A 70,887-nucleotide genomic window follows, 5' to 3' on the forward strand; every position below is an offset into this window, starting at 1 on the left:
CTAGCACGTCTCTCACAGCAGCAATGAGTTTCTAAGAAGACTTCAAGTGTTTTGCGCATGCCATATGCCAAAAATTTAAGCACTAAATATTTAAAACAATGCATACAAAACACGGGAATGATTAATGCTCTTCTAACTCGAGGGACCACGTTGTTATCAGCATCTCTTCTCTCTGAGCAAATGCTCAGTACCACCGACATTTTCCATCCTGAAGGGAAGTAACTTGTTTGCAAAATGCTCAGTGTTTAGTATTCACGCCGTTGAACGGCCTCTCTGGCACATTGCTCAGCTCTTTGGCTTAAAAGACACAATTGTACAATGTTTTTGGAAAGAGGCGGTCAGGCGAATATTTCTAGTTAGAAAACCATTGATTTTTGTACACCTAGCTGTCACAAAAAAGATCTAGAAAATATCAACCAAACTGCAAAATTAGAAGGTGCTAACGGATGCTTTGGAAAGAGTTCCAAGCATGTAAAAAGCAGTTTTCAAATGAAGTTTAAAATCTGCATTAGTCATTTGTGTCAAGCTCTAACGTGGCCCAAGATGTTGCAATTAAAGAGGAAAGAAAGTTGACAAAGGCCTCTAACCACAAATTTACGCACTTGATTTTAACGTAACAGTCTTGTGCCAGGCTTTCGATGTGCCAGCCTCATGAGCAGTCTGGCTGGAGAAGTCCTGCTTCACAGCCTTATTTCAGCATATTTTATAATTAGAAGTTCCACAGAAAACATCTAGCTAACATTGATCATCTCACTCAATCTTTCAAAAAGCCCAAGTAAAGCTGATCTTCCCTCTTTTGGTGCTGATTAAAAGCAAAACAGCAAACAAAACCAGAATGCCAAAACCCATGAGTTATTGAGGTTGGTCATGTTTCCAGTTGTCCGGTGATTCACAAGGATCCTGCAGAGTCTCCGGGTGTAGGACTGGAGGGGGAGTCACGCCTGGCCTAAGCGCAGCACGGATACGCTCAGGCATCTCCCCGTGGCACATAGGGAAGGAAGTCATCCGGCTTGCTGAGCCCATGCAAGTCTGCACCGGAGGCAGGACTGAGCTTTGACCAGGGGTTTCCAGGCAGCAGCAGCCCGGCCTGGGGGCCTTCGGCTCATTGCCGCTCTGCCGCCCGCCGAGGGCTCCCGCCGCCTCCTGCCAGCCGTGAAAACGCATGAAATGGCAGACACAGCTGCTGCCTCCCACCGCTCTCCTCCGGCCCAGTCCCTACCATGGAAAAAAGAGCGAGCCTCCTTTGACAGGCTCGTAGGGCGAGGCGGAGAGCGGGGGACAGGCTCACTCCTCCTCTACACAAACACCGGGAACGTCCCCTTGCCTATTTTCCTGCGTAACGCAACACGTAAAAAGGCACATTTGGTCTCTGTCTTTGGCACCAGTTTAAGCAAAGCACAATCTTCCTCCTGATGAACCCATTTTACAACACATAACACCTTACTAGCCCATATAAGAATTAAGAGTATTTCAATTAAAATGAAACTGTGTTTTTAATCAAACTTACATGTATTACCTCTCAGCCAGGATCTCAAGATCTTTCTCAAGAATATCACACACTATTTGAACAAGTGAGCTGAGGTTATAGCCTGCAAGTCTGGAAGATCTCACAATTGATATGAATTCTGCACAAACTTGAGCTTCTTGTATACTTCCCTGCTTTGTGCTGGGGAAAGGGGAAAAAAAAACTCGCAGAACAACAGAAAGCAGTTTTTAGTTGTAAAATTTTTGAGGTACAAGAAGGAATAAAAATGCAGGTTAAATGGAGTTCACAGGAATCTAATCTTTAATTATGCTTTGAAATTAATGCCTGACCTCACACATACTTTGCAATTAAAACTCAACATTCCTGAAGGGAGCTTTGCTGCCTAATCCAACAAGCTCCCTCCTCCCCCCTCACTCCCAATATACAATATATTATTTCTTTCTATCAAATCATTGAGCAAATAGGAATTATTCAGACGGTTCTCATTAAAGAACAGGCTTGCTTTGAGAGAACCACAATGCAATGAGCATTGTGCTAAGTGCCGGAGTACGGTCTCCAGTAATAATATACACATTGCTGATCGTAGTCTTGAATATTTATTACGAGAGGTGAAGAACTGACCTCACTGGTTTCTGTAACTTTCTGGAGACTAGGGAGCTTATCATTAAATTTAAGAGACCAACCTGCAAACACACATCTTCAAAGAAATAAAAGTTTAAGAAACTAATAGGAGCGGGATACCGACTGTCTGCTCGACAGCTTACAGCAGCTTCATATTTGAGCTAAAGGATCCCAGATTTTGATCAAGAATAAACAAAGTCTTTTTTTTAATTGTACTTACATTGCATTGCCCATATTTAAGTTTCTAAGTTTAAGTTGCTTCAATTATTATTTGTTTCAATTTATATTGTACTGTACCTTTTTAAAGACCATCTGCAAAGCTGAAGCATTCTGGGATATCTTCCAAGGCGAGAGGTCTCCAAACCACAGCACCAATCACACATTCATGTGCAAAAAGTTTAAGCTCGGCTCCCTATTACTTCCAGGCCTTTTTAAGTCTAGATGTGGTGCTACCTGTCTTCTGAGCTTTTACTAGAATTTTGGTGAATACAAGCAAGAAGGGCCAATAAGAGGGAGTGTTTCTCTACACAGGCCAACTGCTCCTTAAAAGGGATGTGCAGCCCTGTACTTCACTCAGCTTTGCCTGCCCTGCAAATAACTTTTAACACTCTTAAGACTAATATTTGAAGGACAGGACGGGATTTCTCAGTTTGTGGAAAAACACACACACAACATTAAAGTTTTTCTGTACGCTGGGTTAGCGCACAATCTATACATATGTGCCTTCAAGTCCTTCCCTAAATTACAAGTAAACTAAGTCTGATGAGCCAATCCTTGCCTTAAAAAATTTGCTCAAAGGCCCTCAAGGGTGGAATATTAAGGTATATGAGGAAAAAAATATGCATCACTTTTTTCCATTCAAATATTAAAATAAAAGTTATTAGAAAAAAATTAACCTTAATTTTCAAATTATGAATTAACAGCAAAAACGCACACTTGCTTTAAATGAGATCACAGACAAAATGCAGCACACTGAGAATTGTTTCACTGAGAAACAGTAGGCAGTCCTATCTTCAGGCCACAGGAAAAACTAAAGATCTGATACTGGGGAGAAAAAAAGCCTCTCAAAGGCTGGCTGGACAATTTGGTAAGACAAGAGTCAATGCACACACAGGTTCACATGCACAATCACTCCCCTTAGTCTATGTGCACGCAGACAGATGTTCTAGTTCGGGTTCTGCTGCCTCTCATTTCCAGGACCCGTTTGTTGGCCTATTTGTTTGTGGTTAGAAGTCAGCTGGTTCTGCACAGAATTCCACAAACTAGCAATTTTTACCACATGTACAAAATGTACACGCTTTCTTGCCTGTACCTGCTTCCCCCCTCTTACCCCCCCCCAAGCTAACATTATTTTTCCCTTGTTTTCATGAGTATTCCATAAGAATCCAATTGCTTTACCATCCTTCTTTAAAGCCCTATAAAAAAACATACTTCCATAACAATCTTCCCACAAAGTTGATCGTGATAAGACTGCTGGTGCGCTGGATGACACGCTACTGCACGTCCCATCACCTAGTGTTGTCCCTTCACTTTCCCATAGCCCTGGCCTCTCTGAACATTTGTACACTTGGACAGTGTGTTCTGCCTGCACTTCATCTGCAGCACTGGGGTCCTGGTTCATAATCCTCGTATGTCCACAAGAAAGACAACCTCTGCATACAGTTTGGGTCAGAAATTCATCCTGGTCTTCCATAAAGAGTAAATAGGCAAGGACAAGGACAAACTGACAAGGACAAGGCAAAGGTATCAGTTTGTGTAAGAGCAGGAATAATGAGGCCTGACTTCAGGGCCAGTGAGGTTTCAGCAGGTCCTTACTGCAAATCAAGGGAGCTTCTCGCAGGCTTTAAAGGGGAGGTCAGTAATCAGTGGCGCACACGTAGATCTTGAAGAGCGCCTGAGCAGTGACTGGGTCTGCAACAGCCTGAGTGAGAGGGGCAGGCACCTGCTTGCAGCTCCTGCCGAGCTGTGAACGGAGAACGTGTCTGGGCTCCCTAAGAAGCCACCAACGGTATCTCACGTCTTTTAGGAGTGTATTTGGTAGCCGTTTAGAGCACTAGACCGCAATACCTTTTCCCTGGGAACTCTCCAGAGTGAACTAAGAGCAGGGTATCTCCTCCTATCTCAAGCAGGAAAGTTTGCTGCTTTCTTGTTCTTCATTGTGGCATTTTAGATGCTCACATATCTTCACAGTTACTGAAGACACTCATGTGGAAACACCATCTCACAACTACTTATTCTGGCAAAAGCCTGGCATACCATATCTTAATAAGACGCATGAAAACGGAATACTAAGGACTATGAAGAACATTCAGTCAAGCTAGTCCATTTATTTAGCCTGCATCAGTTAGGTTTTAATTAAGAGAAAAAACACTGAGCAACATATAAAATAAATACTGGAAATAACATAAAGTTCCCTTCATATGGATAAAGTTTACTGGGGACAAAGGTTAGAAAAGATAAAATGTTTCCTAGTTGGAAGAACATGCCTCAAGTTTCTTAGAAAAATTTTCCTAGATCAACAGATTCCCTTGAAAGAAACAATTTTCATTCAGCACTACATTTAGAAACCAAACTATATGCTGAAGGGAGAAAGGTAAGGCAGGAAAGTTTTATATTTACATACAGGACAAGCAGTACAAAGCACCAGCTGGACATTCACATTTACATTTAAATTTTATGCCATTAGTGTGGGTGTGCTACTAAACTGGACGGCTCTCAGTTTTTCACAAGGTTGTATTACTGTGGGCTCTAGTTGGAGTGTTGAACTGTAGACACTTTAGTTCTATTAATCAGTAGGGAAGTTGTCCTACGGTATTGGTTTCAACAGATATCATTTTAATATTGCACATTGCCTTTCAAGACAAGTGTTTATATGAATGGACACAGTTTTGCTCTTAGCCTCTCCATTCTTGTTGGAAGAAGACCCACCATTTCCTTACTGAGTTCTAATTCAGTTTCAACGGCATGGACAGCATCTGGATACTTCTCACAATAATCTACCAGAAATGTGTAATATTCCAATGATGTCTGCATATTTTCCAGTTGTTTTTTGCCATCTGAAGTAATAAGCTTACCATATAGTCGGGCAATATGAAATTTGGCCACCATGGCAGGGCGAAGAACATCTTCCTCGAGCTCTTCAGGAAACACCTTATCTGGGTTTCTCAAAGAATCTAAGAAGAGTTCATAATACTTTATTGCTAACTGCGCTAGAGAATTGATCTTTTTTATTGTGTGGGAGTCTAGCTCTTCTAACCTGTTACCAATAGCTACCTTTAAATCCATCATCTCATAATAGGTGTCTGCTAGTTCAAACTGAAGCTGCCTACTGATCAACAGATAGTACTGTGGATTCAAGTCTCCATAGATAGGCTCCAGCATGTCTATTCTACGCTTATGCATTTTGCAGCGTCGCTCATAGTCTTCTTCAAAGAAAGCAAGTACTTTAAACAGAGCACTGTGATCCTGAACAATTTCAATGTGGTCAGTAACATAACCATCAACCTGAAAGAACTCTTTTGCTTCCTGAACATAGTTCTGACCCACTAGGAAGATTTCTCTGGCTTCTTGAAAATCTAAAGGATATACACTGCTCACTTTCTCCTCCATGGCTAAGACAGAGTCACATATATCACTCGTCCCAAAAAGGACAGCTTTTTTCCTGCCCTTCTCTTTTTCATCCTCCTCTTTTTTCCTTTGGGCTTTAAGTTCCAATTGCCTGTCAGGATCCAGCTCTCCTATGTTATCCTGAAATGAGAAAACATATTAATTAAAAATGCACATGGGTTACGGAGAAAGACTTAGGCTAAAGCTTTTTTAATTACAGGGTACCTTTCAAACACAAACTAATCAGCAACCAGACAGAAAAGATGACGTTGGCATATTAAACCTTATATTCACTAAAGGTCATGTAAATTACATTCTCAATTCTGTAAAAACATAAGATTTAAACACAGACAATTTAAGTCTCTCTACCCTGTGCGACAACATAGCCAAAACAGTAAATATAAAGCCCAAAGACCCTGCTTCTGCAAAGCATTTCAGCACATGCTGAGTGTTAAGCACTTGACATGAATGAAAATACCAGCACACAAAACTGAGAGGAGGTTCTTACTACCAGTTCAATAAGAAGTGATCTGCCAAATCAAGGCACAAGAAAATACAGTAGAGAAGAGGGTGATCTGTGAAGTTTCTATACGAGCAGTGCACGATCACGCTACAGAACTGATCTCCTATCCTATCCATCCTATTTCTAAGTGCTGCACTGAAGTCAAAGCATACTATGAAACACCTGCTAGATTTCAAGTATCTGTTGCCTTATTGATTGGGCAATGGTTTATCACTTCCTACCAATTATGAAGTGATTCCCGCTACTAACATCAAAATTGACTAAATTTGTTTTTAAACAACAGCAGTTACAGAATAAATTTTCAGTTACCTCAAGTAATTTCCGAGCACTTTGCAAAAGATTCAGGCAATACTTAATCCAGCATCTTGCAATTTCAGCTTTCCTCTGTCGAAGGTCCTGCTGGTCTTGCTCTGTTTCATCTAGTAAATGGACATCAGCACATAAAAAGCTTAAGACAACTTGAGCATTCTAGTAATAACCTCAAGTGTTACATGCAAAGAATGCATGTTACTTATATTTATCAGGATTCATTTTTCCTCATTGTTAGACAGAAACATGCTCTCCTTGTTAGTTCATATAATAATTCTGTGAACTGTCATTCTGGTAGAAACCCATATAGATTAGCATGGATGTGTCATGTACATATTCCTCAAAAAAAAAAAAAAAAAAGACCGTAATACATGTTTAAAAAGAACACTGATCTTGGAGGTGTCCTACTGGAAAAGATTTTAATTTCCCTCTGTAATAAGAGAAAGGAATAAGGATGATCTATTTTCCCGAGATTCAGCTGCTTGCCAAGTAATTTCTGTTACAGCATAGTTGTTCCTCAGCATGATCAGGGTATTTGTCTCAAAACAGGCCCCAAACTTGCTACCAGAAAAGGGAATAAAATTAGGAGAAACTGCCTGTGGTTCATCTATCTTGTCACAACAGAATACCTATTAGTCTAGAACTTCTGTATTTTTCTCTCCGCAGTCTCCCCACTATACATCACAGTCATAACTAGCACTGCTGATGTCTCAAGATTATGTTTCCAGAAACCAAATGGAGCAAAGAGAACTAACTTCCCCGTCTCCAGGCAGGAGGTGGTGAGTTACCTGAACGATGAGGGGAGGCTAGCGCTCCCTGGTCACTAAATAAAAGGCAAGCTTCAGACTCAGATTCTCTAGATTCAATATCTTTCATTACTGCCAATCAAGTTGTTCTTGTTAAGAATAATTGTTGCTAATCTAAAAAGGGGCCTTTATTAAATATCTCTGTGTTTTACACGCAGATTCACATGCCAGAACGAATCCTATTCATGTGCTTGAGAGTAGCTAATACCGACTGTGTATTAGTCTTTCTGAAACCTCGAACTTTCTGCAGTGATCTTCATGTCACCAGCCCAGCTCTCTGTACCATGAAAAGGAAGGGAAACAGGGAAACATGCACTCCATTGAAACAAACTCAAGTATCACTACTCCCATTTAGCATGGGAGGAAGTAGAGATAAAAGAAGTTAATTGCCTTGCCCCCAAAAGACAAAAGAAATCTATAAAATAAAATGTAAAGTAGGACTTTTATCTACCACTCCCAGTCTTGAACCGGAATTAGACACCATAACTGCCTGTATGTTTCTACATGCCTAATGAAAACATAACCTCATTTTTTGGCTTAATAAACATTAATAAACTCAGACAACTGTGCTGTCAGTTAGCTCTGGAAGTCTATAAACATGTGCTTCCCTTAAACTAAAAAAAGACTTTTGGACATCGTCCTCAAAGCACTTAAATAGTAGGAAAAGGCAGCTGAACAGAGTTCTTTAGTTTTGAGCTAAAAGAAATACCAAAAGCAGTGAAATTAATGTACTGTCACTGACCTTCAATTAAATAAAACTTAGTTGTGTCCATTCAGGTTATATTTTAACCTAAAATAACAGCATCAATGGATTAAAGAGCTTGTATTCTAAACAGCTCATACCCTTAAAAGTTAGCCAATACATTCACTGTTTAAAGTCAGTTATGAACTCTCACTGGGGCTACTCTGCATACTTGAGTTAAAGGTCTATTCACTTGAAGCTTTCAGTTGTCCAAGACCTGGAATATGAAAAGTTTTGCTGTAGGTAAGCAAAGCCTAAACCTACAACAGATGATTTATTTTGAGTACAGACACTCATCACAGAGCCACAAGCCCTTAAAACTGTGGTCTGTCTTTAGAAGTTTCTTTTATTGATCTTGATGCTGAACAGCAAAGTTGTTCCTTTACATCAATACCCAAAATAACAAGGATGATACCTAAAATTTCAAAAATAGCCATTAATGAGGCTGCAGTATCCAGCAACAAAAGACAGTACAGGTATCCCCCAAGTCTGGGGTTTTTAAGAGCTGCAGTTTCCCTTCCCCTTTTAAAACTATTCCCAGGAATTATGTGTTTCATTTCATTGAATCATTGCCCTCCAATCATTTAGAAGCAAAGGTTAAGATGTGTTTTAAGCACGTATAGAAGGACAAGTGGGTGAATAGAGACATTCCCACTACTGAGAAGCATACTGCTGCAAATTTCAGTTTCTAATATATGACATTTTTACAGTAAATACAAACCTTTTCTGACTCTCTCTGGTAAGCTTTCTGAAGCATCAGTAACAAGCACTTGATTTTTTTCCTCAAAGACTTTACACACAGCCAATCTCAAGCTGCAGTAACAGCAGCTCTTAAAAGATATTGTTCTGTCTTATTGTTAATAGAAAGGATTTTAGAAAATTACAATTGGAATAAGCTTTGGATAAATTGTTAGACTTCACTTTTAACATATATATTAGTGATGTTTAATTCACAATATGTAGTTGAAAACTTTTGTATAAACTTACTGTCTTCAGCAGATGGAACTTGTCCAGCTTGGCTAAAGATGACGTTGGCTGCTGCTAAACAGTGTCGGGACTCCATAAAGCATTGCTGAGAGGGACAGAAATGGCAGTGTTTATCACCAGTACTAAGCAGCCCAAGCACTGCTGCTCTCAGCTGGGCCAGAGCCCTCATCTTGGATAGTTAAGATACGGAAACACAAGGGAAATTACAGGCCTGAGGCGCTCGGGAGCATGCTTCCCTGGACACTGGAAAAAGAGATGTAATTTTTCTCACCTACTACTGAATATAATATTTTCTAACCAACCATTTCTCTTTCTACCACAGCCACAATAACAACCTTTGCTTTTAATATTAGATACATACACTGTAAACATTTCCACACTGTTCTAATCTATGCTACTGTCACTTCCTGACATTGTGCGGTAAAGATTGTATCACGAGGCATTAGTCAGAACGAGCTGGACATACGAGTCAATGTTATGAACCAGATTTAGATTCCTTTACTCATATTTGGCAGTGTGTTGTTTAATGATTTGGTCCCACCAATGCACCAAAAAGAGAGAAATTACAAATCACTACTGAAATGAGCATTAACTGACTTAGGTACTACAGAAGACCCTTAAGCATCAGAAAACAGCATCTGAATAATCTGGAGTATAGAAATCCCTAAATAAAACTAAAGCACTTCCTAACACAGTGGCCTATTCAGAGTCAATATAGATGTGTGGAAGCAAACAGTTACCATTTTATAGTTAGTTTTAATGTTCACATAGGCTCAAACAAGTGTTAAGCACATGCTAAAATATCAAAGGACAACAATTTATAGGCAACATACAACATGCAATACGTCATCCCTATTTTTTTAAACTTACTGTAGGAGAACAATATGATCACAATTATAGTGAACGGCTTAAGATTATGCGAGGACAACCAATTCAAGCTTCACTTACTAAAATTTGCTTACAAGCATCATGTCACACATCACTACTGAAACGTTCATTAACTATAGAGCTTTTCTTGTACCTACTCCCCTGTTCGTTTTCCCTGTTGTCATCACACCAACGCAGGAAAGCACAACCACTACATCCACTTCAGAAAAAACTAATAGATGTTTCACGTCAGAAGACGATTTGTGGTTTTACAGGAGGACATTTTTAATTCAATAGGGAGCCCTGTCTTGAAGAGCTGTTTGAACAACCATCTTACTTGATGGCTACATTATGACATAACTACAGCAGAAAAACATTAAGTGTATATTACCTTAGAGAGATAATACTGCGACAAGGTAGCAGCATTGAGTGCCCACTCTACCGGGTAGTAGCCACTATACTCAAGCTGTCGCTTAAGAGTGGTATGGCAGTACTGAGCAGCCTTCTCAATCATCTCCAGGTGTTGGTAGACTTGTGCCAGATAATACAAAGTGTGAGTATAGGCTTTTTCAAATCTGGAAAAAACAACAATCTCTTTAGATTTTTTTTTTTTTGTAATATTCCCTCAACAGCGTACCTAGGGGCTTTTTGGACTGATATGCACCCACCTTTTTGATCTTTCTTGGTCTGTGAGTTTTTCTTCTTCTGCCATGAAATGTTCACTGGGATCCAAGGGAGGATTTCCATCCTACAAGAGAGGACCAGGTATATTCAGTAAGGTACGTTGCTTTAATTTTCTGACATAGTGCTCCCTCTTCTGGCTGCAGACCATTTATCATTTTTCAATCCTAAATTTTTCAAAACTTCACATAATACATCTATAGCCATCTGAATGTCACACCTCTGGAGCAATTCCACAAATCCCGAAGATTTAAAGGAAAAAACACCTCAGCTGCACATGGAATTACAAGGTTTTTCAGCTTGCAGAAGACTCCTGCTTACGTACTTTTAAAGTAGTGCATGCTATTTGCACAAGAGATACTCACTTCAGGTTCTACAGGACTATAATCAGGTGTCTTTAGCGTGGACAATAACGTGACAGTTCTGCACCATGTGTTTTTTAAAGCATTGATTTAACACGAAGCACATCTTCAAGTGTGAAATATCTGTTTGCTCAGTTGCACTGATCGGTAACAAGAAACCATTCTGCAGGAAGTACTGCCAGCAACATGAAGCGCAGAGTGTGCTCAGCGGCCCTGCTGTAAAGGCTGCTCTTGCCAAAGTGAAACGCCACTGCTAAATGACTCCCTTTATTCACAGGCCGGTGAGATCATTGCCTCATCCATATATCTGAGTAAACATGTAATGTCTTTGCAGGAGGAAGCTTGCTGTCTCTTGATATAAGGTATGACCCATAGGCAAGCTGTTAATGATGCAAACTATTTCATTCAGAGGGGCTTTTTTGTTTTTTAAACCAAGAGAATCCTGATACGGATACATTTCTATTGATACGTTTCTATTGATATACACCAAATAGTTTATTTTCCTCATATAAGAGCTGAAAGTAAGACATAGCTGCACACATAGGAAGTAACTCTGAATTTAAACTTATTTTTGGTCACTCTGTGACAACACTTTTTGAGATAAACCCAGAACAGCAATAACTATACATCTTTCAGTAATGCTCTGTTCAACCTTGCCTTAAAACAACTACCAATAAACAGGAGTTACAGTCAGCACAATTGGAGAGTCCAGTAGATTAACACCGCTTATGGCAAAGTTTTATTTGTCTGTGCTTATCTAATTTCCTTTGTAATTGTGCATAATTTCAGACACCAATTCCAAAACACCTCAACTAAAGGTGTCTTTCTAAGGGGGCTTTTTTTGCCTTACACACAGTGCATCCTGAAGAACGTCCAACATGTCTGTTAGCAACGCAGCCCAGCTGAGTATACTGCTTTAAGCACGCAGGCTTATTGCTGGATCATAAAGAAAAAAACTTCAGCTGATAATAGCTTCTATACAGGTATTTAATTCTCTTATTTCCATCTATTGACCTCAGAACACATCACAAAAGACAACTGGAATCATTATCTGCATGTAAAAAATTAGCAAGCCTGGGCGCAGATCGATTTGTCCAAAACATCTCAGAAGCTTACGGGAACACACAGAAACCAGATCTCTAGGTGCACAGTATGGGCCCTTTACTGTACTATCCTTTTTCCAATGTAAGAGCATCAAGAGACAAAACAAACAAACAAACAAAAAAACACAACTCCCAAAGCTCTGTGAGTCTGAAGAACTATGAATCAAGATAAGATTTATAAAAAATACAACTGGCATATTCAAGTTGTTCCTTACACTGTAGTTAAGAGCAGGAATACAAACTGAATGCAAGTCTTTCTACTGCTATTTCTTTCCTAGACCAAGAGATAATCAGGCAACAAATGAAAAGCAGCCCAGAGAAATACTTCTCGTAAGATGAGGGGGACAGAGGCAGGGGCAGAGAATGCGTTCGCTTGAAAGGGAAGTAAAGATGTTCTCTTATTTGTTCTCATAAAAAATCCTGAGGGGCACACCTTTGGGTTTTTTAACAGAAATATTTTGTTCATATCAAACTGGTTCTGGAAACAGATGTGATAAATTAACGTGCTAGCGGGTAACCTAAACATACCAGACAGGTGTAGATTTTTACACCATCTTTTATGTCTCATTAGTTTTCAAGACTTGACCTCATAATCCCCCACCTTGTTTTCTGCAGAGATACAAAGGCCTACAATATATATTCTCAGACCTTCCAACATGACTTGCAGTACTCTGACAAGATTAGGGGTGATATTCCTGACATTAATAAAGAAAAACAACTGATATGAGAGACCTTAAGCAAGACCCTTTTTTCCTTTTTATCTACATATCTATCCTCTGATGTCAAGCCTTATACCTTTAACCATCCTGAGAAAGAGCTCTGCGACTCCCCTCTTACAAGCAGACTTTCATTAGCCCAAACTCCTGCTCGTAAGAGTTCAGCATGCGCAAATTTTCACTGTACTATATTAAACAATCAAACAGCTTTCCCAACACCGAGATGTCATTACAATGCTAATTATTTCTAGAAAAGAATTATGGATGTGGACTCAAAGCATTCAGGAGCAGAAAGCAAAAGGATCTTTTAATTCTTCTCAAAATAATTTTTTCTTGCAAGATCCTTGGTTTTGCTCCATTTGCTTTAGGAATTAAAAAAAAAAAAAAAAAAAAAAGCCACTCAACTGGTAAGCTAGCTAGAGCCAGTAAGTAAACAATTAAAGCTGCTGCCAGGAAAACGCCTCAGTTATTAACAGTTCACCAAAGGTTTCCAGACAGGAATGCTTCCTGACAGCCTAAAAATGGAGAATGTTAAGAAACACACATTCATATTTGTATAGTTTGTGAATGATGCATGTTGACATGGTTGTACAAATGCTAACAAAGTTCCAACACTCTCACAAGGAACTCGGTATTTACAAGCCATAAAGCAGCTACGCAAGCCATTTCCCCTTCTCCTCTTTTTTTTTCAATTCTTTGCAGATTACGCCTAATTAAGTTGGGAATTTGAATTTTTCAATGATGATGCATATATTTGCATATATATCCTTAAAACTTCAACTGAATGTTAAATTAGCCCCTTAAACAGCCTCCTCAAACTGATCCTTTCAGCTTTCCTCAGTTCAGTCTTTTCAGGGAAACATGACAGAAGCACAATAAAGTCACCACAAAAACAGTCTTTTCTGTAGTTCCTATAAAAAAACAACCTTTAGCTACAACTATGCTTGACTACATAATGCCCTGATATATAAGTGATAAATAAATACAAGTAATAAAAATGTGACAAGCAATCTGAAATGGGATTATGACAATCATGTTCATATCCCCTAACCAGGCAGCAAAGCCCCAGAAGGAATATGCACTAGCCATTACCTAACAACACATACAGATAACCCTACCAAAAATTAACTGTTTCAGCTAAATTCAGAGTTAAAGTGTGAAGTATTTGACAGCATTATTTAATCTGCTGAAATATCAAGGTAATATCAGTTCAATTTCATAATGACTGGAGCAAGAGCCAGAATCTTTTAGTGGTGGTGGGGAACCCAACAGTATAAACATGCTTAGTTGGGTGTAAGTAGCAAAGATGAACATGCAGAATTAATTAAAGAGAAAGTCTGTAGAGAGATGTAGTACCTTTAGTTAGATCAACTGATGAAGAGGGTGGAAAATAAATGGACAAGCTTTTCAGTACAAGTGTTTTTTCCAGATCCATTACCTCTCTGATAATGTTAGGCTATCATGGCTACAAAGGCAGCACTACAGCAGGAACCAATGGATAAGGACTGACCCATTCTAAAACTTCCTCATGAATAACCTGTGCTCTAAACTAAGTTCATGTAAATTCTGAACTGTAGTTTCAAGAAACTAGGTTCTGTCCAACAACACAGAAAACGGCTCCTTTCTCTAAGGACACACGTTTTTAGTTCGTTCAGGAACTGTCCCTGAGGCAAGTCAGCGTAGGAACAGCTTTGCAAAATGTGTAACAAGAGCAAAAGGGAGTCTTTGTTAATACACGGCAGAGCCAACAGCTCAAAAGGTTAATATGTGCGAGGGGTTTGGTTGGTTGTAAAACTGTCTTTTTGAAATGGAACTGAACTATTTTGCCTCTAACGCAACACTGCGCAGTCAGAGCGAACCCACGGCAAACACTATAGTTTTATTTCCATTTCCTGCTGAAAGCAATGGTTTGATGCTTTACTACATTTCCAAGATACAGTTAAGAACAGTCTTAATTAAAAGCCAAATTCTACCTAGCTTTAGTTTTGGATTAGCAACTTAAAGAGTTTTCAACTGTTATTTTTTGAGCAAAATTATTTTTCTGAATAAATCCATCCTGAAATTAGCATGCACTGCTTCCTCCTGTGCTAGCAGTACTTATCGCACCAGTTTTCAAAAGTAACATAGCAACCAGTACAAAGCTCAGAAATTCAAGTTTCACTGAGACGTTTTTCAAAGATTACTAAAACTGCGTCACACGAAATGTCTCCCAGAAGATGAAGGCTTGAAAATAACATCTCTGTAAAAAGCAGCCTTCAGGGCAAGCAATAGCTTTCTCTGTTCAAGAGAACTCAACATAATTCCAGTCACTAGATACTGCTGTAAAACAAAAACCAAGAGTGCCATTTTTGTGTGTAAAGGAAAGACCTGCCAAAAGATTAATCAACACGGTACCTCTTTCATGTATTGGTTATACAGGGCTTCTGCAGATTCCAAGTATGTTTGAGCAGTTTTGATTTCATCCCTTTCAGACCACAGGATACCCAGATTGTTCTGAACAAAAAAAAAAAAAAAAAAAAGGGAAAAATAAAATATTTTCCTGTTATGTTCAATTTACATTTACACATTTTCTCCAAACAATTTATCAGTCTTCATCCTGATATACATTATTCTAATGTATATTCTTTCTAATTCATATTCTAATTCATATTCTTTCTAGGAAAAACAAACAAACAAAAAAAAAACAGGAAAAGATAAGCCAGGAATGAACACTTGTATATCTTCAATAATGAGAAAAGATGAAACTGTTAAATGCAAAAGCTAAGGACTAATGCCTCTAAATTTAAAATACAGAAATGCACACAGTAACATGTCATACATCTGTGAACCCACCTTTTACAAGAAGTCCCTCTAACTTTATTAATAAAATGAAGGTGTGAATAACAATCCAAGTCTCACCTGCTAGTTTAGTTCCTAGACAGGGTTGTTACAAAATGCAACGGGACTTAAAAAACAGCTTCAAAAAAGCCAGAATGTGTAGCTGGGCCAATGCCACTTCCCTTCCAATCCCATTTATTTTATTATTTTAGAAAGAAAGCACCATGTAGCAAGATGTTTATGAACAGCAGTAGTTTGCCCATGGCTGAGCAGTGGAACTAACTAAACTCAGTTAGGCAGGAACTGTCTATACATCATTATGCAGAACAGAGATTAGGAGCAGGGCTACAGAAACAGACCAGCAGGAAAAACAATGCTGCTTCCTCCAAAATAGAAGTCAGTGCAGTGACAACATACCTGCAGTACCTAGGATGTGCCAATAGAGAGGTACAACCGCTGTTGACAATTGCTGCTTAGAGTATTAAAAAGTTTTTTAATTAAGTATTCAAGACTTGTTATAGGCCTTGAGATGCAAAATTGAGAGCACACTAATTTATCATCATTTTTCTCAGCTACATGTCTTGCATTAAGTCCCAGATGATAGTAGATCTTTCTGCTGTTGGACCACAGCATTTTTAATATGTGGCACCAGAGCCCTTACCCTGCTGCTTCCAGAAGGCTTCAAGATAGGAAAATCCATGCAGACAGCAGCATTTGTCCAACAGAGAAAAACACCACTTTCCATCACACCAGTTCAGAAGCACAGGGGAGCCCCTCGCCCTTGGCCACAGAAGCAACAGCTCCCCCAAAACAAACCATGACCCTTTAAAATACTGGAAAGGCATCATGTTATTGTGACTAGCTTCTTAAGTAATCTTGAATCTTAGCTATAGTGGGTTCATTCTAGTAATAGATTTGTAGCAGAGTACCCAAACTGTCACTGTGAAGGAAAGTGAGCAGGTATAACCTCACAAATTCCAGACAACTCATTTAATTTAAGCCACATAAGACAAATGACTTTTTAACTAAAAAGAGTCTCTCCGTAAGAGCACACAATTCCTTGACAGTTTTGCAACGTGTGACAAAGTAGTAATATATCTAGTCTTTTCTTACTAGATGGGCCAATTTTGACAGACATCTAAGAAATGGCTCTATTTAAGTTAATTTGGAGATATACATATAAACTATAACCCAGCTGCCATGAGAAATGGACTGATTAAAGGCTCAGCCCTTCTGTGAATCTTCATATATCAGGTAATAATTCCGTGACAGTGTTACTCTCCTTAGTACAGAGAGACGAACATTACTTCTAACAACGCAAAACTGCCTTTGCCCATCTGGATTAAACGTGACAGACTGTGAGCTAACAGGCAACGCTGGAAAAGCAAACAAGTCGGTCCTTTGGGAACAGATGCACCTTTGCAGGATACTGCAGAAATAAAAGCTTCCCCCCACACACACGCTCTGGCTGCAAGTGACAGTTCAGGAAGCACAGATGAATTCCGGACACACGGAGATCTTCTCCCGGTCCAGCCTTGGACTGCTCCAGTTTTACCTCGCCCGCAAACACCCCCTCAACCTGTCCAGCCCACCCGCCCCAGGAGGCCCCCCAGGATCCCCTCCACAGCTCCCCAGAGCCCCCTGCACAGCGCCCCCAGCCCCTCTGGACCCCCCAAATTCCCCACACATACACAGACCCCCCAGAGCTCCCTGCACAGTGCCCCCAGACCCTCTGGACCCCCCCAAATTCCCCACAAATACACAGACCCCCCAGAGCTCCTTGCACAGCGCCCCCAGCCCCTCTGGACGCCCCAAATTCCCCACACGTACACAGACCTCCCCAGAGCCCCCCGCACAGCGCCCCCAGCCCCTCTGGACCCCCCAAATTCCTACACATACACAGACCCCCCCCCCAGCTCTTCCAGAACTCCCTGTGCAGACCCCTAGACCCCCTCCACACACAGCCCCCCCAGAGGCCCCCTCCGACCCCCCCCCACACAGCCCCCCAGCGTCCCGGCGCACCTGGGCCTGTATGTAGAGGGAGACGCCGTCGCGGGAGAGGCGGTGCGGCTCGAGCAGCCGCGCGCAGCGCAGCAGGTGCTCCTCGCCGGCCGACAGCTCCTCCGTGTCCGTGTGGTTGACGCCCAGCTCGTACTCCAGCACGGCGCGCCGCACGGCCCGCAGCCCCGCCTCGCCGCCCTCCTCGGCGGCGCTCAGCAGCTGCTTCACCTCCTCGAGCAGCGCCCGCGCCGCGTACTTGGAGCGGTACGGCTCCGTCTCGGGGTCCTTGCGCGACTCCACGGCCGACAGCGTCCGCGCGCTGCGGAACTTCTCGCGCACCGCCGCCCACCCGCCGCCCGCCGCCATCTTCCCTCCGCCGCCGCCGCGCCGCCAGCCCGCACGCGCCCCGCCGCGTGACGCCCGCCGGCCAATCAGGCCGCGGCGCCGAGGGGGCGGGGAGGGGGGCGGGGCCGCCCTCGCCCCCTCCGAAACCCTCCGGTTTCCACCCGCGCTGCGGTTCCGCCCCCCCGGGGCCCCGCGGGGGCTGATGGGAAATAGCCGCCCGCCCGGGGACCTGCCGCGACGGCGCTCGAGGCACCAAGCGGCAGCCGCGGGCACCAGGGCCCCGCACCGCCTCGGCGCAGGCTCTAACGCCAGCCCGCCCCTTGCAGAAGCGGCTCTGAGAGACCCCGCCTCGACGGTTTTCGAAAGGAGCTTTTCAGAGCGCGTTTCTCACAGAGAGGCTGCCGAGAGAGCACTGCCCAAGGAGCGCTCGGCCTCCCTACAGCGCTATTCTCCCACCGCGCTGAGTTTCCAGTGCAAAGCTCGCCTGCCTCCGAGACGTACGGGCCATTTGGTTTAAGGGGGGGAAAACAGCAGCAGCTAGTTTGCCTTGCAAAAAGGGGGAAAAAAAACCACCTTCCAAAAAATTACTTTTGCCTCATTTCAGCAAATGAATGATTACTAGCCATCCTCAAAGAAAGGCTGCTTTATCAAGGAATAACGACAAAGAAGAATGTCCAATAGGTTTTTACTTTCGGATAAAAAGCCAGCTCAGTCCCATAGCTGTATCAGATGTTAATGAAATGATCTGTTAAAATTCTGTCCCTGGTTTCCATTCTTAAATCTGTTGTTCCTCCGGAAGCCGCTGTCGCCTTGTCTGCCATTTCCAAACCTGGAGGATCCGTGGCCTGCCTCGTGCGGGTACTCCTCCAGCTCAGGCAATTCCTTTGCTACAGACAGTTGCCAGCGCCTGGTGTCCTGCCACTGCTCCTGAAACACGAGCAGCGTAAGAGACCCATGAGCCCGCAGGCGCAAACGTGCCGGTGTGCCCAAGCTACCCTACATTGTGAAAGGCAAAGGCATTTCCAGATGAATCCCACTCTCGCCAAAATAGGTCAGCAGATCCCTCAGGGAGGCAAGCATCAATCTTAACCTTCAAAAAACCCCACAGTTTGCAGTCCTGTGACAAAGGCTAGATAATCAAAGGGACGAGAGGGAGTAAAGACTACAGAGAACCAGTTAACTGTTGCTATTCTCAAATACACTAGGAAGGTCAAAACCCAGCGAGGCCAAAGTAGGTAGGATTTTCTTTAAGAAAACAATAAGGTAATAGGAGAACTAAAGGGACAAAGCCAGGCAGGACAGGTATTTTGTAAAGACTCTGCTGGTATTTCTGTGCAGTCTCCTTGTAAAATCACAAACTAGCCTGTGACAATGTAATCACCATGTATTTGACTAATGTATCACCCCCCAAAGGCTCCAAAAGCAAATTCTGAACATAAAAACATACCTGTATGTGACTCAGTTCATCAACAGGGATATCAAAGCACACGCCCTATACATGAAAAAGACAGGCATTTGTTTTCCAAAAATATAAGAGAGACGCAAAACCAAAACTCCAGACAGGCAGCACCTGAAACATTGCTCATAAATGCTAGGAACAGAAACCAGAAGCAGCAGAATGCATGCTCTTTTGGGGGAAGCTTTTCACAAGCTGCAGAAAGAGCAGTTAAAACTCTAAAGCTCATGACAAAATGCAGACCCAGAGGCCGTGTGCTGCCAGCAGCACTGCCTGCAGTCAGCCCGCCTGTTCAAAGACAAGACAGGCTTCTGCAGCAGCACACGACCTCGGCAAGCACATCTGCACAGGACACAAACGCCAGACATGTCAAGAGCCAGGCTGACAATAAAGCGAATACTGCACTGATCAGGCCAGGCTGTCAGTCACGGCTCTGCTTTGCTGATGTCCTTTCAGCACAATGGCAGGCAGTGTTACTGTGAGTTTACAGTGAAAGAATAAAGGTTCCAACAACCACTTCTACTAAACACATTATTCTGATGTGCATCATTTAGGAGCAATGTCTTCATTCAAGCAAATGCCTTAACACTCAGCTAGCTTCAACGCATTTTTGTATAGTGTAAAAATAGCAGTTAAAGGGTGTCATGCGATACATTAGCATTTCATGTGAAGGAGAAATGAGATGGAGTAGGGATGGAGTGAGACAACATTTCCACACTGGAACTTCAGAACTCTCATCTCAGTCACTGCATAAAGTGACCGTGTACACACACACACAGACACAGACACATCCCTCCTTCCCCAAGGTTGTGCCATCTTACCATCTTCCCCTTGAGGAAACGCATTGCGGATATTTTAGCATCTACTTCTTCACCAAGCTGTTCTTTTAGTGCTCGCCAGGCATAGCTCATGGTACGCATCTCTATCGAGCACTGTAACACCATCGTCACAAAGCCCTTAAGGAGCAACAAACAGAGAAATACATTTACAACAGAAGACTAAACTTGGTTGAACAGTCTGTAACCCATTAACTGTTATGAACTATGTAATAATTTACAATTGTAATGCAGTACTTAATCCTAAGAAATCGGCTTCCCAGGAGTGAGGCAACTAAAAGCCTCCAAAGCAGCTGAAGATATCCATCCAACCTAAGAATGTCCATCAATATAAAGGCCAATAGCATTTCTGTATTTTAGCCAGAAGCAGAGTTCAGTACATTAAGAAAGTAATAGCTGGAAAAAAAGTAAAGTTAAACTGATATGAGGAAGGACAGTCCAATCACCATAGTGTTTCCAAAACTGTTACCACACAGAAAATGGAAGAGTAGTACTTTTCCTTTAATGTCTTTCAAGTCAGATAATCACATGCTAGGCTTACTAGAAATATGCAGAAATAAAGATGCTTCCTGGGAAGGGAACTACAACAACAGCAAGAACCAAAGTATCAGCTTGTGAAATTTCATTAACTGAGGCCTCTTAGAGCAAAGTCTTCTCTCACCTACACCTTTGGAGCAATTCTTTTAACACTCATCATAAGAAAATTTACCAACTGACTTCAAGTTTCTCTGTTTCCTACAAAATGCCAGTACGATCTCATTTCAGTTAAGGAACTAGACACAAACTGGAAGTTGGAGACAACAGTTACTTGGAAACCACAGAACAAGATGCCACACTTGGACTGGACTCAAGTCGTCCATTTATCCGCTCTTGTGAACACAGATAAAACGTTACTTACCGCAGTTGAGTTGAGTAAGGAGCGCTGCTGAATGGAAGATGCCCCAGAAATATGAGCTAGAGCTGCAGCCAGGGCATCAATCGCCCCTTTTTCCTCTATTAGCTCTTGAGCTGACTGTCGGAAGTAGTCTACTGCAGAAGGAGGAACGGAATCCAAAAACCTAATGTTGAAAACAAAGGCTTGAGAGATCAGCATGCCAAAGGCCAGTGTGAAGTGCAGTCATGTACAAGACACAACAAACATTTCAGAAAATTTTCAAGACTATTTACCTCTAAAAACTTTGGATGTAATGTTAGCGCTTCAATTACCACTCATCTAACTCAACGCTTTCAAGGATGCTGAATACCCACTTACTTTGATCGTTAAACCAGGCCTCAAGGATGTGTGCAAAGCTGAGGACACACAAGACATTTGAGAGCTCTGATAACAACATTCAAGGGGAGGATCTAAAATATCAGCATTTTTAAGGCCATGCCCAAGGATCCACAAAAAAGTTGTCAGCAGATCTGAGAATCCCTTGCTTTTACTTCACAAGGAAGAGAAGTAAACCGCTACAACGCCACTACAGACTGAGGCAAGGCATTTCCTGCTCTCAGTAAAAGCTGATTAAATTGGTTATTTCTGGAAGAGGGAATGAGAACAAGCTGGAAAACTGAGAACAGCTTTCTGTTTTCCAGCAGCTCTTGGATGCTATCTTTGGTATACCATCACCTCCCACCACTCCTACATACAGCATGGGGTGAACCCAACACCAAGCCCATGATCATCTTCAGACTGGCCAAATTTGCAGTAACTATAGTTTGAGAGCTCTGTCAATGCCATTTCTACCAATCAGGCAGCAAATGTAATTGGAGCTGTATGGAGTAAAAGAGGAGAACATCCCTGACAATAAAATCATACAAAAAAGCACAGGGTGGGGCTACAGCACACTCACTAGTGTAGTGCAACTCCTCATTATACTAAACGTTGCTCTTTAAACACTGCCACTGTGTCATCTGAGAGGAGGAGATCACCTTCCCCATATGACAGCAATTTCCTATTCTGCTACTGACAATTAATTTCTTCTGTTGTAAATGAAGGTTTATTTTTAGCAAGAATTTAGAAAACTATGTTCTGTGAAAAGGGTTCAAGAATGCACAGGTTTATTGCTATTATCTTATGAAAATTAATCTGTGTCTACATGTGAAGCAACTGACTTTTACAACACAGGCAAAGACCTGCTTGCCTACAGGCCTGACTCCTTAAAACTGCATTTATAATGTTGCTGGTAAGAGCTCTAGACAACTTTTAAGGAACTTACTTTTTGGCGTCACTACTTGAAGCTTTAATTATCTCTGTGGCAGAAGGAACACCTATACGCTTAAATGTAATCCCCTGAAATAAAAATAAATAAATAAATAATAGCAGATAAAGTATTTTCAGCACTCTACAACTCAACCCTATCTGAGCAACATTTCTAAGACCTCTATTCACTTGGTGTTCACTAGAATACCAGCAGTCTTTATTCAAATGAAGTTAGTTTTAAGCTAGAATAAAGCCATTTTTTTGACTTTTTTTTTTTTTTTTTTTTTTTTTTTAAGTTCCTGCCTTTGTTAACCTGGAACCACTTTGTATCAATTAAAGTGCAGATTGTAATGAAAGGCATGGTCCCTTCCCTACATTCCTGTGACTACCTCTGTGCTGACACTAACAGAGTAGTGCCATCATGGGAAAACTCATGATAAATCAGAATGGGTCGATACAAAAAGCATTTATAAATGCTCACCTAAAATCAACATTTGCAGCCTGTCCATTTCCATACTGGACTCATGGAGCTACAAGCAGCCCACAGGTGCAAATTCTAAGAGAGCAGGAGTGAAATAATTTAATTAAACGCAGATCTAAGGTAGAACTCACCGCTTTGTGCTCCACCTGTCTCAGCAGGTCTTCTTCTCTTCTCTGATAGAAACAAATACAGATCCCAGTCCGGCCAGCTCGACCCGTGCGTCCAGAACGATGGATGTAGGAATCAACATCCTTCAGAAATTCAGATTAACACAAGAAAGTCTTATGTCAGTTAACACTGTTGATATTTACACATTGTAAGAGAGAGAAAATACAACCTAATTCTAATTTAGAAGCCTAAAAAGTGATACATAAGGCTTCTATACCCAAACTTGTTACTACAAACACACCGCTGGAGATATGCTGTCTAGAGTTTAACAAACACTACTGATACACATTTTTGGAAGTAAAAAGATCCACTGAAGTTTCAAAAGAAGAAAAAGGTTACAGGAGTATTTTAGAACTGTTAGGAAACCCAGTCTAAACAATGTTCAGAAGGGATTCAGAAATACTGAAAGGATGTCAAAGCGAACTTAAGACTTTTCAGGGTAATGGAAAATAATCACTTTTACCTCAATTAGAGTTCAATATTTAAGAGCTTAACTGGAAAATTCTAGACATGCATTTACAGAAAATCCACTTCACTGGTAAATCAGAACATAATTCCAGTGAAAAAAAAAGCAATAACCCATTGTTCTGCCCCAAGAAAATAAATGACAATTTCAGTTTCCCTTAATGACTTACTTTTGGTGGTGAACACTGTACAACAAGGTCAACTTCAGGAATATCCAAACCACGGGCAGCTACGTTTGTTGCAATAAGAACTTCAAATGCACCATTTCTGAAGCCTTTTAATGTGATTTCTCTCTGTTTCTGTGGAATGTCACCATGCAATGACTGGGCATCCTGTCAATGAAACGAACCATTAAGATGTCATTTAACAAGAGAGTTTAATTCCAAAAGTGGGAAAACATTTTGCAACTAATAATACTTATGCAGATGATACCAAATGAATGCAGAACATCCTACTTTGGGGTTTGGTCCTTTTCTGGGCCAATAATACACAGCAGTAGTGGTTTTATAGAGATGTTATTATTTGTAATTAAACAGCAGACTGCGGAGTTTGCAGACAGCCATGCTGACAATGGCCTACTTTAGCTTTCCCTTCCACTGTAACAACTGGAAGTAACTTTACTTAAGCAATGGTTACAGAGAACTAATGAGAGACTTAGCTCCCTTCCCTGAAAAGCTTCACAGAAGCTGAAGCGAGGTTTTTAGGGCATAGCCAAACCCTAGTTGATCTGAACCACATTTATTTTTTATGGGACAGGAGGCAGAGCTCAAGAATTTGACAAGCAGAAAGGGCAGTCACAGGCTCAGAATTCAAACAAATAACAGGCTAAAGCAGAACTTACTAGCACAACGGAGTAACGCAGCATACTGACACAGAACACAAAGTCATTACTGGATTTAGTGCAGAAGCAGCAGGGCGAATAAAGATAGTTCCTGTAAGATTTTAACGTGGATGGTATATGATATTTATCAAATACTGAGCAAGATGTGCAGTTCCACCACTGCTCTTTTTCCATAGGCTTTTTTTGCTGTTTTTTTGTTGGAATTTTTTTTTTAGAAGAGCGATATTCAATAAGTACAGAGAACCTACGCAGTGTATCACATGAGGTCTGAACAAACTATTAAATATCTTTCCAAGGGCAACAAGACATTCAGTTCTACTGTATTAGGTGGGTTATCCTGAATATTGACTGTTCAAAGGATAAATGTTGCCAAGAGACAGGAATCCAAAGAGCCCGCTAATATGAGATGAAACATGCACATCGTACTAGTTCCTGTTTCTCAACAGTATTATTATTTTCCGGTTGTTCAGTGTAAGCTGTGTATTTTCCTTTGATCCTGTTCTGCATGATTTTACAGCCAAAGGAATAATTTCACAATCACAGTCGAGAGCATATTTTAATCGCAAAACTCCACTTTTAGGCACAGCTTTCAGAAGTCTTAATTAAAAAAATAAGTAAAAAAGAAGACAGACAAACACCTTCATCCATGTGGCTGCAACCTCCTACTCCTTCCAGGACATTCAAACCTGAACACCCACAACTGCAGCTCTCCATTTGGACCCCAGTACCTGTTTGAGCGAAGCATTCAAAGCCAGTTCATTTGCTTCCTTTTTGGTCTCGCAAAAGACAATGGTTCTCCCGTGGCTGCCACTGTAGACTTGAATGATATCGCCAAGAACCGCTGCTCTCTGAGACCAGCGACACTGGATAGCCAAGTGCTGTTTGGGAAAGAAAGAAGATAAGCTTCTATGGTAAATTTAAGCCATGCACAGGACAGAAACTAAAGTCAGGTCGTGGGGGGTGGGGGGAACAGTTGTAAAATATATCTAAAAACATTAATTGCAAACTACTGCCCTTGGTGAAAGCTTTTCTTTAAAAACTCATCTGTCAATTGAGAAAATCCACTTCACACCCGCATTTGGAAAGTCAGATGCAGAAGCCGTGTCACTCGGACCATATCCTCCCAGGACCTGCACTGCTTTACAGCAGAATCACTCACTTCCACAGTTGTGGCAGTCCTTTGAGTCTTCTTTCCAACCAGGTCAATTTGTTCATATTCATCTTTCATGTATTTTTTCGCTACATCATATACCCAACGTGGACAAGTTGCAGAAAACAGCAGCGTCTGGGGGTTGTCCTCAGAACCTGGAAGGAAAGGCCATCACTATCAATCATCGCCAACTGCAGCACGAAAACTTGGAAGTAACAGAAACGTTTTTACTACTCTTTACACATCAAAAGCAAAATTAACAGTAATCTGAACTGGACCGAGCTGAATCCTTCACTCTGCCTGAAGAGAAATGCAAGATACATTTCTAGATCTTCAGCTAAATAAGTTTTGGATCGTGCCTGAAGTCCTTTTACACACCTGAAAGGACTCTGGCTCAATCTCTCCATGCTCTGTGTTCCAACACTAACTAGCAGCTGTAAATTGTGCAGCTGCATGCAAAAGAAAAAGGCAGGCCACAAAGTATACTTTCCAAATCCTGGGGAAGAATTAGAAAACACGATGGACTACTCCACCTTCAACCCTCTGTCCTTTCTTCATTTTCATCCTAGACAGAAATTCTCTAACAAAAATGGGAGTAGAAAGAATCCTGACTGGTTTATCACTTTTTATAGCATGAGCACAGTACATTTAATTTTAGAGTGTTACACGGAGATGATGTATCACCCCAAGTAAGAATAGTTTAATAAACAGTACCGTTTTAAAAAAATGTAGCCTATTTCCACAGCTCCTCAGGATCAAACAAACACACATTGCAAAAGAGAGAGCGCTTATTATTCCCTAGCATTTATTTTCCAGTTATGAAGAACACAGAACTTTCAAGATTGAATATTATAACTCTTCCAAAACCTATGCAGATTTCACTTTTTAGTAGAATATCTACACTTTTTCACTGTCCAAAGACCAGCTCTGCAGAAACATGGAGAACCTAACAGTCTCTTCACTAAGTAATGATATAAGTGGCTGTACTAGGTCAAACAGAAGGTCCATCAAGCTCATACCCTCTTTCTAACAGCAGTCAAGCGTATTTAAGATGTGGAGAAATTGCCAGTTGCCAGCTTTCTGTGGCTTAGGGACTTCCAGAGCCAGAAGTGCTCTGGAAGAATTGCTTTTAGTAGTCCTTGATATTTCTACTTCCATTAATTCATCAAGTCACTTTTTGAAACTTTTGGCATTAGTACAATGTGAAAGGAATTTCACAACATTATGAGAATAACAACCTCCTTCTGTTCTGAAGGAACACTGAATGCCCACTACATCAGAAAAGAGCAAATATTTCCTAGTCATCCTCTTTGTGTGAATGTCAGTGCACAGACTCATGGTATTCTAATCATACTCCCAGTCACCTCTTCTAGGATGAAGAACAAGAACATTAGGGTTTTTTTTTTCCCTCCCTTCCAGAGATGCCATTCCAGCCCTCTGTCCATCTGTCACCTTCCTCTCAACCTTCTCCAGTTTTAATTTACCCTTTTCTGAGATCGGATACTAGCACTGCACAAAGGACTCAGTGGGGATGCACAAGCAGTTTTCAGAGTGGCATAATTCTGTTTTCTACATTGTCCCCTATTCCTTTCCTGATGCCAGAATTTACCTTTTTTATAAGCAAATCCTAAGATTTCTTCTACTTGTTCAGCAAAGCCCATGTCCAACATGTGATCAACTTCATCCAAAACAACATGCTTTACAGTAGAAAGATCCAGCTTGCTATTTTGAATGTGGTCTTTGATCCGTCCTGGAGTTCCCACTAAAACATCAATGCCACTTTTGAGGAGATCAACTGGAAGACAGAAAGGCAAGGACTGTGTCAATATGCTAAGAGACAACAAGGCTGGTAAAATGCTCCCAGGACAGAGTAACACTTCTAATTTTACAACAAAAAAGCTATTGTCCTTCACTTTCACCTCTAAATAAAGGACTAAGTCCAGTTTGGGTAACAAACAAGCAAGTCCAGCAGTGGTCCAAGCTATTCTGTCAGGAATATTAGCTAAACTACAAGCAAGGACACTGCAAGATACTTTGAATTCCAAGCGGCAATCAGCTGCATTAGAAAACTCCAGAGCTTTATCACAGAAAAAGTTTCAATTTTCCAGATAAATTCTTTCTTTTTCTCATCTACCTGGAGACAGAGAAGGACACACTCACATACAGAGTTCTCTTTTTCCCTGGACAGTCATCTAGTCTCAGTATATGTTCACTAACAAAACACATCCATTAAAAAAAAAACCACACACACAAAAAAACACAAAAAACAAGAGAATCAGTCACTTTGCAGATCTACAACCGTTCTTTTGAACAGAGATTTACTGGAACTAAAATAATTCAATCCAGGCTGTGCGTTTCCTTTAAAAACAATGCCACAAATCCTGACTGAAGTGAAACTCTGAGGGAATAAAAGTCAGTTTTATTCCTGGAATGCTTTTGGAGAATGTCAACTCAGACCCAGCAGTAACTCCTTAGGATTTACTTACACTGAGCTTTATACGGCGTTCCTCCATAAAAGCAAGCCACTGAAAGTTTCCTTGTGAGATTCTGGAAATCTCTGGCTACCTGAATGGCCAGTTCCCTGGTTGGAACAAGAACCAGCACCTGGAGAGAGTGAGGAGAGACAGAAATACAGCTGTGCTCACGAGGGAGTGAGGAGGAGAGGCTTTACTTCACGTCAAACAGGGGAGCAGCGCTGCAGAACTGCCCTGGGTTTTTGCCTGTCCCTTTCAGTTCTTGTCAGTTTGCAATCCCATTTTATACCCTGGTTGCAGAGGGACCCAAGCAGCCCCCCATCGCAGTAACACTTCCCACCACCTGGAACCTGCACATCACAGCCCCATAGCTAGCGAGAGCAAACAGAACAGTGCTGCAGACAGCTGAGATGCAGAACAGAGATGGATTTTCTTAACTCTAATGCCAGATAAAACAGAAGCTTCAGGAACACTACTAAGGACAATGAAAGTGCAGTTCAGTGTTAAAGAACAGGAAGAATCACTAAACAGTTTGGAGTAGCAAGATCTGAAAAGACATACAGCGTGAAGCACTCCAGGCATGCATCCTCCTTCTCCACCTAGCTGCCCTCCTCCAATGCATTTCCTTCCCCTTCCTCCCCCCCCCATTCTCTTTTAAGAACAAAATGATAAATTAACAGCTGTCTTGTTTCCTAGCAATCTTTCAGACACTAATATTAACTTTAGAAACAACACAACTTTAAGATAGAAGGACGGAATGGGGAGCAAATCTGCAGACGCAACACAGTTTGCCAGTATAATGACAAATATACACACTTCAGTGGTGTAAGAATCTGGTATCTGATCAGTTTGATCTCATACTTCAGCCAAAATGTAAACACCACTTGCATCCACTAAGTTGAGTCATTGAGGCATGGTGGTGGAGGGTGAAAAAACCCAAATCAAAGCCTCCACCACCATTCCATCACCACGACATTTATAGCCTCAGGTCACTGTGGTTGTTTCTGACAAGTCCGGCTGACTCAACCGCTCCATGATGGGAGGCAGGAGATCAAACCCTGAAGCCACATGCTAACTTCCTGCAGATACCAGTCTGACACCAGCTACTACTACAGCGCCCTGGTCGTTCTCCTAAACGTGGTCACAAGAAACCCTACATGTGAAACCTGCTATCACTGGGATGCTGCAAAACCTTTGTAACATTGTAGCTCCCTATCTGGGGGAACGTGTTCAGCACTACAAACAGCAATCAAGGGGAAAGAAATCCCAAGCAAAGTCCCTAATGCAATTATAAAAGCACTTTAAAACCACCATATTCAAAGGTTTTGTTGTTAACCCTTAAGTGCGTATGTTACTTTTGGTGCACGGCCTCTTCTCCCATCATGTGAGACGCTCTGAAGTTTTTCAACCAGTGGAATAGCAAAAGAAAAGGTCTTCCCGGTTCCCGTTCGAGCTTGAGCAATTAGGTCTTTGCCGTTGTATATGGGCTGAAAAGTCTTCACTTGCACAGGGAACAGGTATTTTACACCTCGAGCTGCAAGATAATCCAGAAAGGTTTCATGAAAGGGTGCTAAATCCTCTGCAAGCTAAACAAACAATTAAAAGTCCTCATATATAACTAGCGCAAGTATGTAAGGCACATCATGTGAAATCCTGTACAGAACAGCAGGTGCAAGTTAGAAAAAATACTCACCAGTTTGTTTTCACTCCTACTGTGGGTCAGAAAGTATTCCCCCAAACACACAACTGAGTACTCACAATGAAATACAGCTTTCCCTCCCCCTCGCCCCCAAGTTTGGCATAAAACAGAAGAGGAAAAAAGTTTTTTTTCTGAAACAACTCAAAATTGTTATAGTTTGGTTTTGGGGGCAGGGGAGGAGGTCAGCATGTTTAAGACATTTTAAAACTTAGAAAAGAGAGATTTTACACAATGCAAGCAAAATAATCCATCCAAGTGAAACTTCTGAGCAAGAAAAATGTAAAGCAATATATAGAATTTTGTCTGAGGAACAAGAATTGTATAACTTCCCAATATACAGAGCAATGAAAACCCTACAGTGGTTACTTTCACAAACAAAACTAATCTAGAAGAGAGATGAAAATGCCAGAAGTATGAGAATAATCGGAGACAACCTGCTCACAGGAGCCAAATAATCCTCATATATGAAACACAGCTTAGTGATGGCACTAGAAATTGAACAAATCAGAAACTCTGCTCCTACTAGTAACAGCAGGTTCTTTGAATGGCTCATGTGCATATTCTTACCCCATAATAAATACAAGATGATTTAGGCCAATTTACCCTTGGCTTCACTCTGCTTGTATGGTTAACAGTGCAGTGCAATTCTGGACAAACATCTCTATAAATTTATTTTGCTACATTAACTTACCTTTGAGAAGGTTGATGGTGTTTTGGGAAAGAGGAAAGTTGGAGAAGGCGCCTTCTCTTGCTTCTTCTGTCAGCTCCTAACAGAATAAAACAAAACAACTTATTAGTCCTGAAAGATCAAATAGCTTACCCTACATCGCTGCACTCAGCACCCGCAGAAGCACAGCTGTGCACGTGCTCTATCACCAGTTTCAGCAGCTATCTCCTATTTCAAGAAAAAGGAAACCTTTACGATGAAGGCACTTCACAAACAAAAACATCATCAGAGCATAAGGAGGTAACTTTAATCCAGCAACTTTGTTTTAGAGGACAAAAAACAGTGATGCAGGCTGCACCAGTCATAGCGTAACACAGATTCCCACAGGGGAGCTCTGTTTTTACACTAGTCTGAACTCTGCGCTGCCAGAGCTTCCGGCCCTTGTTACTTGCACTGACTTGTTCCAGCCATCCTACTGCTGCCTCATCTCTGAGTCAGATGTATTTCCATGGGTCTTAAACCCATGGCAAATGAACGGGAACAACTGCCCCTTCTGTTCGACAGCATCTCATCCTAGCATGCACATATGCTTGGCAAGTTAGGAAAGAGGAACTGTTTGCTAGAAATCCTAACTGGACTCCACTGAGATTATTAGAACACTGTTTTTCATAGCAAAATATATCTGGTGCCAGAATTCACTATGCAAAGCAGAAATTTTCTGGTAAACAGAACCTTCTCAGTGCATCGCACAAGTAACTTTTGAACTTTGCACAGAGCTACCATTAGATACTTAAAACTCACTATTTAGCTTCTACTTCAAAGACCAGAGAGATCACATCATTATACCCAATATACAAAAAGCACTCTCCTGATTCACGTTTCCAACTCAAATGCAACAGAGGAAACTACTCATACAAGGCCTTATACAGAGGATGGACAAGCTACGGGGCCTCTCCCACACGTGTTCAAGGCTAAGGGGCTCTAGAAGCTCCAAATCTGGGCAGGGAGGTTTCCCGGAGCAGGATGCAGAGGAGAGCCACTAGCTTCCTTTCTAGGGCACCTTTGCAAATACTTCTTTAAAGAGCCTGCTGGGAGAGAAAGCAGAGTCACCGCACAAAGTGCTCCGGGTTCCTGACACGGTGACGGCCCAGGCCATCAGGGAGAAACCCCCGCGCTGCAGGACAAGCGGCTACATGAGGATCAGCTAACGCATTAAAAACCGCTCCCAACTGCCTGGCATTTACGGCAAGGCACGAAGCAGCACAGGAGAGCAGGGACGGCCAGCACGTGCTGCTCCACGGGCTGCTGTAACTTAGTCACCCGCCTGCAGCTTGGGCGGCAAAGGGCGAGACAGGGCTTCCTTCCGCTGATGCCCAGCGCTCCTCCGCTCGGAATTAATGCGGGGCAGCGGAAAACGCTGCCCACGACCGTGACCTAGCGCTACGGCAGGCCCCGCACTGCAGGCTTACACAGCAGCACGTTCATTAGTGCCATGACTTAAGACAAGGGCTCCGCGGGCAGAAGCGTCGCTACCTCCTCCGCGTCGCCGTGGCCCTGGCCCTTCGGGGGGGCCCCGCCGTTGCTGAGGGCAGACTCTGCCTTCGCCGCACGCTGCGCGCCGCTCGGGTCGCCCCCAGCCTCGCCGTCGTGCTTCGCCTTGCTTTTTTTGGTCTTTTTGGGCTTGGGCGGCCCCACGCCGTCCTCGCCCAGGCCGCTCTCCTCCGGCTGCGGCTGCTCGTCCTCGGCCGCGCCGCGCCGCTTCAGCTTGCCGCGGCGCTTGAGCTTCTTCTCTTGGCTCTCCTCCTTCTCCTGCGGGAGGCAGCGGCGGTTAGGCGGGCACCGTGCACCCCCCCCCCCCCCAACCGCCGCCCCGCGACCGTTAAACCGCCCGCAGGGCCGCGCGGCGCCCCACAAAATGGCCGCCCCGCCGCGGCGGCACGTGGCGGCGGCGCCCGCCCGCCCGCTGCCCGCTACCTTCGGCTTCCTGCGGCGGCCGCGGCGCGGCGCCTCCTCGGCGGCCGGCGCCTGCGGCTCGGCGGGGCTGGCGGCGGGGCCGGCGGCGGGCATGGCGGCGGGCTGCTCGCGGTGGAGGTCGGCGGCGGCGCGGCCGCCCGCCTCGCAGCGCCAGCGGCAAGGGCCGCGCCCCGCCGCGGCGCGCAGGAAGTGAGGCGCCGCGACGAGGGCGGCCCGAGGGCGGCCCGGCCCCGCCGCCGCCAGCGCCAGCGCCGCCCGCGCCGCCAGCGCGCCCGCCCGGGGGGCGCCCGGCAGCGCCGCCCGCGCCGCGCCGCCCCGCGCCGCCGCGAGGCCCAGCCGCGCCGCGCCGCCCCACGCAGCGCCCATGCGGCCGCTGCCACCCCCCGCCCGGCGCGGCCCGGCGCGGCTCCGCCCGCCCCGGCTCCGCCCGCCCCTTCCGCCGGGCCCGCAAACGCGTGCGCCGCCCCCCGCTCCCGCCCCAAAGCGCTCCTGAAAGAGCACGGCCCGCGCACCAGCGAACGTGTAAAATAATATTTATTTTGTTTTTTTGGAAAATGTACAGGGACCAACCGGCAGTTAAGGTCTATACATTATACAGGGAGCCAGGCTACGGTTTTTCAATGCAACAGCCATATTCTGCAGTGAGGGCTTAGGTGTGACACACAGCTGAGATGACAACACAAGAAAGAAGGGAAACTTGCTTTGCCTTTTTTTTCTTCCCTTTTTTGAAGTGAACAGGATCTTGCTTATGACCAAAGTAGTACTGAGAGGAAAAAAAAAAAAAATCTGAATGACAGATTTTTTTCCAAAGTGGTACAAACATACAGGAACAGACTATTTGAATGTGATATAAAATACTTCAGTCCCATTTTTCTACTCCCGCTTTGTTGAAGTTAGCGATCAAACGCTCTGTCAAAACTTCGCTTCTGGCCTCTGCTTCTGAATCTGTTTCTACCAGAACCGCCGCGCCGTCCGTTCCTGGAGCTCGAGAAACTCCTGCCACTGCCTCCTGCTCCTCCTCGCTGCGATTCCAACAGCTCGGGTAACTCGGTCGCCACACACAAGCGCCATTGTTTTGAATCTTCCCATCTTCCCTGTTAAAACAAAGTCACACAGATCACGTTAAATTCTAGGAACACAAATACAGTATATTTCATAATTATTAAATTGGCTCGACTGAACAATCAAGGAAAAATTGTTAGCAAAAGCACGGTATCTAAGTTTCTAACTAGACTGCTCAACACAGGTTTCAAGATGTTAAGAATAAAAGCTCCACACTTTTCCATTGATAGGAGTGCAGCTGCAGTTCCCACTGATCCTCCAACACCCCACCTCACCCCAACCCTCAATTAACCTCCAATCCGGACCAAAAAATTGTTTCAGGAGTGAACAAATGCTAGGGCACGAGGGTATGGAGATGCGCTAAGGGAATAATACCTGAAGGAAAGATCAGAAGGAAGTCTAGGGAATTTTGGCATACAAATACTAATTCTGCCAAAGGAAAAATCTCATCTGGAGTTCACTTTTCTGTGCAGGGAATTCTGGGTGAAGAGAATGGCAACATGGAGAAAAGCTCTCTTAAGTGTAATGAAGCACATGTCTACAAAAAATCAATCCCGCAGCAGTAACAAGGATGGGGAGTTCACACCACCACTCTTCCCAGTGGAAAGTCTCAAGCTACAGATTTTTGAAGATTGGGGGAATATTTTAAATGATCAGTGTATGCTTGTTCTGATCTTCTGTTCCTTCATTTGGCATCCCTTTCGGCCACTATAAAATCAGGATACAGGCCAGATAAAATCTTCAGCCTGACCCAGTCAAACCAGTTTCATCTAGTCTGCTGTAACCAGAAACTTAAGGAAGTACCTCTATTTCCTTTTGGTCTGCTGCAGGAATATCAAAGCACACACCCTAAAGAGAGAGAATAATTTTAATTGATTCAAATCTCACCTTTCTAACTGATTACAACTAGGAAAAAAAAAAAACACAACAAGCTAGAAACCTACGTACTAAAACAAAGTTTTGCATTTCAAACTGGTAAGACAAGTGATTAGTATTAAGTCAAAGACACAACATACTTTGAAATCTTTGTACACAGTTTCATCAGTGTCTCACAAAACATTGATACTTGCACTTCTTTATTGTTTTCTCAAATATATATGTATTTTTTTCCTTACTCTGCATAGACAGCACTTCCAAGTTGTATTTCCTTGCTATTTAACAAGCTTATAACCCTTTCCGTCCTGAACTGTAGTCCACTGGCTTGTGCATTACTCATTTTGTAAATTCTTTCAAATCAGAAGTTTGGATACAGAGTTGCAGCTTTGTGATATGGAAAACTGTCTGTAGTGTTCCCCACACCAAATATAGAAAAATGCTTTGAACAGAGACAGAAGCAAGGGAATAAGAGAAGTCTTATCAATGAAGCCAATATCAAATAGCAAGTGAGAAGGACACACTTTAAAAGGAAGCTTTAGAGACACAGAGATAGTAAAATGGTTCGCTGGCATAAAGAATGTCCTTTAAGTCAAATTTAAAATCAGAAATGTCTTGACAAGAAACTTGGTAGACTACATATGAAATTCATAAGGCGAGATGTGTAGGTCAACTTTTACAAAGGTGGAATGTAGAAGAGTATACACAAGGCACCTAAGTCAAGATTTTAAGAAACATCTTAAAACTGCTGTTTAAAACATTTACAATCATACAACTTTGTTCTAAGGCTAGAAAGAAGCCTTAGAATATATGTATTCATAACATACACATGCATCTGCTGCCTGCAAAGAAATTGAAGATTTGTTTTATAATCTGCTTGCTCCTTTTAAATTATTTTAAGTAAAGTAAATAATGTTGCAACGTTGTGAGAAAGTAAACTGCAAGACTTCATAGGAAGGGAAGGTGGCTTTATTAAAAACAAAACAAAACACCAATTTCACTCACAGACTCATATCCAAGTACCAAGATGCATCCAAGCAGTCTGTCTAGCATTGAGGCACCAGGATGCATACACCCATTTGCTCTGACCAGAATTCCTTGCCATGCTGTTTTGAAAGTATCTTTTGCATCTTTTAGGAGCTGACAGTGATTATGAACTTGTTTATCTCCACCCATCCCACCTCTGCAAGTCATTAGGACCATCATTCTCCTTCCTTAGCTGGATGTCTTAAGGCTCCAATGTTCATCTTCCCACATTGTTTCTTAATGGCTAGAGCCTGCAGTCCTTTGCTTTAGTTGGGGTGTAGGCTGCCCCTTGTTTTAGGCTCTCTTATTTTTCCAGATTTGTGCATGTATGTGGTATTGCTTGTAGAGGTGCTGCACTTTTGATGATTTGCTAATCTAGGTGCCATCAACACTCATCCTTCTTTCATCTCCCTCTTTTTGGTACTTCCAAAACCCTTACATTCAACCTCCATTCATACCAATCTTAACGCTGCTATTACAAATCACTACATGAAAGTTCATTCAACATCTGTCTCTGAAGTGTTCTCACAACATTTTTTCAAACAGTTCTGAGGTCTTTTTAGTTTGACTATTGCCCTCTCCCCACCCCCACATAAATCATAGGGGAAAAAAAAGGGGGAGGGGGGATCCAAACTGACTAGTTATCATTTACCAAGTGTTTGTGTAGAGATCTGTAACAGAAACTTTAACTTAGATATTAACAAAAATGTAGGGGTGTATGAAAGCACCAGAAAAATAATAGCACAAGAAGAGATAAAAGAATGGCATGTGTTGACAGCACCTAAATTAGTAAGTCATGAAGATCACAGTATCTCTCTGTGCAGCTTCTCAACACACCCAGATCAAGAAAACAAAAACTACACCCAGAAAAGCAGAAAGAGCAAACAAATCGGCAATATTGTCTAATAACTCACAGAAGTAGAACATAATAAAAAGGCAAAAGATCACTGTCAACTCCTTAAGGGTACAGAAGGCACAGTACATGTTTGCTAAAGAACCCAGGAGACATGAGGAGGACTCAACAGGCAGCATCCCTTGTCCTCTGTGTCACCACAAATCATCCCAGACAGACTGCTTGATCATGCATGTTCTCATCCTTGTGAAAATGTACGTGAAGTCCAAGAGAAAAGGGTGAATTAGTTTTGTTAAAATAACTGCCTCGCATTGAGTTTTGCTACAGTGGTTGTAACAATTTCATCTACGCAGACCAAAAATAATTTTCTGATCTTTCAGTTTTAGGTGGCAGAAATGACAGACATGCGTTATCAGAACTGACAGTGTCTTAAGAAATCCTGTTCTACATTTAACCATAAAGGTACAGCATAAACAGTTCACACCTTTTACCCATATAGTTAGCCCTACAGAGACTTTCACAGTTACACTGCGTTGTACTTCCTCCTTAACATGCCAGTGGAGCAGAGCCCTACATCCCTGAGATGACCACTAATAAAATAATTAGGCCCATCCTTCTGCCAGAGAATCAGGCCCTTGTCAACAGGGCCTTGAATGGGGAGAAAATAGGCCACAAATCTCTCTCCTGATATTTGCTGAGAAAAGGCTACAAGAGCATACAGCAGCAAAGATGCAAAAAAGCTTACCATTCTTCCCTTGATGAAACACATTCTGTTCACCTTCCTATCGATATCATCGCCCAGCTGCTCTCGCAGACTTCGCCAAGCATAGCTCATATTGTTTATTTCTTCAGAGCAGCGTAGTATCATTGTAACAAATCCCTAAAGAGTAAGAAATTTTCTTACATTTCATTCAGTCAGAGGTTCAATTCATCTACCAGGCATGAGAAACCTGCTTATTCACAGGTTATAAACCAAGTTTTTAAAATGGCTACTGTTATAGTGGTTATAAATGTACTTGTTCTCCCATATTTCTGCTTTTAACTAAAAAAGTAGTTCTTTGTGGCTTAACTACAGTTCCCATAAACAAAATCATAAGGAGATAAATAATTAAAGTAGAGTGGTTTTTTTTCAAATTCCAGACAAATGTTAAGCTAAACACTTACAGCATCTGAGTTGAGCAGGGAGCGCTGTTCAATGGAAGTAGCGCCTGAAATATGGGCTAGAGCTGCAGCCAGGGCATTAACTGGCCCCTTCTCTTGTATTAGCCACCGAGCAGATTCTTTGAAATACTCAATAGCAGTTTGAGGAACAGAATCCAGACACCTAAGTATTTAAAGCAAAAAGACTGCTAGACAAGGAAAAAAATTTACACAGTGGTATTTAGTGGACTCTGGAACAGAAGAAAAACCAGCAATCTAAGACGTTAATAGAGATCAGTTATTGATTGATATCACCACTCTCACAGAGAGACGGCCATAAGCAATTCAAACAGCCATTTTGAATTAGAAAGATAAGAAGATATGATAGGGCTTAAGTCACTGAACATACCTGATGGCATCTTTGCTGGAAGCTTTTATTATATCTGTAGCAGTAGGAACACCAACACGCTTAAATGTAATGCCCTGAAATTTATAATGAAATGCAGATGAAAGTTACAGACCATAAATAATTGAGTTCTGAAAGAAATATTGTTCGTTTCCAATGAAACAAGCATTTAAACCTTACATTTTTCTTGGGCTTTTCACATTTTAACTCCCTACATTTGCTAGTGAAAATTACAAGGTTAAGCTCACAGGAAAATCAGTAACACTTAAAAGCATTTAATGTACATAGGTCATTTTAAATGATCCAGTAGCCTTGAACTCAAATGAATAGAAACCACATTGACTATTCCAGAAAAAAAGGCCTATATACTCTACAGAGTATTATAAATCCAAGTAAATCAGATTAAAATTAAAGTACATGTTACACAGCCTTTCTAAATCCAAGTCTCCTGAATTTTACATGCCTCAGACTAAACCATCTCATCCCAACTGAATGTTTAATCAGTGAGAAAGCTATCGTATGGGACAGCCAAAGTGTATAAATCGGAGTAACAGTTCTCAGTAAAGCTACAAATATGCAGATCACTGAGCACGTGATAAGCCAGGGTGAACAGTAAACTGAAATCCATCTAGCTTCTTTTTCATTTCCACAGGTACAATCTCGCTGGCATTTGCTGAAAAAGTGTGGGTAGGAGAATCGATAGTGTGCTGCCTGCTCCACAGTAAATGACTATGTACCCGAACTCTCCAAGATAAACTGAGCCTCAAGTGGATGCTTTTATAAGGTATATTCCATAACGAAACTATTGAACAAAATAAGACATGAAAATTTTATATGCTACACTATCACATTACATTTGAGTGCTCATGACTAGAAGAAAACTATACTTTACCGCTTTTTGCTCCACGTATCTTAATTGATTTTCTTCCTTTCGCTGATAAAAACAGATACAGATCCCAGTTCGGCCAGCTCGACCTGTGCGTCCAGAACGATGGATGTAGGACTCCACATCCTTCAAAATAAATAACCTTATGCTTTATCCAGTTATATCAGTTCATTCAAAGTTAGGTTCATAACTTAATAGAAGCTGTTCTAGTTAAGCCCAAACAACGCTCAATAATTGCACCTGAGAAGTTAGAGAAACAGTGGTTTTTTTAATTTAAAGTCAGAAGAGTAAGCTTTTCCATAACCCTCTAAAAAGCATGGTTTGAAAGCCAGAATCATGAGTATGGGTCAACTAAGCCTTGTTTTGGCATCACCACAGGGAACCTGAGAAACCTTTTGAGTGTGTATACCTCTATACAGGGCCACTCATGGCTCCTGCATGTCAACCTGAGCAACATGGTTTCTGAGACATTATTAGTGAATTCACTGAAACTTCAGCCAATGTTCTCACTGTTGAGGCCTCCTCCTCACACATGTCCCTACTTAGTGAGTCATTCTTGCAAGACATATATAGCCTTTCTCCCCCGCCTCCCTGCTTCCAGACTTGCAATAACCATATATGGCCTTGAAGGGAGATGCTTTAGACAGCTTTGAAAGCCAACCAAAACCTTTTGATACTGTCAAAAGTATTATCTGAAGACATTTTAAAAAAGACCATCTTCAAACGTACTATGGACTGATGCACTCTTAAGATATCAGCTAAGAAACTGCATCTGTATATCAGGATATTTCTTACTATTAAATGCAATGCTCATAAACTGTGTGTGGTGAACACCATTGCTTGGTAACATTTACTACTTGAAAACAAGACGATAACTTATACTACAAAACACCCAACATACCCATCTCCTACCTTTGGTGGCGAACCTTGCACAACCAGGTCAACTTCAGGGATATCCAAACCACGGGCAGCTACGTTTGTTGCAACCAGAACTTTAAATGCACCATTTCTAAAGCCTTTCAGTGTTATCTCCCTTTGCTTTTGAGGAATGTCACCATGCAATGACTGGCAATCCTGAAAAAACAATATTATTACAGGACTGTACCAAAATCCAAAATAATACTCCATTTTATGGTCACTTCCGGGTACAATATCATGGTATACAATAGCTATCATATGGCAAGATACAAGAGAACTGAATTATCAGAATTTATATTTTAGGTGTCTTGCAATATTTACTCAGTGCTTCTTATTCATATACCTCAAAGACCTTTAACAATGTAAGGAAAGCAGAATAGCAATGCATGTCTTATCATAGGCCACAGTAATTAGAGATGGATATAACATCTGCGTCCCAGCTTTCAGTCCGTGCCCTCTGTGCCAGACTGAGGTTGTTTCCAAATAGGCATCTCTGACAGAATGTCCTCAGGCCTTCACAATATTCAATTTTACACCTTTTCCAAAATAGTGTTACCTCTTACTCCCCTTTAATATAATCAATTTCCCAATTAAAGATCAAAAATAGAAGCGGTCTTTAAAAAAAATAAATAAATTACAGTTTCAAAGATTTTTTTAAAAATCCAAATATTCTGAAAGTCCTTCCATATCACAGCAATCACACGTACAAAGACCAAAACATACAAATTAAAATCACTTTTTCTCCACTTCACATTTGACAATATTTTACCTATAGTTTGTTTCCATGCTTTTCACACGTAAACAGAGTGATTTAAAAAATACTAACACAATGTTAGGATCACTACAGAGTTCAAAAAAATCATTTTCAGACAGTTTTAGATTAATGTCACCTGAGAGAGGGAATAGGCATATATTCCGTTAGCAAGCATTAAAATGCTAATCAGAAACATCTAAGTAATTTCCTTCTCTTACCTGCCATGATCAGAGTTCTGCATTGCCTATGCAAGATTTGATATCACTAACGCCACCAGTAACGCAGGATAAGGCTCCACGCTCAGGTTTAGCTGTTAGTGAGGTCATCTAGGAGTGTGGGAGAAACACTCCTGAACACAGCTGTGGCAGATGAAAAAGCTTCTCCTTTCCCTAGGAACACAATGCTACACTGCTTTCCAGACATAAGGTAACCCATCTCCTCCATGAAAACACATACAAAAGAAGAAGTTGCTGTGATACCACCACCATAAAGGAGCACGCAGCACCAGTGTCGCAACGCATCTTAGACATTGCCACACCACTACATCAACTAGTTATCTTCTACCAGGGTTAAAGAATGCTGTAGCAAAAATCTCTGGCATAAACTAAAGACCATTCACAAGAGTTGAGAGACCAAATTATTTCTATATATACACCTTTAAACTCTTCCTAAAAGCTAATAAGCATCTTAATGAAACACAGATATAGCCTGAAACCATTAATGTCAGTCTTGGAGCTCTGTAACTGCTATTCAAGTACCAAGACCTGTTATTCTAGTAGCTCTCAAATCTTCTTCTTACCGTATTTTAACCCAAGAGAGTGCTTTCTGAAGGATAAATTAATTTGCAACTGTTTCATTTAATGTCAATGAGACCTTTTTCTCTTAAAAAAATAAAATAAAATAAAAAAATCCTATATAGCCCAGTATCTATTAGTGCAGCCCAGTCTTGAAGACTATAATGCTATAAACTTTCAACCATTTTTTTTCAGGGTTCTTTTGGCATTTAAAAGTTTTGAAACCATCAGGCTACCTGCAAAAACGTACATTATCCACTTTGAAAGTCACTCTTTCAAACTCCACAAAGGTCTGATATCAACATAGGGTTGATATATCTGTGACAGGTTTTGTTATCCAATACAGAAGATTAAATACCTGTTTGATTGAAGCATTCAGAGCCAGCTCATTCGCCTCCTTTTTGGTCTCGCAAAAGACAATGGTCCTCCCGTGGCTGCCACTGTAGACCTGAATGACATCCCCAATAACTGCAGCTCTCTGAGACCAGTGACACTCAATAGCCAAATGCTGTGGAGAAGAATTCCAGTGTTTAGCTTACATAAAAACACGAGATTCTCTTTCAATATATTTGAAACTGTAAAATCCACAAATACTAAAGAGTTCTGGAGTTTCTTGAGGGACAAAACATGCTAACTCACACTCCTGCAACTTGCAGAATCCATAAGGCCTGTATGTTCACCACGATTAGCCTAACACTAAGCAAAATAACTACAGTAAGAGGAAAAAAAGGTGACAGTATACATATCACCTCTGTAAAGCAAGGAAAAAACAGGAGATGACCTACTATTTCTCTGGAGGACAATCAAGAGTGTAGAATTTACCATATTTCTATTAACTACAGCTTTATGTCAGATAAAGCGATACAAATGAACACAGTGCCTTACAAGTTCTTTGCAAACTCAAGATTAACAGTCTTTCAATCCCACTGATACAACTGTAACATGTATAACTGGTCAGTCAAAATAACTGTTAAACAATATTTAAACAGAAATAAATACCTTACTTTATCAGGTAAAGAAAACTAATTCAGGCTTCTAACATACATGTATTGTATTCCTTATTATGGTATTTACTGCAGAGCAAGCAAAGGCCTAGTGAGGGGAAAAATTAGAAGTCTGAAAAAGCCTCCTCTATACAGAATACCAGAATTCAATGGTGATGTCTGTGGTAATTTAAGAGAGCCAAGTTAATGTTAATGTGTGCCTTTTGCTTGCAACTCTGAGATAAATTCAGGTCCTGCTTTTCTCTGAAAGCAGAAACAACTGATAACTGAAGCACAGTGGGCTGAAAGTCTATAGGGTTACTGGATGTTCTAAGAGGAGAAACATCCTAAACCTAGCAACAGTCTGAATAGTTGTAATGTGTCCTATGCCTAAAAAATAATTCTCACAGCAACTTTTTTGATAATATAGCTTGGAATGGGATGACCATTTCAGGCAGAAAGGAAAAGGGAAGACAACTGAAAATATTCCACATTAGATAGGTTACTCACTTCTACTGTTGTAGCAGCCTTTTGAGTTCTTCTCCCAATAAGGTCAATCTGCTCATATTTAGACTTCATGTATTTCTTAGCTACGTCATACACCCAATGTGGGCAAGTTGCAGAAAACAGTAGCGTCTGGGGATTGTCTTCAGAATCTTAAAACACAGAACAATGTTTCAAAACCTTGGTTTCTTGCATCTTATAGAGGTATACTAGTTTATCACACACAAAAAAGTTAAAAATATGAATCTAAAATATACAGTGAAATTCCAATTTTTAAATTTTATGTATTACCAACATGGAGAGGAAAAAAAAACCTCTCTAGAAAGTCAAACTATTCTTAAGTTTAGAAAAAAGCTATGAACAAAAGTCTGCTTTCAAATGATGTAAAGGGCAAAAAGCTTCTAATTCCTTTCCATTGGAAGAGATCCAAGTACAACTTACAGATAGGTGTCAAAGTTGTCTAAAAATCCCTAGTTACTGGATTTTAAGCTTTGCAAAGGTCCTATGAATGATTCCCAGTTTTGCAACATTTCTTTGCATATTACCTTCATGGCACATTTCCTAGAATATACTATTCAGTCTTTTCAAAATAAAGCCAGCTTGCAAGCTACAGAAAACATACCTGGGTTTCAGTAGACTAATGATTACTAATATTCCTTACTATTTGTTTAAATATTGAGATTACCCTTCTTGTACGCAACTCGTAATATGTCCTCCACTTGTTCAGCAAATCCCATGTCCAACATCTGGTCGACTTCATCAAGGACAACATGTTTCACCTTGCTAAGGTCCAGCTTGCCGTTCTGAAGATGGTCTTTGATTCGACCAGGTGTGCCAACCAAAATATCAATGCCACTTCTAATGAGATCAACTGATAAAAAACAGGAAAGAAAAGAAGTTAGCAGCAAACTAGTGAGCATTCTGTACATTAGAAAGACTTGTTAACTGAGTAATAATGAGACAACAGCTTCTTAAAACATACATCGTAACAATTTTCCCCACAAAAGGACATTAGAGCAAATTATGAAGAGGAGGAAACTGAGGGGAAAAAAAATGGTGAAAATAGGTAAAAGCACTACTGCTCTTCCTGAAAGGGGGGGGACGACCACTCATCCCCCCATCCATCACCCCATGATTTATATTAAGGATCAAACTAGGAGTTTGTTTTAACATACTTTGGAAAAAGTTAGTTCTTCTCAAATTGTCTGACTGCTTTAATAAGAAACTTTTTTTTAATATTTCTTCATTTGATTGTCTCAATTACTGAATCATCTCTTTCCTAAGTTCTTCATGAAAAAAAAATTTCATCCCAAATGACTTATGACAAGATCTATTGTGACAAAAGACCTTATTCTCATTCCTACACTAATTAGCTCTTTGTATGACTATCAAGACGGTTAACTACACAACTTCTTCTCCAACTTACAGATCTTCTAAACATACAATCCCATTATCAGGCAAAAAAAAAAAAATCATACCCACCCACAGCTCTAAGACTTAATGTTTTTTAAAACAAAATATAAGTGTTTACAAGAACCTAGACTGAATACTCTGTACACACACACAGAGCACAGTCTCTTTCACTTTCGTTTAAAGTACATTAGTAGACAAATACTAAGAATACAGTTGACAACTATACTTATTTCCCCCCATAAAAAGATATATACCGAGCTACTGAATTCCCCATGAATGCTCTCCAGTTCTTGAATGCAAGTGTGTGTTTGGAAAGAGCCAGCTGCATTTCTCAAATACGCCAGTCAATCCATATTTCAATTACTGGTCAAAAGTGTCACTTACTTTGTCCATTATATGGAGTTCCTCCATAAAAACAAGCTACTGTGAGTTTTTTTGTGATGTCCTTGAAGTCTTTGGCAACCTGGTTTGCCAGCTCTCTCGTTGGAGCAAGAACTAATACCTAGATAGAAGGAAAACAATATAGAGAGGTTCTCTCAACATGACTTCTGCCAAGGAGCCACTAAACTTCAGTTTAGGTCTAAACATTACACCATTTAAAAACAATCCAGGTTGAAATAAAGTTATCTAAGCAAAGATCAGGAAAATACATTGCTTAAGGTTCTCTGAACATCATTAATCTCCCTCAGCACACATTCATTTAGGACAAGATAATTTTTTTTTTTTTTAAATGTGATATACAGGAGGTACTTAAATCTTACCTAACTTTGGCTCTAGAAGCTATCAGCTATAAGAATTTTCTTCTATATGTGCATATGCTTTAGTTTAATAGTGATTGCAAACCTGGTAGCAGTGGCTCGACAAAAAAAAAATTTAAAATACTTGTCCTGTAATTTCTTTCAACATTGACACACATCAAAGAAAGTAAGAAACGGTGTACTATGGTAGAATAAGGCCTGAAAACTTTTCTATTTTAAGACTTGACTTCTTTGAAGAAAGCTTTCCTTTCTCTGCAAAAGACTGTGCCAAATCTGCAACCAGCATTCTCAGTCAGACAGCCACCATCTATGTAGGTTGGCAGATGTAAAGATTCTGAATCTGGATAAAACATCTGGTTCTAGTTCCGCAGTACAAGTTTCAGGTAATCTGTGAGATGGGTGACAAGATGAATTCAACAGACAAAATAAGTTTTCCCTCCGTTAATGAGGATATGATCCGCTTTGCCCTGTCTAGTTTTGGAGATCATTTTAAGAATTTTGTGAAAGGAGATACACAGCACATCTGTATTCCCTTGCAGAACGCAAGCAGCTAGTAATGAGTCTGCATCCTCTGGAGAAAAAGCTTCAACACCTGGTGGTGGTCCTAATGAAAAATAAGCCTATTCTGGAAATCTTCCACTACTTACCATTTAAACAAACATGCTTAAGTAAACAGTCTTATCAATCAAAAAGGTCTCTAATCTGTTGCTAACCTGGGGAAAAAAAAGGGGCATCCAGAGATGTCCTAAACTAGTAACATCAAATCCCACAGTCTCTTGGATCTTCGCTTTATACCAGTGACTACCAGACTCCAGCAGATGAGGCCAAAAATAACTAGCGATAGGTCGAACCCCTGCAATGTCAGTCTTCTGGTATAAGCAGCAAGAGGGAACTGACAAGTGAATAGAGCTACGTCGCGCTCTGATCTTGACCAGAGGGCATGAGGCAGCACAGGATGCAGGCACAGCCCCAATTAACACGGCTGTCAAAGAGCCTTTAACATGGGTTAGCTTATCCCTGCACAGACGTGAAGAACTTTTCCAGTAGATTAAAAATCTGAATGACTCAAACATATGACAAAGCAAAAATACCCATTATAGCTAAGTTTAGTTACCTTTGGTGAACGGCCTCTTCTTCTTTCCTGTGTGTCTGCCTGAAGCTTTTCAATTAAGGGAATAGCAAAAGAGAATGTTTTCCCAGTTCCGGTTCGCGCTTGAGCAATTACATCTTTGCCAGAATACACTGGGTGAAAGGTCTTTACTTGCACAGGAAACAGGTATGTTACTCCTCGAGCTGTGGCAATGTAAACAGACTCCTTTAATATAATCATGTTACAGTTGTTCTTGCACAGTCTTCAGAGGAAGTCATCCCAAGCAGAACATTCGCCAACTCTAGAGCAAGTCAGGACTATATCACCGCCTTCACTGATATATTTCATCACAGAGCTCAACTTCAAGAGTGCCTTGGGACTTTCTAACCCATTCTCCAGCTTCGTATCACTAGAGATACTGCTAGCTTGGACAGATGGTGTTACTATCCTTCAATAAAGGAGTCTTAAAATACTGTGGCTTTATTTATGTGATAGTCTCCATTTATCTAAGGAGATCTGTTACTTGCATGCCAAAACCATTTCTACTCTTATCTGAGCTTCATACTAAATCAGCCATACTAATGTCCAAGATACTAAGCATACCTGTTATTCTTTTACTCACACAGAAATAAAACTTTTGCCTTCTGTGTAACATCTGTGCTTGCATACACACAAGCAGAGCACATCTCAAATGCTGACTGAATATGCCAAGCACAAAAGAACCATGACAGAAATCATTTATTTTCTGTGATCACGTGATGCCAAGAAATTTACCTTGAAGAAGCTGAACAGTCCCTTTGGAAATACAAAAATTGGAGAAAGCACCTTCTTTCTGTTCTTCAGTCAACTCCTGTTTGGTAAACAACAATTCAGATAGCATTCCACATGAGTATCAGATGATCATTCAGAAAATTCAGGATAATGATATAGGCACTAATGTCATATCCAAAGGTCAAATTTTCAGTGACAATATCACAAATGCAGCTGCAGACCCTTCTTTGTTTTACTTAACATCATATTTCAGAGTTGCACAAAAGTGATCTGTAATAAGACCCCATTTCATATCCAATGGCATAACTCTCCAAGTGCCAAATACCCCAATAAACTTTAAAATAATATTTTTAAACAATTCCTGATGGCCTAGAATACTTTGTTGCAATAGGCAAGAGCTAAGCTTGGTATTTAGTCTATATCCTACTCCCAAATTCAGTATAGTGATTTACAGATACAGAAATCAATCCTCAAAATAACATTAAAAGGCAGATCACTATCAACTGTTCCTACTTACTTGCATATCACTTTAACAATACAGTGATTTAAGCAGTGAAGGAGAGGAAAGAATGCTAAACTATGGAAATTCTAGAGGCTCTGTTTGGCATCAATTGGAATGATAAACAAAAACAAGCAACAGAAAATACCAGGTATAAAGACTTTTCAGAGCAAATCCTAGGTACAATAGGATATGCTTTCCTTCTAAAAAATTGGTTCATCAAGTAATTTTAAAGAACCTAAATCAAGCAAAAAATATTCAGACAAAATAAAAATTATTCTTACAGAAAGGTTTAAAAAGACATACAAGCTTAGCATGACAACACATTTTATTGTATTAGGGAGCATCTTATCACATTAACTACTATTTAATAAGATCAGACATACACACAGGTAAATATGTAATGTTCTCTTTTTCCACTAGCTAGAAACAGCTAATTATTATTTCATCAGAAAAGAACTCACACTAACAAAAACGCACCAATTAAAATATATTTCTGGCAATTACAACCACATCTAATGGTGCTGAATCATATTAAAGCACCATCTCACTGCAGCTTGTCCGACTGCCAACAGTTACCATGGTGTTAGGCTGCCGAAGTCAAGAAACCACGCCACACTGATAACTTAAGCATTCTCAGAATTTTGAAGTTTTACAAATAATGGACACAAAAGACAGTTCAGTTAGCTTTAGGCCTTGAAGAGTGGCAGCAGTCTCCCCATTGGGTAGAATAAGACAAAAATGAAAAATAACTTGGTATAAATTTAATCCTGTTGCAATACAGGAGTTGAAAGCTAAAGACATCACTATAACTAAATCAATTATTAGTTTTACCTGCTCTTGCTCACTGTCACAGTCACCACTTGACGTTTCGCTGGAATTACTGTGCCGTTTTTTGTGGGTGGATTTAAGGTTTAGGGAAGATAACCTCGTGTGCTCCGGGCTTTCTCCCCTACTATCACCATTTTCTTTATCTCCACTCCGTGCTTTCTTGAGTTTTGGAGAATCAAGGTCATCCTCCGATTGCTCGCTTTCATCTGACGGAGACCTCCTCCTCCTCGATCTGTCGTGGTGTCTAGATTTCTTCTCTTTTTTCTCCTTCTGGTAGGCCACAGAGCGACATAGCCGCGAATGAAGACACACGTGCATTAAGCAAGCAGAAGGCAGGACGGAAGAGAGTTAAAAACGAAGATTTACCCCTCAGTTACTCACGGGGGGGGGGGGGGGGTCGCACACGGCGACGGTTCCCCCCCGCCGCCAGCGGGCATTTCCCTGACCCAGCCTTCATTTTCGGGGCTCAACCGCCCCCCCCTTTTCCCCCCCCGGCAGCGCCTCCCTCGCCGGCGGCCCCGGCCCGCGGGTCACGCACCCGCCGGTCTCCGGGGAAGCGCACGTGGCCCCCGGAGGCCGCGAGCGACGCAACGGCCGGCGGCCGCGCCGGGCCGGGCCGCGGAGCCCCCAGCGGTACCTTGCGCCGCCGCCGGCTGCTCTCCAGGGCCGACTCGCTCTCCATAGGGCTCTCGGACTCGGACTCGGCCCCGCTGCTGGCGCAAAACCGGGTGGCCTCAGGCATCTCCGCTAGCCGGCCGGCCGCTCCGCTCCGCGCCGCCACCGCCGCCGCCGCCGCGCCGTGTGACAGGAACGGGCCCCACCCCGGAACCCGCCCCGGCAACGCGGGGGCGGGGCGGCGGCGGCGCAACCGCTCCGCCGCGCGCGCCCCGCCCCGCGCCAGCCAATGGGGCCGCGGCACTGCAAGGCCCGGCATGCCCCGGGCCTCCGCCGCGGGACTACAAGGCCCGGCATGCCCCGCAGGCCGCCAGGGCTCGTGGCAGGCGCCGCGCCTTCGCCCGCCGCCATGACGGGCGCGGGCCCGGGCGACCGCCGGGCGGCACCGGCCCCGCGGGCAGCGGCTACCCGCGCCGCCTCCCCGCTTCCCGCCGGGGCTCAGCGTTGTACCGAGCCCCGAGTGCCTGGTTAAGCCCCTGGGCGGGGGTTTTAAGCAAGCGAAAAAGCTGCTCACTGGCGCTGCGTGAGCGAGGGGCCGAGGGGCTCTGGAGAAGCCTGAGGACAAAGATGGCGGTGGGGGCTTGGCTGAGGGCAGCCGTGGCCTGCGCGGCCCCAGCCAGGGCTTCTCCCTTCTCCTCACAGCCAGAGACACGCTCCCAGAGGAGACTGCTGATAGTGTTGACATTCGTCCCTGCACATTTAGCCTTCTGCCTCCATTACCACTGGACACAGGCTTCAATATTCGTATTTGAAGTCAAAGAAGAGCCTGAGGTCTTCTGTATGACCAAGTTTAAAAAGGACCCCAACCCTTTGGTCATGAAAACAGCATGGGCCACTTCTAGTCACAGGAAGGAAACACGATTAGAAAGTCTAAACCCATCTTACGAAGTAAAAACTGGAAAGCAGTTGTCACAGTTGTCATTTCCTTAGCAGAAGAATAGCTCTGGCCAGCAGCAGCACAGGGGTGTGCCTGTACATACGAGGCTGTAAAGATCACTTTAAAACAGCAGCCCTGACCTCATCCCTTCCCTCCTGCATCGATGCCTTCTCTTCATTTGCAAAGACTAAATCCTGGTTTGCCACATGTAAAGAGACCCAGTAGTTGTCTCCACAGCAACCCAGTGAGAAAAGCTTTCTTCTTCATGATTTAGAGAGCTTTTATATGAACAAGGTGCGTGCCAATTTGCTTTGAGTTTGTTTTGGTTTCTGACATAAGGTTGGGAGTTCAGGGTCTGCTTCACAAGCACGAAACGCTTCTAAGAACTACAGTATAAAATAGGCCTGTTATTGTGGTCCAGTTCCTGTTAGAGCAACACATAAAATTTTCAGGTTAATAACGTGATACGAATGAAGTATATCAGTCCTTATTTTTATTAGAAACAGAGTCACAAAAAGTACTGAAGGATGAGAGCAACAGGAATACACAGCAGAACTCAAAATACCACAGACAAAAGTTTTAACAAACAGCTCTGAATTTAGGAACAGCCTCACAGATGAGACTGATAGCATTTACAGCGCTGTTATATTGTTACAAAGGGAAAGTTTACAAAACTGAGTTAGAAAAAGTAATCAAACATGACTAGAATCAGCAGCAAGGAATTTTTTGCAAGTGGCCTTCCACCTTTTGCATTACTATTTATGCTTTCAAAATTTTGCAGGAAGCTTTATCTTCTTTTCAGTCCATCTAAAATAGCAGAATTATTAGATGTCAGACTTTGTGTTCTAGAAATAAACAGAGTTGGCTTAGCTTCTAGTATCACAGACATTTTAAGTACAAACAATCAAAACAATCCTTTGAAGTTTTTTGCTAAAGAGTGTCCAAAAGATTTCAGGCATCCATATTCAAGTAACAAACTAGAAGCACACTGAAAGAATGCACAGTCTCTATGGCCTCAGAGCGGGGGGGGGGGGGGGGGGGGGAGAAAAACACAGCATTTCTTTTAAAACTGTAGTACATGATCCGTTCCTTCATATACTAGTTTCTCTAAATGATAATACATATCTAATGGGAACTCAAGTGGCTTAATTACGCTTAAATACCAGTCATTTTGGTTCTTGAGAATGTATGATGCTATTAAAAAAAGGGTATAATTTCTCCCTCTCAACATTTTAACTTACATTTTTGCCAGTTTAGATGAATATTTCCTACTTCAGATTACGTTAACAGTTTTGTAGTTTTTATATATTCAACCATATAAAATATTGTTTCATAACAACATTTCTTCCATGGAGTGGAAAATCTCTTCAGAAAGAGATTGCATAGTTACAGGCAGCGTGAAACATACAAAAGGAAGCAGAAGCCACAGTTCAGGTGACATACACATCCTGCTGCCAGCTGTGAGCAAGTCAGACAGCTTTTTGTCATTGTCATTATGACTGAAAACCTTTATAAAGGATTTTTTATTCTTAGTCTACAAGGGGAGAAAAGATGACAATGTCTGTAATGTTACATGGCAACTTCAATACAAGCTAACCTTTCTGTTACAGGATCACATTTAGCTTATCCATCACCATGCTTCCTAACATGTCTGCACTTTGGCATCTCCATTTGTAACATGGAGCTCATAATACTTTCTTGCTCATGAAGAAGAATCCAAACAACAACATCTGTATAGCTGATTTATGGGGAACATTCATGTTAAAAGACATGCTAAGACTATGCAATTTGAATTTCTCTGGGTTATAATACAAAAGTTTTTAAACATCATAATTTTGTTGTTAGGGAGGGGGATTTATAATTTACAGCGACAATTCCCTAAAAATCAGATTGTTATTTTGAAAATAAAACATCTAACATAGTTGCATAAGTTCTCTTACCTTGGGGAGTCAATTCCACTGTCTCCTGTAATGCTGTGGCTTTCTGCTCCTGCTAAGTGATTCTTTCCTGAAATCACAGTACAAGCATTATTAAAAATTAGACCATTTTTCACCAAAGGGTTTCCCATTTCTTTGGCTTGTGGGCCCAGAACACAGCATGCCAGGTCTTCTCCCATGTCATAGGTGGAGTTCTGCAAAGTTTCAGTGTCTGAGTCAGCCTCATTAGCGTTGCAGGAATTTGTTACAGCTGAAGTCTTCACACATGCAGTAAGGCCAGTTTCCTCTTCCTTTCTGTGAATTGTCAGAAGCACCCGACTGCAAAAACAACTTTCTTTAGTGAAATCTGCTTTCTGATGCGCTTTTGAGCCATCTATTGATTCAGCAAGACTAGCACATTCCTTATATTCATACTCTCCAGAGTCACATTTGTTTACATTTGTGTTGTACTGGGCTGGATGAATATTATTCCATTTTTTTACGGACATAGCTGTCTCCACGTTTTGCACAGCTTTATTCCAGTCCTTTGATTCTGAAGAAGCATGGCCAGCATGCAAGTGACATGGTTCACTCTGTTTGAAATTGTCATCCAGATCTAATGAACTACAGGTGTTACCATCGTGTGCTTTTTGGTACACAAAATGGCAGTCATCAGTAAATCCTTCACCTTCTGGCTTCATTGATCCAGGCCAGCTGGTACCATCATATTTAAATGCAAGTTCATTCTTTTTATCAGCCTTTTGTCTGTATTTCACACTAGTTTTTTTTAGCAGGTTAGCATTGGTTGTATAATTTGAAAGGCTGACATTTTGAAATTCATTTGATGTTTGATCTAGTAATTTACATGCAGAGTCAGCTTTGTACTTGCAATGCTCATCTTTCAGATCTAATGAATATTTTGCATCTTCTTTGCACACATTATCTTCAGTGTAGGAGTGAGGGGATTTTTGAACAGCCGCAGGATTTTTTGGGGCTGTTCGTCTGCAGGTGTTGTCTTCAGAAATATTACTCTCCATAAAGCATTTACATTTGTCATCTATTCGCAAAGTACTGCCTTGCGGATAGCTAATGTTTTCACTTAAACTGTCTTTCTTTAGGTGGAGGGAAGACCTATTAACATGGAGTGATTTGTTTGGCTTAGCTTTGTCAGCCTGCTTTTCAGCAACCAGTTGTTCAGCTTCATATTCAAAGGTTTTTGAGGAATCCAAAGACCTTGGTCTATGTAAACCCCTTTCTTGCTTTCGAGTCCTGGACTTCAGCTGACTGTTAATCTGACCTTTGTGCCCTTTCACATAAAAGCTATGTCTCCACGACAGACCCTGAAAAGGGTTCTTAATTTGTTTTTTATATATGACTTGGGATTCCACAGCTCTATCAAATGGCTGTTGGTTTGTAACAGGCAGTGACAGGTGCTCTTCCAGTTTTTCACTTTGGGATGTTAGCTCTCGTATTTGAGATTTCCTGTTGCTTCTGCTAATTTGCTTCTCTTTGCGTGATTTGCTTTTCCTGCCACGCTTTGCTCTTTTACTTTGTGCCTTTTGAACACGCTCCTTTGAAAGATGCTTTTGCCCGACTGTTAACACTTCAGCTGAGGTACCTTTACTGATATATTTTTTCTGCTCCTCAAACTTCTGCATTAATGCCGTGTGTTTAATTAAATTATCAACTGTAAGCATAGGGTTAATACGCTTGATGATTTCATGTTCAATATCACGTGGAATATTATCTAAGTCATCTTCGTCCCTGACTGGCCACTCCTCGGGAGGAAACTGGCCTGAAAAAGTGGAGTACTCTTTCTTACGTTTTTCTTTTTTAGAAGCACTTTGCCAGAAAAGGCCAAAGCCAAACTTTTTACATTTCAGTTTTTCTTTCATTGATGTCAGGGATTTGATGGTGTCCCAGAAATGGGTTTCACCAGATGTGGACACCACTTGATTTTGAATTGAAAGCTTCAATTCACTGCAGCCTTTCTTACCTCCTCCATTAGGTTCATGGTTCATTAGCTGCCGATATCTTTGTTCACAGAGCATATTCTTGTCAGGGAAACAGTAGCAGGATCTGTAACGGGATACCATAGGAATGTTTGCTTTCATTAGGTCTGCACAGTTCTCTGTGCTTACAAGGTAAGTGACAGAAGGTGATGAACAGCAACTGTCCTCTGACTGGACCTTTTTATTGGCTTCTGTGGCATCATGTGTGTTGAAGTAGGTGCTGGGGGTCACGATGAAGTATCCTTCTCCCGTATGATAGATCTTCCTTTCTTTAATTAGCGTGCCAAGGGTGTTATATACAATTTTATGGGAGGGAACTGCAATGCCTGCAACAAAGATACAGATATTTAAAATCAGAAATACGATTTCAAATATAATGGGAGCTGGAGAAAAAATAACTTACGTAGAACTAGGAGCGACTCAGACATGAAATAGCCAGTGAATTCAGTTTGCAGGATTCAGAAGGAAGTTTGAAACTGACACACCCACTGCAGTTTTGAATAGGAAAAACGTGATTTCAGCCTGAAAGCGTCTGATGTCACGGGACAAACTGCAGGATTTTTTTAATTCATCATCACTCTGCTGAGCTTCCAGAGCCAGCAGTTGTGCCTGCACCCTGCTGTACCCTATCCACACAGGCCCCCCCCCCCGCCGCCGGGGCTTCCTGCAGAATGGAGACAGACGTGCTGTGCAGTGGTGTCCACATGCACGAAGGGTAGCCCCAAATCCAGAGCCAGCACCCACCGCAGCCCTGGGTCAGGGAGAGCCCTCTTGGGCCAGCCAGCTGAGGGCAGCACGGAAACACCATTCAGCCCAGGGCCCTGGTAGCTGCAATCCAGCCAGTGTCTTACAGATCAGTAAAACCATTTTTTCCTCCCTCAAGGCCATTCCTCACTGATGGGGTAAGGACACCCCTGGGGAAGAAGGCAAAAACAGCCACATTTCTGAATTTAGCAGCAGCACTGCTGTGCTGGAGTTTAGGATGTTCTCCTTCAAATGAAAAGGATGTTCTCTCTGCGTCTGTCAGAGTATGGTATTCATGAGAGAGACCTTCTGCCAGGAAACAAGCCAAACTGTGTTGTTCAAAACCTTTCCCTCTGGGCAGGTTATTTAACAGTAGCTTTTATCACTCTCTCTGAAGCTTCTGGTAGAGGTTTGTCAGATGACTATTGCTGCCAAAGTTTACCTTTCTGCAGCTGGTATCAGCTGCTGGTTTTCCCTCAGGTATCACAGTCCCAGAGTCATTAGTCTAGTGACATCTGACCTGCTGCCCCAGGCTTATGCTGATCTCCTGCCCATGAGAAGGGAAACTTCCAGCAAGGTGAAAACATACCAAGAAAACCACTCTCTCCCTACAGACCTTGAGAGTTACTTCTGGCTGAGCTAAAAGTCCTGCTTTGTGGTTGTCTCAATGCACATATAGACTATATCACATTCCTGGCAAATTTCTGGGCCGGTTTTGGGGGCTGCATTAAAATTTTCCCCAGTAGTGAAGAAAAGAACAGGACTTGGCCTGCCAGATCAGCCTGTAGCATTTGGAGGGCTGTCGGATTATAAAGAATCAAAAGAGGAAGCTCAGCATCAAGCCAAGCAAACTGCTTCTGCAGAGGGCCAGAATGAGCTTTCACAGAGTCCCACGGACATTTAAATATTCCAGATCTCAGGGAAATTGGAGGTTTTTCAGATCGAAAGGGAAGTGCAACATTTAGGGGAAATGGCTGCTACTTCATCAGAAGAAAAGGATTAAAGCTCTTTTTGTGTAATTAACTTGCTTTTGGAAAGGAAGGGGCTGGAATTTGACCAACAAACCTGAATTTGAGGCCAGTTGTATTTGTGATCGCAGACACCAAATGTAGACTCCTACCCAGTCTCTGTGTTGCTCGCTCTCGAAGGAGGACTCAAAGTTTTAGTGAACTGGCACATACTGAATTTTATGCTTTTCCTTATCTGGTATCTAACTACCTCATCTATGCTTTCCCATAGGAAAAGGCATATGCTCAGCATGCTTCCATACTCAGCTCTCTCATTCTCAAAGAAAATCTGCAAAAATTATTCTATTCAAAACAATGTTATTGATGCTCACAGATTAATGGGAATTATGTGCATATTCATGTATTTCCCCAGTTGCCGGTTAATTTATTTTCTTCCATATTGCCAGCTGTGCTTCTAAACAGTCATTGATGACTTGCACGATATCAGAAACACGAGCATGATAATACAGTCACTTCTAAAAGAAGGGAGAAATTAATATGGTACCTGGATAATTTTTCACTAACTGCTCCGTTAAGGTTTCCTGTGTAACCATCACGTGATCTGCATTCATGTCTGATATGGTGCAGCAAAGAACTTCAGCCAGGGGAACAAACTGTGATTGGGAGAGAGGATTCATGAGAACAGGGGGCACCTCACCTAAAGCCCAGAAAGAGAAAGAAAAAAGGTTGTTTGCATGGAATAGTGTCTCATTTTTCTATTATACATCACAGATTTTCACTGGAGATGTTTGTGTTGCCTCAGAACAAGCACCTTATCCTCAACTAATTTGCTTTGGCAAGTTACTCAAATAGAAACATTTCTCAAAGAAGGAGAATGGCTTCAAACAGAGTGGTTTTAATGTTCTAACATTTGCAATTAAAGAAACAGAAGGTTAGCTTAAGCAATTCAGTTTCTTTGGTTTTAAATCCTAGCTTAACCCAGCATTTAGCTTAATAAACAAGGAGTTGAGGGAGAGAATTATATTTGATGACTGCTGACTTTTTAGATGACTATTACATATGAAACAATGCAGAACCTGTATTTCTGTGAGCAGCTAATGGAAAGAGTCAGCATCCAATAATCTCAGTACAAAATGTTTTCACGGAGTCAGAACACAGGAAGGAGGAGACCAGCAAAAGCCTTTGTCCTTTGTCTAGCTCAAGGATTTGAATAGAAATGGTAAAATTCTTATTTATAGACAGGGCTCTAAAATGTGAGATTATCTACTAGACTGAACAGAGGTCAAAGACACCTCTTACCGCTGACTTTTGACTGGTTACAATCATAATTTGTACTTCTGCACCACTGCACACACATTTTTAGGCTACCCTGTGTCTCCTGGCAAGGGGCAGTAACACTGTTGCTGTTTCACATGAGAAAAGTGGAGGCTCGGAGCCTCCCGCAAGCAGCTGAACGGTTTTGTTCTCATTTCCCTCCAGCTCACAAGGGCAGGACGTGGGAGACCTGGATCTGAAGACTGCGTGTGGAGCAGGTACTTCCCTGTTTGCTTTTCTGTGATTCACTCCCAGAGCCCTGCGCACCCGCAGGACATGCTCTGCTGCAGGCGCTGAACTCCCAGCCGGGGCCTCGGAGGAAGCGGGCAGACAGTCCTCTCGGCTGCAGATGAGGGACTCGGGGAGGAGGACAGTGGTCTGAATGGGGCCTTAGTTCTTCACCTCAGCTCCCTCATCTATAAGACGCAGAAGATAGATACTGCCCTCTTCCCATCACAAGACGGCAAGGCCAGGCAGAGCAACCCTGGCGAGTAGTTCTGACGCAGTACCAGTGGATGGTGCAGGATAAGCCTGAAATCATATATTGTCTGAATGCTGATGACGAAGCACAGAGCAGGGACTCACCCGAGGTCTGTGCATACAGTAAGGCTATGACTTCATACAACTTCTCACACAAAAAGGCTTTTTTTAAAAAATTAGATCAATGGTCTATTCCCACTACCTGCTGGAGTTTTGTGCTCTTCTTCCCTGCTCTCTCTTGTGCAGAAAGCCCCTGGGTATCCTCAACTGCCAGAGCAGGCAGAAGGCAACAGAAACTCCCCCCAGTTACTTCACGAGGCAAAGAACGAAGTCAAATTAACAGGAATTCTCCTGCATGGAAGAAGCAGCATCTCAGATTAAGTGATACTCAGGTTTAACTAAACTGCACTTGGATAGCTTGTTGGGTGACTCCATAACCTGATACTTCGCCTTTAGGCAGCAAGCTACAATGCAAACATTTTTCTCAGTAAGTGAATTAAGAAACAGCACTTTGAAGAGCTTAAATTGCTCTTGACCTCTGTTTTACAACTGCAGTAATGTTCAACGAAAAGCGCTCAGAAAAACATCCTGGCATACTGTTTCCTCAGTGATGTTGCTAAGATACTCCTCGCAGGTGCAGAAACCATGGCAGGCTTTCGCTTTCTATCGGAAAAGACTCTCAGCATTCAGTAATAACTCTCGTGAAGAGTTTGCTCTCTGAGGTCTCTGCTGTAGGCACACCATGCTGCAGCCAGTTTTACCATTTGTTCCTCACACAGCACCAAGCTGCTAAGGAGTAAAATGCCCAAATGTATTAATTATCTTTATTACTGTACATTGTCTTGCCATCATTGTCCTTATCTGTCTCACAGCCTCAAACCCCATGTCACCTTTAAATGAAGGCCCTGACAGAATAGTTTTTAATTTAGAAAAAGCCAGTTTAATACTGAAGGAAAAAATATTAAAATTTGCATACATCCAAAAAAAAAAAAAAGCTTTTTGTGGATCAGTAGCGCCAGAGTACACAAGTGCTCTACAACGTGCAACTTAAAGATCATCCCCTAACTTTGAAATAAGATCTGAAATAGCAAAAGCAAAAATCAGACCACTGGAAACATTTATAAGCAGTCATGGGAAAATGCACAGGCAGCAGCCTACAGGTATGCCTCATCACCAAAACCCATGGAGGCAGAGTAACTCCCTTCATGCTCCAAAGACCTGATGAATATTTGTTCCTTAACAGCTCAAAAAAAGACTCTGCAGAACCCCCAGTCTCCTGCTCCACATAAACCTTCTGATGAGAATCGGCTTCTAGGTTTCTTCATAGTTTTTACAAAGGACTTGCTTATGTGTAAGGTACCTGCCATCACTCAAGGAACTCAGGCTAATCCTCCTGATTGCTTAAACACAGCACAGTTCCCATTTCACACTCCACGGCTCTTGGAGAATCATGTTTACCAACTCCAGTCTAGGCAGTTTGCCAGTACTCATGTATTATTGACCTTCAGTTTGGTTTACCAGTCTGTTCAGACTCTGCTCATTACCTGGACACCTGAAACCAAATAATACCCTTTTGGAGCACATATCGAATCACAGTGTGGGAAAGTCATCTGTAATACAAGCATCAGATAAAAAAATGTCAGCAAACAGAAAAGCCTCCAGATATTCTTGACTAACACAAAGTGATTTTTTTTCCATCTCTGTAACATGAGCTTTACTGTTTTTCACTGGGAGCTTTAACAATTACAAGATTTTTGCTTCTTCTGGCTCTAAGAAAAATTACATATAAAGCAAGTTTTATCTGGGTAAAAAACTGGCTAATTCTGGGGAAATCAACAAGAGGCATTTTATTCACTAGCACTCAATTTAGTTCTTGAAGGTTGGATTCATTCGTAAAATAATAATTCTATTCAAAATAACAATAATTCATAAAATAACAATAAAGGGTTAACAATAAGTAATTAATTCCAAAAAGAAAGAAATACAGATCAACAATAATCTCCATTATATGACTCTACTTACAGCCTTTGTTTGAGACAGAATAGACACAACAACTGGAAACAGAAGATCAGCTTTTCTGTTTTGTAGCGAAAATGATCTATGTGGGATTATTAAGCTAAACATGCAAAAGATCCCACAGATCCTGTGCCTTTTTGCATTAGAGCCCTGGTATGTTTGATGCACTTTGCTTTTTGCAGAAATGCACCAGGAAAGCTATAAGCAAGGATAGCTCTGCTAGAAATGTAAAGCTTCTGCTTTTCTATAGACTGAAGTACATCATGGACACATTTTATAATAAAAGACTAGGAGGAATCGTCAGGAAGAAAAGGGTTAATTAGAACATCACAGAAAGCTGGGAAACTGTAGCAAACATTACTTTTTGAACATTAATGCAGATTTTACAAGAGGTCCCTATTAAAGAATAATTTCTATGCACAACATAAAGACAGAGTTGAGACCATTAAAAACATTTCCAGTGATAAGTACATGATAGAGGAAAATCTATTTCAGCATAAACATAGTGCACTGGATGCTGTTTTGAGAAGCAACCTTTTACTGAAGCAAAGAGCAAATAGTTCAGTTTCATTAAAAACAGTGAAATCTTGTAAAATGTTTTATCTGTTGCTGTAACAAACAAAGGCCTTTGGGGACAGTAGACAATATCTTTCTGTTCTTTGATTATTTTGTACAACTCTCAAATAAAGAAACAAAACAGTTAACTGTCAGTTAAGCTCACTGACACTTCATCAGTTGGTGCTAAAGAAGCTACATACACATCAGAATGTCAGATTTCCCTAACTACTGGTTCTTGCAAGAACAAACACTCCCAAATCATGACAATTGGGCAAAAATGTCCTTTATTTTGACTCAGTCACTGACTTTTAAAAACTGAGGATGGCATCATGCTACTTTGTTTGTTTGTTTAACTTTTTTTGCCTTCCCAACAACATCTGAAAGTCTGGTCCCAACTGCAAGCGTTGAGAACTTTTAAAAATATAACCTTTAAAGTGCTTTCTGAGGTTCCTAGCTAAGAGCCATGAAATCTTTACACTAACCTTAGGGCTTAACAGCAACTCAGAGCCATCTTTTGTTTCATCACCAATACTAAAACAGAAGTAGGTACAGTGGAAACAAAGCAGGTTTCAATAAGACAGACAGGAGATACAGGCTTTTGAAATCAACAGAGCGCTCTCTTGCAAATTTTGGATCAAGCCCGAGAGTAGGAACAACATACACAGCAGACACCAACGTGTTCAGTGTGGCACAATTTTTGTTAGGCCAGGGACAGTGGGAAAGTTTTTGCCGTTGAAACTCCAATCTCTGACCTTCAGGGAGATCAACCCCTCAAACACTTACCGAGGCCGCTGACATGTCTGCTTAAATGCTCCAAGAACATCTTGAGAGCAGGTTTCAAGCTCCTCAAATACTGACCGAACACAAGACCAGGCATGCAGTTTCAGATAGACTCTTTAAAGGAAAACAGAGCACTTCTGCTCACTTGAAGGTTGGCAGGTAAGTTGTCCTGAGCTTGGAGATGTGTTCCACCCACAACAGCGGAAAGAGCCAACAAGCAAAGCAGTATAAACACGGCTGCCCCGGGGTGCTCTCACTCTTCACAAGCATAAGTGGCAGCTGCCAGTGAAACAGAGCTATGAGCAAAAGCCCTGGAGATAATTATTTTTCCTTTATTTTAACTTGCCCATAGCTCTTCAGTCAATTCGCGTATGGCATTAAATGTAGCCAGCATGGCTGATAGCGAGGAAGATCAGACATTTCAGCCTTCAGCACCTGGCTTGATCCTACAAAACAGATTGGTTCCAAACCTTCATTGCAGGGAGGAAAAAAATACCATAAACTGAAGTGGTCTCCGAGAAGTTACAAAAAGCACAAGGACTAGCCCATTGGGGCCAACAGCGGGACAGGAACAAGCAGCGCGACAGCAGAGAACAAGCCGCTGACACTATTCCTGACTCCTGTAACTGTCTGCAGGTGCTGCCGTGCAATGCTATGGGAATTTTGCCCAAGCGCGTCTTTTCCACTTGGCCTGATCCAAAAAGCCCCTTCGCGACCCTGGCGCTTCTCCACCAAAGCAGCTATATCTTTCCCTTACTCCCAGGCCTGTCCTCTCTTCTGCAGTAAATCTCAAGACCATCCAAACAGCTCTTTAATGTCAAAAGCTTTGTTCTAAGCAGAAAGCATTACTGTGTGTTGGTTAGGTACCTACCCACACAGTGAAAGACTTGCTATAAAAACATCACCATGCAGTTGAGAAATTCCTCTATCTGTTCAGCTAAAGGTCAACTCCAAGTGCCGCAGTATTCCCGGGGCTGACTCAGTTTGCCTGGAAACGTGCTGTCACTCAGAAGGCAGTCACAAAAAGCAGACAATATAAAGCTACAATCACAGGAGTAAGGTACGCCTGATCCTGCCTCCTCTCCCCAGAAAGGGGCAAAATTCACTTTGTTGCACGCTCCCTGGCGTCAGTTCCCCTTTACCCCAACCACGAAAAGCCACGCAGTAGTCCTGTAGAGAAGCAGCACTCACAGACCTGTTCAAAAGGGAACAAAGCCCCCTGCACTGCGTTTCCAGCAAACCAGCGTTCAGGCGACACATGACAGCTGTCGCATCCAAATCACACCCAGACAACGCTTGGCCAAATCCCACCCACCGCAGAAATTTAGAAAAGCTCCCACAGGAGCACTGCTAAAACCTGCTGCCGCCAAGGGGAGAGTTCACCCTGTACCCTCAGATCCTGCAAAAGGCAGAGCAGAGAGCTTCCAAGTTGGGCTGACAGGGAAATTACAGAAATGGTGGCTACAACAGGAACCTCAGAGGACTCGGGAGTAAAGGGATTAACTGGGAAGAGAAAGTAGTGAGGACACCAGCATCAGGGGTTGGGAAGCTGGCAGTGAAAAGCAGGCGAGGCTTCTCCTCCTGCATCCCTCTCCCCAATTTCCCTTTGAAAGGTGGAAGCGGAAGCGGGGGATCCTTGCCCCTCTAGCGGTCAGAGATGCTTGTTGTTCTCCCCCTTTGGAGTGCCGATACCCCAGAGGGGCACATCTCAGGGAGAGGCAACGTATTGATCAGACTAGCTGACAGAGCCCGAACAAGCAGGAAAACCTTTCAGGAGGTTTGGTGTGGTTGTAGCTGCCGCCAGGCTCAAGCACCCGGCTCGCAGCGAGAGCGGGGCCCCGATCACACGCTGACATGGACTGCAGCGGTTCTCAGATGTTGTTTCAGGCCATATCCCACTGCAGGGAGTTTTCCTGTTCTGCGGAGAGCAAAGCCTGGAGGGTAAACAGGCTGCTTCACACCTCCGCGAGCAGCCTGGGATGTTGATGGATGTGCACAGAGGATTTTCCTTCCACTCCCCATAGACAGAAATCCAGCTTTGAAGATGATCCTTATGCTAGAAAATATGTTTCCCCACCCTTTAACTGGGCTAGAATTTATGGCCCACTGAAAAACCAGCTTAGGAATGAAAAGCAGCATCTTTACCACCACAGCCAGTCTCAGAGGAGCTGTTTGGACACCGCAGTTTAAACAACGCTAGTCTGGATTAGAGAACCATAGCCCAGATTTTGCAAACTCTTCTCCAAGGCTTTGGCACTGTTAAACTTCCTTTCCATGTCTCCGTTTACTTACATTTCAGCCAAAAGGAAATGATAAAAGGCAAATAAAGCAACTGAGCACCTCCACAGTATTACAGAAATGAATATCTTTTCAAAATCCAGTTTAGCAGAAACTTTGATGTGAAGATACTGGGCTGTGAGATCTCACAAACAGAGGTGGAGCCTCCAGTAGAAATTACCAGGACGTGCAGATGCCTGCGGGATATTGAAGATGTAGGAGAGCACTTCCTGGGGGAAAAATAAATGATGCAGTTCATGAAGTACCTAAGCAAGCTCTGAAGGATGGGCTAGCTTCACTGCAATATTTTCTTGGCAATAAGCAAAGTATTTCAGAATTTCAGCATAGTTTTTGACCATGGAAACTCAACTTATAGCTGACCATAGCCCACCAAGTAGAACTCCAGTATCAGAGAAAAGATGCTACAAGGCTGAAAACAAACAAAGTTTGTTTGGTTTTTTTTTAGAAAAGCAAAATAAAGTTTTCACTGGTCCAGTTTATTTCAGTTATTGAAATAAACAGTCTTTCAGCTTTAAAAACACTCCGGATTTGCTAAATAAACAGCAACTGCAATGTCAGTTGTTTCCTTGCCCAGGAAGCTTTCTGCTTCAATACAAATCAGGCGGCTTACAGAGACGCTGTGCACTGCCAGAACTGGGACCTGGACTGCTACTGGTGCGTCAGTGTACGATGAAGCATATTAGGAAAAAATGTTTTACATTGTAGATTATTCCCCAGGGTTTCACTCTATTCTCACCACTGCGGGCAGTTTGTTGGGTTTTGCCTATTGAGCTTTGCTGTTTGTTAGCAATAAAAAGCACTGTGTGAGTCACGTTAATGATACAGAGTACTAATATCTGTTTACGTTAGTTCTCCCAGGAGTTTTTTTATAAAACATACTAAAGAATTGGCAGAAATTAGCTCTGGAGGTATGTTGTTTTGGCAATGCAGATACCAAACATTTTTCTATCCTGATGTTAAAAAAAAAAAAAAAGAAAGAAAAGAAAGAAAAACAGATAGGAAGAAAAATCACTTGCTTAAGTACCACAGCAGTTTTATCAGGTTAAAGAAAACCATGCTTCCATCAGCCTCAGCTTCTCTGTTCACATCACACTTCATCTCATCTGCATGTTTTTAGCTCATGGACTGCATAACTGAAAGACCATTAAAGCTTTCTTTAAGTCTAAAGCAACAAGCAAAGTTACCTGAATAGGGCCACACACCTCCTTCTGCTGATACATCTGATCTACTTTTATTTTGCATTGAACGAAAGCAAACCTACTTTCAGTAGGTGCACAGTATTGAGGAGGCTCCCGTTCCTTCAAGTGCTAGTGACAAAACCCAAAGCCCAGACGCAGAGCTGATTTAATGTGATTACACCCAAAGCACCGCCGCGGTTTCAGGGAACCTTGCAAAATTCAGGGAGGACAAATGCACGAGAGACAGGCAGGGAGCAGCTCTGCCAAAAGCATTGGCATAGGATTAAACATAGACTTAAAGAGATAAATCGTGGTCAGCAGTAATGCATTTCCACAGTAATACTGCCGTCCGTGGGAACAGAGTCAATGCCATCCTGAAATGGGCTTTAACCCTCAGTCCTTGGGAATCTGCAGCACAGTAGATACTTAAAAACAATTACCTCAAAAGCATCAACAGCTTGATGTTATTACCCAAGAAGCCCAACTTCACATGCCTTCAATATTTCTTTTTCTATTACGTTCCAGCAATAAGCAATGACTGCCAAGAACTTTTAAGCTGCTCCAAAGAGCAGAACCGCAGTGGGGAATGGGCAAGTCCTAGAGCAATAGGCAGAGGGAAAACCCGTGGAAAGCAGTGGAAAAACTCCTAGAAAGCACTCAGGGAATTCCGAGAAAGCAAAGGGAAGCCTCTAGAAAGCTGGCGGTAATTCCCAGCACGGCTCCCGACCCAGCAAATCCTGGACAACAATTGGAAAATTCCTAGAAGGATTCAGATCCAGCAATTCCTAGGTAGCACAAGGGACTCCTGGAAAGGAAACACTGGCTGCTCTCAATGGAGCTACACGAGGCAGGTACCCACAAGCAGGGACGCTGGCCCCGGCCCCGGAGCGGGATCAGCCAGCGCCGGAAGCAAACATCACAGCCCGTCTTCCCCAAGTGCCCTCGTCCTTCCCGGAGGCCACCTGCCAAGGGCCTGATCCCTGATCCTGCCTCAACTTCAGGAATCCTGCAGCTCCCGGCAAGCCTTTAAGCTGTCATTAATGTGAAGTCCCACATTAAAACAATGCGGGAGGCTGCGTGTAGTTTCCCTTAAGAAGATCGAAGTAGTCTCAACAGCTCGTCTAAGCTGTCTAACAGAGTTCGGAAAGAGGATCTACTTCCCCGTGTCACTGTTGTGACTGATTGAAGAGAGATTTCGGTCAGCCCCGATAAGGCATCGCACATCTGGACACACCAACAGTTAGATCTTCCTGATGCGGAAGCAAAAGAGAACTCAATTCTTCTCTGAAACAAAAATAGTCACATTTGAAGAAACACCTCCAAAAGGAAAGCAAGTGCAGGGCTATTATTTTATTCCTGGCAACTTGTCCTAATTTACATGGGAAAGAAGCATAAAATGCACAGCACTAGGCTGCCGTCACCAGCCTCTTCAAAGGTCTGAAACAGCCGCCTGGTTTAGCCAGACACCGGTACCGTGCCCCACGCGGCCCCTCTCGCCCCCACTCTGGCCACCCTGCTCTCCGTGACCCAACACACCAGCACTTTTGACCTCCGCTAGCTGTGAGGTTTTCTTGGATTACACCAAAGTAAAGAAAAAAGGGGGTGGTTACGCTTACTTCATGCTGTTAACGAGGCCATGCGAAACAGCATCCATATGGAAAAACTATTGGATTTCTCCTCGACCGTCAAACAAACAGCTACTGTTTTCTTAACCGAACTGCATCTGCACATGCTGCCTGTTAGAGCTGGTGCCCTCCACAGCGATGAAGTGGGCACAGCCTGCAGCAGGATGTCGTTAGACACAAGCTAAAACTAACCTTGAAATTAAATCTCCAACTCTGGAACCATATGAATAACTATAGGGGAAGCACTACTAATTAATGCCATTTATTTGTCTACATGTTATTAAAATAATAGCAAACTGACGTTCACAAGCTGCTGTCTTATCTCCCTGCCAGGAAATTGAGACAGACAAAAAAGAGCTCTGTTCAAATGCCCTCATCCTAAGTGAGCATTAAGGCAGTTAAAATTTGCCATTCAGGGTTCAAGATGCAAGAATTCAAAAGACTGAGAATAGCACAGTTCAGCCTGTTTTCTGGAAACAGACGGAAAATCTCTAGCACTGAAAAACAGACAATACATACAAACTTCTTCACAACCAATCCTTTTAGAGTTTCTCTTTTTTTTTTTTTTTTTTTTTTTAAGTCAGAGTAAATTAAACTGAACGGAGCTTGTTGTACAGAGATTTGATATGCTGCTGTTCAGCAGTACTTACTTGTTAAACAGTGCTACTAAAGACTACTTGCCAAAACAGAGAAAAATGCACATGCACAAATGCTTTTGCAGATCATACCTTTGATGTAATTCAATCTGAGCAGATCTGGTAAATCCGTCAGGATTTTTCAAGAACATTATAGCACCTTGTATATCCCTGCGGTGATTTACTGTTTGAATATGGCAATTCAGTTTAGTGCAATACACACTCAACTGAGAAAAAGGTTTTATAATACAGGATTAATACCTTACTAAGAACTTGATATGGAAAAGCATGCACCATTCAGAGATACAGCCTTGTCTGAAGTCAGTGATAAGTGCTCAATACCAGTTAAAATCTGGCGCTAAACATTGTGAAATAATGTAGGGTTTACATAGCCATCACACTGAGAGCATTAAATTAGTAAGCAGAAAATAGCAAGGTAGATTAAAAGTTGTCCTTCGAGGAGTACAAATACTTTCTTCTTTCTTTCCTCCTGAAGATACATGGACAAAGAAGCCTCTGGAACAACTGGGACAACTAGAAAAGCCCAATTACAACAGAATATACAAGCTAGCAAGTTCAGACTCAGGTATCTTACTGAAAATAGCTCTAAAAATAATGCATAAGAATGAAACAGTTAAAAATGCAATTAAACCGTTCTTCATATTCTGACAGCCTATACACAGCGCTGCAAAATAAAACACCATTTTAGGTCATCTGATCTTTTTCAAGCCTGAAGAAAATAAAAAGGAACAGAACGAGTCCAATGCAAAGCATGACCACATACTGTGAATTACACTTCCCAGAAACTAGCAGCACTCCCGTACCAAATTATTCTGCTTTGATTTGCAAACCTCCGTCCCTGCTTGTGAGGCAGGGTGAGAGACACTGAAAGAAAGGGAAATGGCAAGAAAGGAAGCCAAGCGGCACATCCCCGACCCCTTGCTGAGCTGCCACCCTCAGTAAGGGTGGGCGTCCCTGCGCGTAGCTACAGAGCTGCCGGCAAACAAATCCTCTCCTTTGTAGGCAAAACACAGGGATGGCAAAACAGGACTCTGCTACTCACAGGGCCGTAATGTCATTTATAGCTTCCTTAGTTAGACACTGTAGCAGGACGATGCCAAAACTAATGTTAATTGCTGTGAACAGATTTAACCCACTCGTTTGAAAATAATCTGCCCTAAAAGTTTACTGAGTCTGTTTTGAAAAAGAACATGTCTCTCATTTTAAGCAAGATCTGGAAATGTTAAGAAGTAGAGAAGATAGATATACAGTTATAGATGGACTCCAGGGCCATGCATGCGATTTCAAAACTGTCCATAAAAGCAGAGACAAGCGGTGCAGAGAAGCTCAGCGTGCAACAGCCTCTGTCGCGAGGCGGTCAGCACCTGCAGACCCACGTGTCAGCACCCCAGAGATCACTAAGTTGCACCAGGGAGCCACCAAGAAATAAGGAGAGCAGTTCCCCCAAACTGGCACCTCCCTTTGGAGGGTCATTAGACTTCCCAGGAAAGTGTGCCATCCTTTCAGTATCAGTCATCACTGGGATATTTTCAAAGTGAGATGAATTTGCAACATTTATGGCGTAACCAAGCATTGCTCCTCGAGCCACTCGCTGGAGCTGGACATGCAGACCTCTCATTAAGAGCCCAAATGCCCCGGTCCTGGCTCTGCATCTGCGCCTCCGATACGGGAGGGAAGCCTTTTCCTCTCATTTCAGTGTGGACTTGGTGATCAACACATGGACAAGATGTGACAGACCGAGACAGAATAAAGTCACAGCCTGCATGCAAATCCCAGCCTCAGCCTAACTGGAAAGTTGCAGGGTTTATTAGCTTTCCCTGCTGAATAATTCACAGCCCTGCAGCAGAGGTCCTGAACAAGCAGCAGGTTCTTGACTACTACAAATGCCTTTAAAGCCAAAGCAAAAAGATTTTGATTTTCCATTGTTCACTTCTGCCGGAGGGGAGCCACAAAAAGGGAGTCAGGCAGCTCAGGCACAGGGAAAATGCTGCTGTCAAGGGGAAGGCAGGTTGGGATGACTGAAATGAGCTGGTTATGGCCAAGGATGACAAGGAAGCCACTACTGAAGTGCGTTCTCCTGCACTGATTTCCTCAGTTTCTCTCCTCCAAAGGTCTGGTGGCCAGTGCCCTCAAACTGAGCATTTCCAGTTGTATCTAATCTCGGCTGAGAGTCCCCCGGCCCTGCACGGCTCTCACCTAACTGCGGACAGGAGAGGTGGGAGAGAGCAGCCTACCCCTCACACGGTTAAAAATCTGCTAAACAACTCGGCTAAGCACAGGAGATTGTCCTACAGAGGGACATTAGCATCTCCACAGAGAGAGGCTAGTAAACAGATCGAGAGGAAGAGGCTGAAACTACCCACACTTAACCCGCCGAGGGAGGTTTGAATTGCTGCGGTTCTCCCTTCTGCCCTCCATCCCCCGAGGAGGGGAATGTAAAAGCTTGTACAAAGTCTGGGATGCAAACCGGAGCTGGGCTCCCAGCCACAGAGGGGGGGAGAGAGACATTTTGGATTTTACCTGGGAATAAATACAGCAGCACAGTTTTCTCTCTCTCTGAAACTTTATAAGCTTTGGGGATTGGATTTTCCCTTTATTTGATTAACTTTCCAGCGGCTGACATCAGTCAGGGTCTAGGCTATTCCAAAACGCCAGGATGTTCAACTCCCCAGTAAAGTTTCTCTAAAATAAACCGCATTTGAACTGCCGGGAGGAGCCGTCAACATTTCTGTATATGAAATAAAAACAAATGTGGTGTCAATAAAAAAAAGAAAAAAAGACCAAGAAGCTCTTGCCCCTTGCATTGCAGTCATCAATTTTGTCACTTGCTTTACTAGAGCAAAATATAAATAAAGGAGTGGGAGGAAGATCTTCCAGAGCAGAAAATGGTCACTATGATGAGTGATGGAAGAAAAGGCACAGAATATGTCAATTTTTAGCAGAAAATTAACTAAACAAAGGCACTCAGGTTGCAAACTGGTTTCAGTTAACCTTCCGGATACATAAGTAAAACCATGAAAATATCCCTTCAACATCAAATGCGGAGAAAAATGTTTGAAAAGGTGAAATTCATAAAGAAGCTCCTTCGAAGGCATTCGATTGAAGAAACTGTGGGAGAACTCTGACTAACGAGTTAGAAACCCCTTTGGGCGTTGCTGCGAAACCCCTTTGGGTGTTGCTGCAGCCGGAGACAAGACCAGAGGGGAAACTCTGCAATTCGTCCACCAAAGTAACTGGCGCCTGGATCGAGGCGGCCCTGCTCTGCACCGGCGAAGGGGCTGCCGGGGCTCAGGAGGCTCAGAAACAGGGACCCGCAGGGGCTCTCCCCAAATCGTCCCCAGGAGACCGGCCGGTAACACAGCAGCGGTGCTCCCCGAGACACCGCTGCCATAAGGGAGAGCCGTTCCCAGCACACCCACGGGCGTCCCCGCTGCTGCTCGGGCGGAGGGCAGCGAGCGAAACGCCGCCCTTGCTCCCAACGCCTCGCCTGCATTAAGGGCTGACGCGCTTAGCTGGACCGGAGGCGTGAACAGGCCGCTGGCGAGCGGGGAAGAGGAGCTCACGCTGGGGCAGGTGCAGAAACCTACCGGCGCCCAGAGAAAAGAGCTAATTCAACACGAGACCGCGAGAAGGGATCAGTGCTCCGGGCAGAAAGCGGGGCTGAGGCAGGCAGTGGCTGTTTGCTACACATTCCTGGGGACGAAGGGTAAATGCCAGGAAAAGAAAAAAATGCATATGACTTAAGCTAAGTCTAGTGTTAAGAGATGCGTAAACAGGCTGAGCTGGTCAAGGGCAAGACAGGCAAGACCTCAGAAATTTTCATGTTAAAAGTTTTGAAACAGGATGTTAAGAATTACTGAAGTCTTCCAAAAGTTGACAAATTTCTTGCTGAGGAAAAAAAAAAAAAGAATTCAAAACTGCCCCTTACTTGAAGAATTACTAGTTAGCTTCAACACAAAGCTTTTGTGATCTACTTCTGTACTGTTCTGCCAAAGGTAAAACGTACTTCTGACTTAAACTATAACTCATCCTTGGACAGAGAGAATTATTGACGGGCACTTTCTAAAAAATAAGAGCAATTAAAAGCCCTGCTAGCCTTCAGAAATCAAGCTAAAAAGGGATTTGTTTCCATTTTACTGAGTAACAGCAGTTACTAAGGGGTCCAACAGCTACTAATCTTCACTCCAGCATCTTCTACTCAGTCTTCTGTGATCGTCACTTCCAGTTTGGCTGCTAACATTTATGATCCCTTTTGGGAATGTTAAAATATAAGCGGTTCAGATCAAAAGGCTAAAGCAGACGTCAGAACTGACACAAAGCAAGGACTACACGGCTTTTTTACCAGTTACCTGCATTATACGTGTTAATTTTTCCAGCTTGCTCTCTCCTATACTCGCAACCAAGAACAATCCTAGTTACCCTGTCAAAACGACACAGAAAATTTGCAGAAGTGCCACCGTGCCGCGGCGCTGCCCGCTCTCGCTCCGAACCAGCTGGAAGAGGGAGGCCGAGATGCTCGGCCGGTCACACCAGCACAAGCCCGTGGGACCGGGAGGAAACAGATGCAAGGATTAGTGACCCCAGCACACCCGAGTCTGTCCAGCCTGCAGGAGCTGCAAATAATAAGGGCTTTACAGACCCAAACCAACACCCTGAGTAAGAGCTGTGAGGCAGCAGTCGGTATCTGGAGCTGCAATTTAGCACGCTCCGCTTAGGAGCCGCAGTAATCCGGCAGGCTGGCGTGGTCTGCAGAGCTCATGTTTCCGAGTCCTCTCCAGCGGCAGCCTTGCATCAAGAGCACTCGCTAATGCAGCAGCTGCGCTTTTATGTGGCGACTAATCCCTTGATGCAGCCCAGCCTCATT

At 42.5% G+C, this 70,887-nt stretch overlaps 4 protein-coding genes across 4 annotated transcripts; all 4 read right to left on the reverse strand.

The window, feature by feature from the left end:
- Positions 1-4,410: 4,410 nt before the first annotated feature.
- Positions 4,411-17,993, reverse strand: KIFBP (kinesin family binding protein). The gene is made up of 7 exons (XM_067299590.1): positions 17,649-17,993; positions 15,204-15,302; positions 10,616-10,695; positions 10,339-10,522; positions 9,081-9,165; positions 6,546-6,655; positions 4,411-5,854 (listed from the first exon to the last, which is right to left on the reverse strand). The coding sequence occupies exons 1-7, from the start codon at positions 17,991-17,993 to the stop codon at positions 4,976-4,978; spliced, it is 1,782 nt and encodes a 593-aa protein (XP_067155691.1). The 3' UTR covers positions 4,411-4,975.
- A 647-nt stretch (positions 17,994-18,640) lies between these two features.
- LOC106486939 (nucleolar RNA helicase 2-like) lies at positions 18,641-32,460 on the reverse strand. The gene is made up of 15 exons (XM_067299743.1): positions 32,366-32,460; positions 31,925-32,200; positions 30,416-30,491; positions 29,381-29,559; positions 28,038-28,155; positions 27,161-27,346; positions 25,561-25,706; positions 25,130-25,279; positions 23,731-23,892; positions 23,059-23,178; positions 22,463-22,536; positions 21,163-21,322; positions 20,250-20,384; positions 19,420-19,464; positions 18,641-18,899 (listed from the first exon to the last, which is right to left on the reverse strand). The coding sequence occupies exons 1-15, from the start codon at positions 32,456-32,458 to the stop codon at positions 18,705-18,707; spliced, it is 2,115 nt and encodes a 704-aa protein (XP_067155844.1). The 5' UTR covers positions 32,459-32,460; the 3' UTR covers positions 18,641-18,704.
- A 421-nt stretch (positions 32,461-32,881) lies between these two features.
- Positions 32,882-48,732, reverse strand: LOC106486974 (nucleolar RNA helicase 2-like). The gene is made up of 15 exons (XM_067299744.1): positions 48,564-48,732; positions 47,930-48,196; positions 46,600-46,675; positions 45,850-46,028; positions 44,362-44,479; positions 43,250-43,435; positions 42,571-42,716; positions 41,436-41,585; positions 39,524-39,685; positions 38,618-38,737; positions 37,729-37,802; positions 37,344-37,503; positions 36,925-37,059; positions 34,232-34,276; positions 32,882-33,459 (listed from the first exon to the last, which is right to left on the reverse strand). Exons 1-15 carry the CDS (start codon positions 48,666-48,668, stop codon positions 33,259-33,261), a joined length of 2,124 nt encoding a protein of 707 aa, XP_067155845.1. The 5' UTR covers positions 48,669-48,732; the 3' UTR covers positions 32,882-33,258.
- A 1,242-nt stretch (positions 48,733-49,974) lies between these two features.
- On the reverse strand, positions 49,975-56,475 carry STOX1 (storkhead box 1). The gene is made up of 4 exons (XM_067299591.1): positions 56,418-56,475; positions 55,663-55,815; positions 51,419-53,732; positions 49,975-50,285 (listed from the first exon to the last, which is right to left on the reverse strand). Exons 1-4 carry the CDS (start codon positions 56,473-56,475, stop codon positions 50,246-50,248), a joined length of 2,565 nt encoding a protein of 854 aa, XP_067155692.1. The 3' UTR covers positions 49,975-50,245.
- Positions 56,476-70,887: the final 14,412 nt, after the last annotated feature.

This window comes from Apteryx mantelli, chromosome 7 (genome assembly GCF_036417845.1).
Source record: "Apteryx mantelli isolate bAptMan1 chromosome 7, bAptMan1.hap1, whole genome shotgun sequence".
Taxonomy (NCBI): Eukaryota; Metazoa; Chordata; class Aves; order Apterygiformes; family Apterygidae; genus Apteryx; species Apteryx mantelli.

Excerpts from the sequence above, each read along its gene's own strand:
- STOX1 (XM_067299591.1), bottom strand. The coding sequence starts at position 56,475 with ATGTGTGTGCAGTGGTGCAGAAGTACAAATTATGATTGTAACCAGTCA. Across the intron at positions 55,816-56,417 it reads TAACCAGTCAAAAGTCAGCG|GTGAGGTGCCCCCTGTTCTC; the intron begins GTAAGAGGTGTC and ends TCTGGGCTTTAG. Across the intron at positions 50,286-51,418 it reads AGTGGAATTGACTCCCCAAG|ATGGACTGAAAAGAAGATAA; the intron begins GTAAGAGAACTT and ends CTGCTATTTTAG.
- LOC106486974 (XM_067299744.1), bottom strand. The coding sequence starts at position 48,668 with ATGCCTGAGGCCACCCGGTTTTGCGCCAGCAGCGGGGCCGAGTCCGAG. Across the intron at positions 43,436-44,361 it reads AACTCCATATAATGGACAAA|TTGATCTCATTAGAAGTGGC; the intron begins GTAAGTGACACT and ends GTTTTTTATCAG. Across the intron at positions 34,277-36,924 it reads GTTTCATCAAGGGAAGAATG|GGTGTGTGCTTTGATATTCC; the intron begins GTAAGCTTTTTT and ends CTCTCTCTTTAG.
- KIFBP (XM_067299590.1), bottom strand. The coding sequence starts at position 17,993 with ATGGCGGCGGGCGGCGGGTGGGCGGCGGTGCGCGAGAAGTTCCGCAGC. Across the intron at positions 9,166-10,338 it reads CGCAGTATTATCTCTCTAAG|CAATGCTTTATGGAGTCCCG; the intron begins GTAATATACACT and ends TGTCCCTCTCAG. Across the intron at positions 6,656-9,080 it reads AGTTCCATCTGCTGAAGACA|ATGAAACAGAGCAAGACCAG; the intron begins GTAAGTTTATAC and ends TCCATTTACTAG.
- LOC106486939 (XM_067299743.1), bottom strand. The coding sequence starts at position 32,458 with ATGCCCGCCGCCGGCCCCGCCGCCAGCCCCGCCGAGCCGCAGGCGCCG. Across the intron at positions 23,179-23,730 it reads TACAGTGTTCACCACCAAAA|GATGTTGATTCCTACATCCA; the intron begins GTAAGTCATTAA and ends GAATTTCTGAAG. Across the intron at positions 22,537-23,058 it reads GACAGGTGGAGCACAAAGCG|GGGATTACATTTAAGCGTAT; the intron begins GTGAGTTCTACC and ends TTTTTATTTCAG.